Source organism: Mus pahari, chromosome 3, assembly GCF_900095145.1.
Source record: "Mus pahari chromosome 3, PAHARI_EIJ_v1.1, whole genome shotgun sequence".
In the NCBI taxonomy this organism is placed as follows: Eukaryota; Metazoa; Chordata; class Mammalia; order Rodentia; family Muridae; genus Mus; species Mus pahari.
This window is the reverse complement of record NC_034592.1, coordinates 18,517,097-18,582,284: the sequence shown is the minus strand read 5'-3', so window position 1 is coordinate 18,582,284 and position 65,188 is coordinate 18,517,097. Positions and strand designations below refer to the sequence as shown.

The 65,188-nt window shown below is 53.4% G+C and overlaps 1 protein-coding gene across 1 annotated transcript; it reads right to left on the bottom strand.

The window, feature by feature from the left end:
- Positions 1-5,376: 5,376 nt before the first annotated feature.
- Ncs1 (neuronal calcium sensor 1) lies at positions 5,377-57,276 on the bottom strand. Its single transcript, XM_021193506.2, has 8 exons — positions 56,858-57,276; positions 30,580-30,604; positions 20,287-20,425; positions 19,013-19,091; positions 17,161-17,249; positions 16,684-16,761; positions 13,966-14,082; positions 5,377-9,022 (listed from the first exon to the last, which is right to left on the bottom strand). The coding sequence occupies exons 1-7, from the start codon at positions 56,919-56,921 to the stop codon at positions 13,984-13,986; spliced, it is 573 nt and encodes a 190-aa protein (XP_021049165.1). The 5' UTR covers positions 56,922-57,276; the 3' UTR covers positions 5,377-9,022; positions 13,966-13,983.
- Between the last annotated feature and the right edge of the window lie 7,912 nt (positions 57,277-65,188).

Genomic DNA, 65,188 nt, shown 5'->3' with positions numbered 1-65,188 from the left:
TACAGTGTTGCTGGTTCAGGGAGAGATGGTTCTGTGGATACAGTGTTGCTGGTTCAGGGAGAGATGGTTCTGTGGATACAGTGTTGCTGGTTCAGACAGAGAGATGGCTCCGTGGATACAGTGTTGCTGGTTCAGGAAGAGAGATGGCTCCGTGGATACAGTGTTGCTGGTTCAGGGAGAGATGGCTCTGTGGATACAATGTTGCTGGTTCAGGTAGAGAGATGGCTCTGTGGATACAGTGTTGCTGGTTCAGGCAGAGAGATAGCTCGGTGGATACAGTGTTGCTGGGCAGGTATGAGGTTTGAAGTCCGTGTCTGGAACCCCTGTAAATGTTGGGTGGGCCTGGTGACAAGCTGGCTGTAATTCTAGTGTTTGGAAAGAGGAAACTGAATCTTCAGAGTAAGCTATTGGATTAGCCATATCAGTGGGCTACAGGTTCAACTGAGAGACCCTGCCTCAAAGAATAAGGTGATGGGTGACTGTGGAAGACAGCAGTCATCAACCTCAGGCTCCCACAAGCACACACGGGAACACACATATACACACATACATATCATGCAAAAAGGGTCAAGTAGGGCTTGCAAGATGGCCTCACCAGTCAGAGCACTTAACACCATTCCTAACGACCCCAGGCCCTCATGGCAGAGAGAGAGGGAGCCAAACTTCTCCCAGCTGTACCCTGACCTCTCTGCGAGTGCTAGAGGACACCCCCTCCCAAATAAATAAATCGACACATGATCTTTTATATGGTCTTCATCTCGTCATCCGTGGCATGGTGCCACCAGGCGTGAGTGGTTACAGGAGTCACACATCAGCTTTGCCTTTGCACGAGGACAGCAGTGTCTCCTTACACTGCGACTCAGCCCCACAGTCTGGTGGAAAATCCCAGATTCTGACAACTGCCAGCTCCAGGCGACCCCAGGGAGAGGACGTCACGCCAAAGGTGATGAATCACAGAGACAGTCAGGACCAGTGGCCAGCAAGCCTAGCCACATATCCCAGCTCTAGTGTCCATTAGTTGTGTGACCCCAGGTGAGTCACTAAACCTCTCTGGGATCGGTTGAAGATGGTGACTATAGTCACCACATACAGATGCAAAGGCAGCAAAGCCATGGATGGGGAGGGACAAATGGCTGCTCTGAGCTCAGAAGGTGACCGCACTAGTGGCCACCACATCCCAGCACAAAAGCCCTGCTTCCTTCTGTCAGGTGGACTGCAAAAAGCAAGTTCCAGGTCCAACCTGTCAGCAGCTCAGGTGTGTCCAGAAGGGACCCTTGGGCCATGCCTGCCCAGACTTACCATCACCATCCCTGTACTCTGGGGCCTCACTCCCAGACACATCTACTTCTGCCCAGCTCCTCTCCTTACAGTCCCTAAGGCCTCTTTGCCTGTGGTGGGGTCCTAAGCTGAGCATCCTGTACCTCAAATGCCCAGTGTTGAAAGCAGGCCATCCCTTCCTCAACATCACCCTGCCCCCGGACCCCCACACCACACCCACCCACCTCTGATCTCCCACCAGACATAGGATCTCTCCACATTCCTCACTCCTTACTGCTCAGGTCATGACACCTGCAGAGACCAAGGGCAAAGACAGCTTGTCTGGAGCCTGGAAGCCCCTTGCAACAGCTGTCCACCCTCTTATGAGCAAAGACCTCTGTCTATAAAATGTGAGTGTAATACCAGTCACAGCCTCTAGAGGGCGTTTCTGCAAGTATTGAATGAGCTAAAGCGGAGAATCCGGGTACAGCAAGGATCTAGGGTCAGCTGTGAATATCAGAACGACCATTCATTCATCTGCTAAATGTTGAAATGGGGACTTACAGAGAGGAGCCATTCCACCAGACTTCCTGGGAAACACAGAGAAGAGGAGCTGTGTGCTAGGAGTACAAGCACCCAGAAGTGTCTCCCTACCTTCCCCACCTCTCCCGTTGGAAAATTGGAGGCTCCGGGGGCTAATCCAGGAACAGCCCTCTGTGGTGGTTTGAATGGGAAAACTCCCCCAAAGGCTCATATATTTGAACGATTGTTTATCAGGGGGTGGCGATACTTAACAGAGAGTAGGAGGTCCACCCTGGTTGGAGGAAGTCTGTCACTGTGGAGCAGGCTTTGGGATTTGAGATGCAGAGCTCTCAGCTCCCTCTACAGCACCATGCCTGCCTGTGTGCCACCATGCTCATAGATAATAGACTAAGCCTCTGAAACTGTAAGCCAGCCCCAATGAAATGGTTTCTTTTATAGGAGTTGTGTGGTTAGGGTGTCCCAAAGTAATACAACACTAAGACCTCCTCTATCCCAGGATTGTTCCAGAAGCCACCACCACTCCCAGTCTTCCTGATTTTCCAGGGGCAGGTGTGTGTGTGCGTGTGCGTGTGCGTGTGCGTGTGTGTGTGTGTGTGTGTGTGTGTGTGTGTGTAGCAGGGGTGGATTTCAGGACTCGCCACATGGTTTGACCCCTGAGATCTGCAGAAGTGGGCGGCTAGCCTGGGATCTCACCTGGGGAAAGGACACAATTTCTGAGACAGAAGATGGAACAGACCATGAGCTCTGGTCCCTGACCAGAGGGCCTCTACAAAGTCCTTCCTGGACACCTCCTGGTGGACTCCAAGTTGATATCCTGGCCAGTCCAGAGCCACTAGATCCCGAGTCTCTCAGCAAAGCAAAGATGTCCTCCACGGGATCCTTTGTCCTGGAAACATCCATCCTCCGGGCTTTAAAGGAGGCAAAGGATACCCTGGGGAAGCGGGAGAAAGGGAGACCGGGAAGGGAGGAGACAAAACAATGACCTGAAACTTCGTCCCACGCAGGTACAGTTGTTGTTTGTCTGTTTGTTTTTATTTAATCGTTTTGGCAAAGGAGAATTTACATGCAAATAATTAGAAGAGACATCGGATCGTTTAAATAGGCCCAAAGGCACACACAATCTTTTGGAGACGATCTAAATCGGGATGGTGACAGAGACCCGAGACGGCGTAATCAAGATACGCGTGTATTTCTCTTCCTAGACAAACTTAGTCTTGGGCTTGTGTGGCAACGGGGTTGGGGACGCGACCCCAGAAACGTTCGTTTTTCTGGAGTCTGGCCCAACAGTCGCGAAGAAGCGGAGACTAGTTTCTTTGCTCTCACTCCATTGGTTAGAACTGAACCACATGGCCGCCCTTGCCCAAGGAAGGCTGGGAAATGTAGTCCATACCCCGCCCTGATGAAAAGAAGTGCAGGAGGTAACAACTTTCCAAGAGCTCAGTTTCCCAAACTCAGAGGATTTGAATGCCCTTTCCATGCCCACACTATGGCCAGAAGACAGCCAAGAGGACAAGGTGGATGGATGTCAGGCAGGGTGGGAGAGGGCAGACAGGTTGCTGAGGAGGGCAGGTAGGCAGTGACCACGGCAGGGATCCTCCTTCGCCTCTATACCATCCCTGCCTCCCATTCCTCTCTGCCCATTCCTGACCATGCCAAGTGGTGCCCTGAGTATTTTGTTATGGTGCAACTGTGAGGTGTCGCCTGCAGACCGGTACATTAAACACTGGTATTGGTCCCTGCCTGGTGGTCCTGTTTGGGGATTTTGTGGAACTTTTAACGTATGGACAGCTTAGCTGGCAGACCCGGACCTTAGAGATTACTAATCCCCTTCTGGTTTGGTCACAGTTCTCTGCTCCCTGGTTTGAGTAAGCCTGAGGAGGCTCTGCCTGCGCTCCCACCACCATGTCTTCCCTGCCATGGTAGACTAAAATCTCACCATGAGTGTAAATAAACCTTTCTCCACTATGCTGTTTCTGCCATGTATATTGGGGTGAGGAAGGGCGAGGTGGAAGACTCCCACTGGGAAGGAAACCAGCTGAGCTACCATAGAGAGCTCACTCCCCTGGGCTTGCCTCCACAGCAAGCATACCCATGTGCCCAGCCGGGTTCCCTTGCACCCTGCTATGCCTGTTAACATGGTGCTGGGGATTCGAACCCAGGTCCTCATGCTTGCAAGAAGGCATCCCACTACTGATGCATCTCTCAGCCCCATCGATTTTTTTTTTTTTTTTTTTGAGACAGGGTTTCTCTGTGTAGCCCAGCTGGCTGTCCTGGAACTCACTTTGTAGACCAGGCTGGCCTCGAACTCAGAAATCCGCCTGCCTCTGCCTCCCGAGTGCTGGGATTAAAGGCGTGCGCCACCACACCCGGCCTTTTTTTTTTTTTTAAGATTTATTTATTTATTATATGTAAGTACACTGTAGCTGTCTTCAGACACTCCAGAAGAGGGCATCAGATCTCATTACAGATGGTTGTGAACCACCATGTGGTTGCTGGGATTTGAACTCAGGACCTTCAGAAGAGCAGTCAGTGCTCTTACCCACTGAGCCATCTCTCCAGCCCAGCCCCATCGATTTTTGACGCATTCGCGGATGCAATACTGTATGGCTCTGTAAGTGGCCTCCAGCCACTTACAAATGTAGTATGGACTACATTTCCCTGTAAGGGACAGTTCCTGAGGACTGAGACCTTCCCCGGTAACCAGCTCCCTCAAGCAGAGACCGTCGGCCCCTTACACACACGCTCTTACTAAATCCTGCCCCGCAGCTTGCTCATCAGCAAAAGACAGGGGAGGTATGATTGGAGACAGCCCACCACAACCCCGGCCGCCGCCACCAAGGGTCTCTGAGAAAAACGCAGGTCTGAGCCAAATCCCAAGAAAACCGTATTCCTAGTAAGATGCCAGGTTATGCTGACACGGCTGGGGACCACACTTTGAGAAGCTTTGGCCAGGTGATATCCTATAGGGTGTCTTGTTGGGCTGTCAGGAGGAGTGCGGCTTCCTCTGGCCCATCCCAAGCTGGTGAGATCCTAACTGGTTTGAGACTATGGGGAGAAGTTGCATCTGGAGGGGAGGTAGGAGGAGATGCGAGGCTCTGATCTCTGACTCAGACCAACAGGCCCCTGCTGGGTGTATGGATCCACACTTACACAGCAGTGTGGCCCCTAGGTGACCCCAGCAGATGGGGCATGCAGGAGGGGGTGTTGCAGGGTGAACCTGTGACCTGCTCACCTGCTGCTCCCTGGTCACCACGACACCCTTTTATTTTTTTTTTAATTTCCTTATTTATATATGTGAGTACAGTGTCGCTGTCTTCAGACACACCGGAAGAGGGCGTCAGATCCCATTACGCGTGGCTGTGAGCCAACATGTGGCTGCTGGGAATTGACTCGGGAATGACAGAAGTTCGATCGGCGCTCTCTCCAGCCCCACCACCACCGCACTCTTAACCCAGCAGACAGAGTTGATGCCTGGCGTGGGATTTCTCTGGGGTTCCCTCAGCAGACCACACCCAAAGCGAGATTGAGACTGTCCTGGGAGAAAGAAGTCTAAAGCAGACAGAAACACAGAAACAGACAAAGCACCAGGCCCACACAGGGAGGCGGGGAGGTCCAGGAAGCATGTTTAATCGGCCAGACACAGACAACATACATGGGGAGCAGGGAGGAGACCCAGACATGCGACAAAGCCTTGGCCTGCACCACCAGGCAAGGGGCTCCCTATGTCCCCCAAGACATAGACAGGACGGCACCCCAAAGAGAGACACCGAGGGTGCTGGGGACACAAGCGGGGAATCCGTCGGGAGCTGTAGGACCCACTAGGATCACCAACCCACACAGCGCTGGCCTGTCACCCCTGCAAGGTGGCTGGCCTCTTTCTGAGGCATGGAGAAACAGATCCAGTGGGTAATGTAAACTCCTCCAACGTCCTGGGAAGGAATCTGGAGACTTGGTCCGGGAATGCAGAGGTGAAGGGTGTTGGGTGGGGCCCCCACCCTAGGAAGCAGACAAAACCTGAACCTAATGCCAACACAGAAGATGGGACCAACTGTTTATTCAACAAAAGCCTTTTATTCATTCAAAAATTAACCATTGAATTTATTCTGCAGATATTTTTTTAAAAAATTAAAGTTGGGAGGACAAATCTTCCCACTGTGCCCTTATGCCAACTACCTTGCCAGTCCCAGCTGACCTAGCAGAGGGGTGGGTGGAAGGCATGCTGCCAGATATGTGGGGCTGGGGGCCCAGGACCTCTGGAATCACAGCCCCCACCTCGGCCTTCCCACCTCTAGCCTCACCTCTGGCTGGACCACTGCATCCCCGGGTGCCACTGCGGCTCATCACCACCAGGGGGCGGGGGGCATGCATCCTTGGATCAAGTAAATACAGAAACACACTGGAAAGAATCTTGGGGGCTTTCTGCTTGGCCAGCAGTGGGGGCTTTCTCAGGAGAGATGCCATGGATCCCCAGGGACTGCACACCCCACTATCTCCTAGAAGAGACAAGGTCCCCTGAAGTGCAAATGAAACACAGCTTCCTAGGAAATCGACTGTCAAACTGTAGACCATTTAAAGAAAGAGATGTCTGTCAATGTTGCATACATTTGCCTTGTTATTTTAAACCTGGCTAGATACTGAAAAGTCGTGATAGGCTCCTAAGTCACCGTCGACACAAGGTGGGCAGCAGATGCTGGGAAGAAGGGGGTCACAGCATTCCTGGCCCTAGAGAGGAGGGTCTGCCGAGGGACCAGGGGCCTGGCCTCACTGGCTGGACCACACCCCTGAAGAAAGCAGCATCAGATGGGGTGGGGCCTCTGTGGAAATGAACTTGGAGAGACCCCGGGCTGCACAGAAGAGGTCTGGCCTCCGATTCTGGGCTTGCTGTGTGCCTCAGCTAACTGCTGGTGAAAGAGAGACAGACATCAGTCAGCACTCGGCCTTGAGCAAAAATAGTGTCCGACACCCTGCCAGGAAAAGTCAGCCCAGGGCTGTCTCAAAGTCCGGGGCTTGGACCCAAGGACATAAACCGTGAAGACCAAAAGCCACGCTAAAGGCTACAAACCAAGAAGCGGAGAAGCTGAGAGGGAGCCAGGACCCACAGACATTAGTGAACACCTTAGCCGAGGAGCCTCTCCTCAGCTAGGAATCGCTGGGTCTTGATGCCACCAAAAGTGTCTACTGACAGAGGGGACAACTGAGTCTCCAGAGACCAGAGAAAGGTCCTCTCAACCTACAACACCACATCTATTCTCCGTCCTAGAAACCCTGTCAGGGACCAAGCAGGAAGATGACCCAAAGAGGTCTCAAAGAGAATTGCCTGTGTGGCTGGAGCCCTGTGGGGTCTGGTGGGCTAGCAATGGGCACAGCATGAGCAAAGGTCTACCCAGGAAGAGGGTGTGTGCACGGACTGGCTAAGCATTCCCACCCACAGGGATGGACAGACAGGCCAAAGCCACCTCTTGATGGGGGCCATCAATCCTCCAGGGGACAGCTGCTCATCCACAGGGCATTAGCAAGGAAGATTTTGGTCTCCCAGAAGTATGGTGATTACAGGAAAATCAGAGCAGAAGAAAAGTCCGGGGACCACTCTCCCCCTCTCAATGGTGGGCTACACAAACTAGAAAGCAAGAACTGTGGGCTCAGGTCTGCCTCTGCAGCTGGGGGGCTCACCCCAGAAAGCTCCCCAGGGGGAGAATGAACCCAAAGGGGAGAATGACACAGTCAGCCCCTGGGGCAGACCACACACTCCGGCAGCCGAGGCTGTGCCCAGAGGCTATATAGGGGTTATACTGTCATTCATACAACCTGTGCCCTCCAGGGTCTAGAAAGCACAGCCATAGAACAGCGTCACAAACACAGGAACCCTAGCTCTGGGCTAAGAATCACACCACATCGACAAGGCCAACCACCAGGCCTCCCAGCCCTGCTGACGGAGAAGGGAAAGACCACAAAGTCCCAGAGAAGCCATGCTTGCCCGCTGCTCCTGGTGATAAGTATGGGGCCATCTCTCTGGCTCTGGACCCAGTCCTGAGGACCAACATGGCCTGGTTTCATCCTCCTTCGTTCTCAGATTCCGGGTAGTGAAGAAGCCTACTGCAAAGGGCAGAGGCAGGAGAGCAGAGGGATTCACAGGCCACACCCACCCAGCCTCTCAGCATCAGGGAGGCCGAGGCCAGCCATTTGCAGGGAGGCCCACTTCATATGCTCTCCACTGTGTGACAGACACTCTCTCCCAGTTCCCACTCCCAGAACAGGCTCTCCGTTTTCTTTCTGCTGTGAACATCAAATTTAAAGTTGCAAAATTAAATAATAATAATAATAATAATTAAAAAAAAACCTCAAGTTTGTTCTTGAAAAAAAGTGTTATGGATTCCAAGGAGAGCCGAGGCGAGGGGTGGGGACTCCAGGGCAGAAGCTGGGGGAACAGTACATCAGCCATTTAGCAATGCCCACCTTCGCCTCTCCAAAAATGGGACACAGTATCTGAGAAAAAAAAAAAAAAAAAAGAGGAAAAGTTTTTGGCTTCTTGGCCGCTGCAGGCCACCATCCTCCCAAGTGAGGCGGGCAGGTGGGTGAGGGTGTGCACATGTAAACGGAGGCCCAGCATCCTGGGAGTTTCGGACATACAAGGTATAGCAGCAAGAGTTAACCAATAAATAAAAGGTTCGATTAGATATGAGTATAAAAACCCTCGGTTTCTCCACAAAATGCACAATACTGTTATCACGTGAGCCGCTGCCACTAACACCCTAGCCTGCCAGTGGCCTCGCTGCCCCTGGCCACCACTGCAGGGGACCAGGCAGAGATTGAGTTCTCTGAGACAGAGGCCTTCTCCCAGTGGTCACTATCCTTTAGAACAGAAGGTAGTTTGTTTTCTTTTACAATGTCCGTTTGAAATAAAAAAAAAAGAAAGCACACAGGCCGGACAGCAGGAAGAATGGGGCGGCTGCCAGGGGAGACAGCCGGGCGCTCAGTTTTGCAAAGGGCTGGAGCCTTTCCGTTGTTTCGGTTTGTCGTTGTTTTGGACAAGCGGAGGTTGTTGACGATTGGAACCAGTGGCTTCAGGCGGCAGGTGGATGCAGGGCAAGGGGAAAGAGAACCAGGGCCTGGAGGCTCAAGGGCGGCTGGCTTTGTGGAGATGAGGAAGGCTGGGTGGGCACAGGGGCGGTGTCAGGCTGCGGTGGCCTCATGGCACAGAAAGAGGCTTGTGGTTCCCACACATCTGCAAGACAGAGGGAGACAGGATGTGTTAGCCGCTAGCTGTGGTGGCTGAGGGTCTTTTAGGGCCCAGCTTCTCAACTCCAGGCGACAAACTTATTTGGGTTTTGGAAAGGGAATGTGATGGTAATGAGTGGAGAAGATCTATAAATGTGCCACAACCAAAAAATTAACTCAAAATCACCGATGGCATGAGTCTGAGGCACTTTGGTGGCTCTTATCCATGGAATATCCCCTAACTTGACTGCCGCCTCGACTCAGAGCCTTTCTCATGACGTCACAGCATACGCCAATGCTGCCTGAAACAGCTTCAGGCATGTGTTATGAAATATAGTGGTTTTTTTGTTTGTTTGTTTCTGTTTACTGCATCTATACATTTTTCTGTTCTTACAGAAACATCACGGGTTAATTACAGAAAAATAAAAGCAATAAAATTATATGCATAACAAAAACTGCTTTTAAAAATACAATTCTTTATGATTTATTAGCTGTAAATGTTTGATTTAATGTTTATTTTGTATACTTGCATACCAAAAGTTATGTCAAAGTTTCTCAGTGAAAAGATGGATCACAAGAAAAGAAAGTGTGAGAAGCTAAAGGACACTAGAGGGCGCTAGAGGGCACTAGAGGGCCCTAGAGGGCGCTAGGGGGCACTAAAGGGCCCTAGAGGGCGCTAGAGGGCAAGTCGGCATTCTGGGCTGGAAATCCGGAAAAGTGCGTGGAGTTGATTCACCACAGATTCTTCATATCTATCCCCGAGAAATAAATAAGATGCTCACCCTGGCACACTCCTTAATAGTGAAGGACCGACCTGAGCATCCAGTATCAGGGAACTAATCGGATAAAATATTTACAGCCCTTAAAACCACTGACAGGGCAAGTCACTAAGGACCCGATCAGAAGCAGGGTGTGGGTGCGCTCCTCTTCTGCTCATGAGGATGGCCATTATATATTGGAAGGAAAACATGAATGTCAACAAGAGCATAGGGAAATCGGTGTCCTTGTGCCTTGACAGCGGGGATGTAAAATGGGGAGAAATGGCATCTGAGGCTGACCTGCCTGTGTCAGTGACATACGCACCAATGTGTCCTTAAATGGCTTTGATTTACAGCTCCGAATGTTTTATAAGGCTACATCTGAAACTTGATGAAACTGGCTCTTCATCAGGATCTGGGGTAACCTAACCCCGTATTCCTGGGCCGTGCTGTCTCACATTTTTGGTCTTAGAATAGACTATTTCTTGTTCCCTTTAAGCTTGTGTGTGTGTGTGTGTGTGTGTGTGTGTGTGTGTGTGTGTGTGCGCGCGCGCGTGTGTCAACAGCAAAAAGATACACACAGGGCTGAAGCAGTGGCTTGTCAGAAGAGTACAAGACTCTTGTCTCAAACAAACGAACAAGCAAACATTGTGGAATAAACTATGACCCACGCTATGGTAGGATAGACCTGGGAAGTGCACTAAAAAGAATCCAGTCTCAAAAGGACATTTCAAAAATAGATAAGTCCAGAGACAGAGAGCAGAACGGCTGGCAGGGAGAAGCTGGGCAGAGCCTGACTTCAGAGACGCCAATCTGTTAGCACCAGGAGGAGGTGGCAGGCACATAACACTATGAATACATACTAAATGCCAGTGAAGTGTTCAGTGTGCATGCGTGTGTGTGCGTGTATGTGCACGTGTGCATGTGTGTGCTGGTGTGTGAGTGTGTGTGCGCTCTAAGGATTAAAACCAGAGCCTCTCACATCCCAGCGAGTACTCCCATACCACTACATCACCACCTCTGTATTTTTTATGCTAAGACCAAATCTGTTTTTCAGTTGTCCAGGCAGGCCTTGAACTCAGGACTCCTGCCTCAGCCTCTAGACAACTGAGATGACGGATGACGAGGCTGGGGAAGACGGGGATGATGGTGATGATAAGACAGCAGGGACATGACAAGGAGGCAACAGGCCCATGCGACCGGGCCTGGCAGAAATGCCCACTTCAAAATGGTTCCTTCCATACTGAGTTCCCCTCCCGAACTCTTATAAAAAGCCCAGAACCTTCCCTGCAACCAGTCGGCCTCTCAGCCATGCTGATATGGAATAACAGGTGTCCTAGAGGCCTCCTGATTGGACAGCAGCAGAATCCCGCTCCAGCGCAGCGGGCCTCCTGATCTGTGGGGGTCAGACAGCAATTTGCTTTCTCTTAGGCATGGGAACTGGAGAAAGGAGGCATTTAATGGTGTCCCTAGAAGGAAGCAGGAAGTCTCCACAGAGACTGTATTGACTGGCTCATTTCATGTCAACTTAACACAAGCCAGAGTGGCTTGAGAGGAGGGGCAGCTTCAACGGAGAGAACGGCTCCGTAAGACCAGGCTGAGGCAGGCCTGTGGAGCACTGTGGTAACTAGTAATTAATGGATCATGGTGGCTCGTACCATCCCTGCGCTGGTGGTCCTGGGTTCTGTAAGAAAGCAGGCTGAGCAAGCCATGGGGAGCAAGCCAGTAAGCAGCATCCCTCCATGGCCTCTGCTTCAGCTCCTGCCTCCAGGTTCCTGCCCTGTGAGAGTTCCTGTCCCGACTTCCTTCAGTGATGAACAGTGGAAGTGCAAGCCAAGTAAAGCCTTTCCTCCCCAGGTCGGTCGTGGCATTTCCTCGCAGGAATGGTAACCCTGACTAAGGCAGCGGGAGAACAGGCAGGACACGGTGGTCAGGAGTAAAGGGAGGAAGTGGATGGGGCAGGGCTGTTGCAGTCATGGCTCCCCTTCCTGTCAGCCTTTGTGATCTGCAAACCTTTCTGACCTGTAGTTACTCTTGCTACACCTCAAAGACTGCCCATCTTTTACTGACAAGCTTGTTGTTGCTTTGAAATATGATCTTATACTGTTGCCCAGGCTGGACTGAAACTCTCATGTAGCCCAGGCTGGCCTGAAGCTCCCAAGTAGCCCAGGCTGGCCTTAGATTGGAATGAGGCTAACCTTCACCCCTCAGCCTCTTGAATGCTGAGATTCCAGACGTGAGACTACACACCCACAGGAAGCTCTGACTGAAATGTAACTCCTGGAGGATGATGGACACATCGTTGCATCTGCTGCTAGAAAGCTGCAAATACCTTTAAATCCATCTCCTAGTGATGGAGTTTTAAAAAGTTATCGGCTACCTTTGAAGGGTGTCGGAAAAACAATTAATTCAGGGCTTGAGGGATGGCTCATTTGGCAGTTCCTGTCAAGCAAGCATGAGGACCCATTGGGTTCGATCCCCAGCCCCTGTGTGAGAGAGAGGAGCTTGACCACATGTGGGCGCTGGGGAACTGGAGCCACGCAGATGCCCAGGCTTGCTGGCCAGGCAGCCTAGCCTAACGGCTGAGCTTCAGGCTCAGCAAGGAATGTGGATCTCAGAGGATGATACCCGATGCCAGCCGACGGCCACACATAAACACGAGGGCACGCACACAAACCCACTCATTTTGGAAAGTGATAAAGAGAAAGAAGCAATTGTAGCTGTTTAAAATCTGGTTATCAAGGTCACCAAATCACAGTCAGACTTAAGTTCCCAGCAGTGTGGGGCTCGTCCTCTGGGCTCAGGGAAGGCGGTGGGGCGCACAGCAGGCTGTCCTCTGGCTTCCGTGCTCATGCATGAGCAGACACACAGGAAACAAATAAGTGTAATGTTTTAAAAATGAGCTAGGGACTGGAGAGATGGCTCAGCAGGTCAGAGTACTGGCTACTCTTCCGAAGGTCCTGAGTTCAAATCCCAGCAACCACATGATGGCTCACAATCATCACAATGAGATCTCACACCCTCTTCTGGTGCATCTGAAGACAGCTACAGTGTACTTAGATATAACCAGTGTACTCGTATACAATCAATCAATCAATCAATAAATAAATAAATAAATAAATAAATTGAGCCAGGCAGTGGTGGTGCATGCCATTAATCCCCAAAATCGGGAGGCAGAGGCAGGCAGATCTCTGAGTTCAAGGCCAGCCTGGTCTACATGAGTTCCAGGACAGCCAGACTATGCAAAGAAACCCTGTCTTTAAAAAAAAAAACCAAAAAATTAAATCAATAAAAATAAATAATAATTCTGGCTACTGTAACTATGTCTAGGTCAGATGGGCAAGTTTAGGAAGTAAACTTTTAATTTATCACATTAATTTCAATGAAGTTTTCTTTGCAGGCAACAATTCTAATGTCTTGTTGATCAGAAAGTGTTTCTGTGTAAAGCAATATTGATAGAGAGGCTGCAGAGATGGCTCAGTGGCTCAGGCTGCTGATCTTCCAGAGGACTCGGGTTCAGTTCCCGGTACTCACACCAGCGGCTCACAACGGCCCCTGGCCTCAGCTCCGGGAGGTCTCATGCCACTTCTGGCTCCTGAAGGTACATGCACCCACATACACACACGCATGCATGCATGCATGCACGCACACACACACATGCATACACACGTGCGCACGCGCGCGCACACACACACACACACACACACACACACACACACATATATACACACACAAATATTTTAAGTAATGTTAATGGAAGCTTTAAATGGAGCGCAGACCTTTTTTTTTTTTTTTTGGTTTTTCGAGACAGGGTTTCTCTGTATAGCTCTGGCTGTCCTGGAACTCACTTGGTAGACCAGGCTGGCCTCGAACTCAGAAATCCGCCTGCCTCTGCCGCCCGAGTTCTGGGATTAAAGGCCTGCGCCACCAGGCCCGGCTGAGCACAGACCTTTGAGCTGGAGAAGGGGCAGAACATCCTGCCCCTCTGCCCTCTGGCCCCACTGCCAAGTCTTCAATCTGACTTCAACACAGGAATGTTTACTTTCACGCTTAGCAGAGGCTGGATTTGGGCGTACCCAGAGTTGTGCCTGACTTGAAGACCCCCAGGAACCCTGAAGACACAGAGAATACTATGCCTGTCCCGTGGGTGGGCTGTCACCTCCAGCACTGCCTCAGGACCCCTCCAACTCACCACAGCTCTGGGCCTGGACTATACCAGCCCGTCGTAGAGGGACAGCGCCTGCACAATGGAGGGGTCGGCCTTGGAGCCTTCCTGGAACTCCTGAAGAGTCAGCTTCCCATCAGCGTTCTGCAAACAAGAGAAGTAGGTGGCTGAAGGTGGCCATCTGCCTTCTGGGACAGTCTGCCCATGGATGGTCTCATCAGAAATTCCTGAGTTTAACTGGGTTTTCAGAGGAGTGGAGCAGACAGCATCGGATACCTGACACGTGTCTCTCAGTACCCCATCTGGGGACCAGGGAGAGACACAGTGACAGGTCTGAGGAACTTAGAGACACCCGCGATTCCGGGCTTTCCATCAGCCAAGTGATGGTACTGTCTCATCTCCTGCTCTGTAGTTAGGCTCAGTGCCACAGGCCTATGCTCCCTGCTACGTGGAAGACTGGAGCAGGAGGATGGTGACTTCAAAGCCTTGGGCTATATGGTGAGTTCAAGGTCAAACTGGACAGCTTACAGACCCTGGAACATACAGAAAGAGCTGGTATGGAGCGCAGGGGTTGGCAGTGGGTATCTCAGTGGCAGAGCGCTTGTCGAGATCTTATTTTAATTCCCAGCTTAAAAAAAAAAAAATGTCCAGTACCAGGGGCAAAGGTTTGCCAAACAAACGTGAGGACCTGACTCTGATCCCAGCAACCATGTCTAAATGCCAGGAGCAGTGGTACAGAGCTGTAACCTCAGGGAGGGAGACACAGGATGAACCTCGTGTCTCACTGGTTGGCCAGCCTAGCAAACTCAGTGAGTCCCAAGTCCCAGTGAGATGTCCCGGTGGGTGAACTTCTGGGGAAGGGTACCCAAGGCTGGCTCCTGGCCTACTCATATATGTGCATGAGTGTGCAAGCATGCACACATACAGGCAGGTCACATATAGTGGTCAGTCCTTAGGCCTAATGCTCCATGTGTTTCCCCAGGGTCTCTTGAAAGCCAGGTCACAAAAAGTCCCAGGAATCCCGAGAGGGAGCCTAATTAGAACTTGGGCCTCAGACACTATTCACGCACTTCCCAGGGAAGGCCACGCAGGTGTCACCCACCCTGGCAAGGCCAGACTTGTGATGGCTAGGAGCCTATATGTGTGATGCCCCCTGCTCCCGCTACGCCCTCAAGTCTTCGGGGTCACCCTACAAAGGAGGAAGGAGCTGCATCTATCCCCTGCAGTCTGACATGGGAACAACTGGCTTAGGGTCACCACTGAGGGACCCCACAACCATATCCCTGTAAATCCAAGGTCTATGGCATCCCAAAACCAGAAGACTATTACTATTGCAGGACAGGGGGTGCCGACCAGGTTCATAGCCTTAGCAAAATCAGTTTGGGTTCTGCTGAGAGAAGGCTGCGGCTGCGGCTGCGGCTGCGGCTGCGTCCTGCACTCTCTGAAAGTTTTCCGAGGACAGCAGGAGTCCTGTGCTGCCCCTCCCAAGTGTTAATCTCCTTTCCTAATTAAGAGCTCAGAGCTCTCTCAGGCAAGCCTGGGACCCTGCAGCGGTGGGCAGGAAGCCTGGCGGTTTGTATTCTCATGGAGACTGGAGAGGATATTCTTTCACCCCATGGCTTCACATTTCCATGTAAAGCAAAGTTATTTTAGTTTGGGAAAAGAAAAAGTTTCTGGTTGGGGGTACAGCTCAAGTAGAACACAGGTTTTGTATGTGCACAAGGCCCTGGTATGACCCTGGACAACCCCGGAAAAACAGAGGAAGGCCTTCATAGAGTCAATGGAACCCCAGAGTTCTGCAGAAAAGAGAAAGCGGTCTGTGGAGGTGGCCTGGTGACCCCCAGCATCCACACAGAAGTCAGGCATGGTGCCATGTGCCTGTAACGCCAGCCAAGGCTGAGACCGGAGAGACCCAGGGCCTCACTGGCCAGCCAACCTAACTGAATCAGTAAACTCCAGACTCAGTGAGAGATTCTGTCTCAGAAAGGAGCAATAGAAGATGCTTGCTGTCATTCTCTGGCTGACAGACAGACAGACAGACAGACAGACTAACAGATGTGTGAGAGCGCGCGCACACACACACACACACACACACAAATGGGAGTACACATGTATATATGACAGACACATGCACCCAAGAGCAAGAGGCTTCTCAACCCAGGGTCTGTGGCTAAAACACATCAGGTCTGTGAACACACAGCTGAGCGGGTCAGACCATTCCCAGAACCTCAGATGATTTCAGAACCAGTGGCACCCAGGACTTTGTCGCACAGATACTGCCTGGACCAAAGTGTCAACTTAGGCAGGTATGCATGCATGCCCACCATCTTTGTGCCATGCCGGGGATGAAACCCAGGGCCTTGCACACAGTAGGCCTCCACCACGGAGGCACACCCCAAACTACAACACAGATTTCCCTTAAACCATGCCTCAGAATCCACCTCCCACCTCTCCCGCCCAAAATAATAACCTGCTTCCTGGCCACTGTAAGGGTTGTTTTTTACACACTTGAGGCCATTACTGTGAGAAGTCAGGGTTCTGTAGAATGTCAAAACAGTCTAGGGGGGAAAAAAATGGAGGCCACGGGCCCTGGCTAATTACAAGGAACTTCCTGGAAGCTTCCTGGGAAACTCACCAAAAATCCTGAATGGCTACTGGCTGCGAGCCAAGTTGACTGGCCTGAGCCGGTCCCAAGGATCAATGGCAAAGCCTGGCCAGGCCCAGGGTCCCTACGCACCACCTCACCTTGTCCATCATGGCGAAGATCCGGTCCACCCTCTTCTCTGGTGTGTTCTCTTCTTCTGGGAGCTCCACGGTGTTCCCCTGCCAAGGTTGCAAACAGAAGGCTGAGCCAGTGCAGCCTTGGGCTCGTGGCTAAGTAAGCCCTTGCACTCTGACCTTTGAGCTCATAACTAAACCCTTGCCTCAGTGTCCTAGGCTGGTAGCAATGAGGGTCACACCTCTCTCCCATTCTCCAGTCCTACAACTTTTCAAATGGACAACTCAGGCATTGGCTGGGCTACCCACCTAGTCCCTGCCTGACCAGCAAGTGGGGATGCCCATGGCTACTCAACCAGCAGTGTTTGGTTGGCCTGGATTGTCCTGAGACAGAGTGACTCTGGGTTTCCCCCGGACCCCGTAGGTCATCGGTGGCCTTCTTGCCACCCCTCCCCTCCTGGGACTCACCCTTGCATGGCCTCCCTCCACCCTCCTGGGACTCACCACCATCTGGTAAATGGCGTCCACTATGTCGAGCATCTCGTTTCTGGTGATGTAGCCATCATTATCCAAGTCATAAAGCTTGAAGGCCCCTGTGATCAAGCAGCCAGGTGAGGGTCATCCTGGCCTAGGGCAACAGCGGCTCCTTTCCTCCCCCTCCCTGTGTCTCAACACAAAGCCTGAGATTGGCCTTGCCACCCAACGTCAGGCCAGTGTATACTGATAGGAGGGAACACTCATACACCAGTGTAACCAGAGCCAAAGATAAATAAGCTTTGGCATGGTGGCACATGCCTTTAATCCCAGCACTCAGGAGGCAGAAGCAGGCAGATCTCTGAGTTTGAGGCCAGCCTGGTCTACAAAGTGAGTTCCAGGACAGCCAGGGCTATAAGGAGAAACCCTGTCTTGAAAAACAAAAACAAAAGATGAAATACACACAAAATTCAGGACTCTTATGCAGAGGCTCACATCTCTAATCTATGTATTCAGAAGGTGGAGACAGGAAAATAGTGGGTTCAAGAACATCCTGGGCCACATAGAACATTCTAGACCAGCCAGGGCTATATAGTGAGAACTTGAAAAAAAGCAAGGATTGAGGTTGTAGTTCAACGGCACAGCACGGGCCTAGCACGGGCAAGGTCCTGAGTTCTGCCTCCAGCTCGGCAAAAAGAATAACAATAATAATTCTTTTAAATATGCAGGTATTGGTCTAGAGGGACTGAGGTGGAGGCTGGAGTGGTCTGTTGAGGGCGTGTAGCCCCCAGAGGTTGGAAGTCACTGGAGGAGATAGCCAGGTCCTCAACCTAGGTCATTAGTCCACCATGGTGGTAGAGCGCTCTTGGTCCCTGACACCATGGTTCTGCCTTCCCTGCGTCTCCTCTCTAGGTCTCAGAGTGGGCAAGAGGAGGGTGCGCATGAGGAAAGCCCTCTTCTGCTTCTAACACAGATGCCACTGTGGGTGGGAAAGCACCCACCAAGCAGAAAATCCCCTGCTACTCCCGTGTGTCAGCCAAGGACCGCCCAGGACACGCATATCCTTGACTGAGTGGCTCCTCCCAGCTTTCCAGAGGCAGCCTTTTACATACAGTCCTGAGCTCATGTCCGTCTGCTATGGCCATCCCTCTCTGGGCTCACCAGCTCTCAGCCCGCTCCTCTGCTAGCCAGCACACGGCTCACAGCTCCTCCGCTAGCCGGCACACGGCTCACGGCTCACGGCTCCTCCGCTAGCTGGCACACAGCTCACAGCTCAGCCAGCAGCACCTCCTCCTCCCTGCCTCGCCCTCAGCTTTGGGGAATTTGAGAGCCCTGTCACCGTGACAGATTGATAGCCACTACTGTCATCCATCTTAACCCTGGGTAGACCCTCAATTCTCACCCAGTACCACACCTGATGTTTGCTGATTGAGTACGTAAACGGGAGACATCAATATGGCTGAAGACCTGGGTCCAGCGGGGATCTGGATCCTGTGACCCGCCACCCACAGGATCTGCTGTCGCAGTACTGCATCTGCCTGAATGTTACTCTTGTTCCCACCCACACCCTAGACCCTGCAGCCTGTCCCACCAATGTGGCTGTGGACTCTGCCTCACAACATCCAAATTCCTCCCTCTGGGACCTTTATCTGTCCCAGAAGGGCAGGGTGTCCTCTTGCTCTGGCCCTGCACAGATGGCCTGGCCTGCTTCCTTGGCCACATTGGGCCCACCTGCCCAGGGCCCACTGCCCAGGCCTCTGGGAACGCCCTGACCTCCCAGAGCAGGACACCATCTGTGGTCACCGCTGCAGGTGTCTAGCGCCTCCTCCTGGCAAGGCCTGGGAATGCATCCTTCTAGCCTGCTGGGGGATGGGGGACTTACATCGCAGCTTCTCATCCAGGGTCCCCCTTGAGGTCACCGACAGTGCCTGGATAAACTCGGAGAACTCAATCCTGCCATCCTGAGGTGGGGGACAAATGGGAAGGCTGTGATCAGCACAGACCTCATGATGGGCAGTAGCAGACACAGGCCATCCAAAGGATGGAGGGAAGGAATGAGGGGCAAGAGGAGGGGGAGAGAGGAGGCAACGCTGGAAGAGGGATAGTAGGCAGTAGAGACGGAGACACTGACACCTGCTGTACCAGTAAGTACTGAAAACTCCTGCGCAGTGGCACTCAATGAAATTGCAGGGCACAAAAACTCTAAGCCTCAGCTTCCTCATCTGTGAAATGGGGGCTTTGAAAGAACCCACATCACAGGAAATGGTGACCACGACTGTAATTCCAGCACTTGGAAGGCAGAGGCGGTAAGACAGGTTTAAGGCCAGCATCAGGTACACAGAGAATCCAAAGCCGGCCTGTGTGGCCTGGCTAGATTTTTGTTTGTTTGTTTGTTTGTTTTTATCTACTCGATACAAACTAGTCATCTGTGAAGAAGGAACCTCACTCAACTGAGAAAATGCTCCCACCAGATCGGCCTCTGGGGCATTTTCTTTTCTTTTTCTTTTCTTTCTTTCTTTCTTTCTTTCTTTCTTTTTTTTTTTTTTTTTTTTTTTTGAGACAGTTTCTCTGTTTAGCCCTGGCTGTCCTGGAACTCATTCTGTAGACCAGGCTGGTCTCGAACTCAGAAATCCGCCTTCCTCTGCCTCTCAAATGCTGGGATTAAAGGCATGCACCACCACTGCCTGGCGCATTTTCTTAGTGATTGGTGTGGGTGGACCCCCCCGGCAGGCGATCTGGAGTGCCGGCTGAGCCAGCCATGAAGCCACTGGTCTTACTACTCCTAGAGGATTCTCTGTTTCATTTGTATCCATGAGAACTCACGGATATGTACGTGTGTGTGCATGTTTTGCCTTTATACACGTATGCAGCTCTCTGTGTATTTGCATGTGCAAGCTTGTATATTTATGCACAAGTACGTGGAGCGCTGAGTGTGTCTGTCACACAGATGAGCATGTGTGGGGGTGGGGGTGCCACATGTATGCACGTGTCAGTCTTGGTCTGTGCTGGTGTGTGCTGGTGTCACACCTCTGTGTGTCATGCTCGTGCGCATGCAGGCGCCCGGTCCTGAGTGGGGAGTTGGGCATGGGGCAGTGAGCTGGGACACAGCCACTGGAGGAGCTCAGACTGGGGCAGCCGCAGTCACCTGCAGCTCACCTTGTTCTCATCGAAGACGTTGAAAACAAACGTGGCGAACTTGGTGGGGTCTCCAAATGGGAAGAACTGCTTGTAGATCTTCTGGAAGCCAGCAGCGTCCAGCTGCCCACTGGGGCAGTCTTTAATGAAGCCCTTGTACCTGCAGGTGGCAGAGCAGGTGGTAGAGAACGTCACCCACCAGGAGCCTCTGCCAATGAGACCCAGGAAAGCCATGCACCCCTTCCCGGTCGAAGACACAGGCCCCATGACGTCGGTAACAGTGCCCCGTGGCACTCAGATGTCACAGGCATGGGCTCGATGGCTTTGTGACCCTGGGCAAATCAGTCCAGCTCTTTGAACCTCACATGAACACTAGAAATCAGAGGCAGTGCAGGAATTTGCCTGGACATGGCACACAGAACTCCTGGCCTCCCTGACTGACACTCCTCACAGGACAGTTACAATGACTCCCACCATGATCTCCAGGAAGCCTTCTCACTCCTGGCTGCAGAGTGCCCCGACACGGACTGGCAGCCGGCACCTGCATCACCCTACCCCATCCCTGCTCTCCGGGAGCCACACACGGGCCTGAGAAGACTTTGAATTTACTCCTCTACCTGGACATGCCCACCCTTGCCCCAGTACCCAGCACGAGACCCTCCCAATACCCACTTGAGAGGCCAAGCCCCGGTCTAACTCACCAGCTGTGCAAACCTAAGCAAACGCCTTTGCCTCTCTCACAGCGCTCGTGTATGAACCGTGATGGTCACCACGCCCATCTAGCTTGGGTGGCATGATGGGTGTCACCCTAGGGAACCTGATATCTAAAACTCACCAATATTGAGCAATGCTACAAAGCCATGGAAGAGAGCTCCTAGTGTCACTGCCAGCACACTGGCGTTTATGTGTGGCTTTAAGTTGGTGCCTGTGTGTAGCTGAGGCCTCCCCTGTCCCCCAGGTGGGGATGCTGTCTTCCGATGATCATTCCTCCCACACTGGAGCCAGAGCACCTAGCCTCAACCAGCAGCAGCTTCTAGACCAGGGACTTTGTCGCCTTTATTGAACTAGTCTTATGGACAAGGGACCGAGAAAGCCCATTTCCAAGACAGAAAAACTGAGGTTGCAAGAGAGGAAGTTACTCACAAAGCCATTCAGCCCTCCCTGGTGCTGTGATGGGGAGGGAAGGTGAACCGAGGAGGCCGATACTCAGAAACCTGGATCACTGACTTTCCTATGGTCCCCTTGCTAATCACCAGAAGGTTCCATTTGCCTACCATCCTCAAAGTAGAGGATTCTGGGAGTCAGGAGCTAGAAGCCTTCTGTGACACTGTGACTCCTCCACCCACAGAGCCAGTCACAGTGCCATGCAGCGTAGGACAATGATCTCATTTTACAGATGAAGCTAACACAGCTGTCCATAGCCATTCACAGCCTCAGCTCTCTGCATGCCTTGCCCTATGTTGGTCATTCTTGGCCCGCTGGCTTGTTTCCCCACATCAACCCAGCACATAATTTCTCCAGATCCACAGAGGCCCCTGCATTTTGTTCTGGAAAGTCCCAAAGGGCCTACTTGCCCCAGCAACTCTGAGGAGGAGGGGGTGGGGCTGTGGACCCTGTGAGCAGGCCGCACACCAGAATGAAGCAGAGTCGGGCTGTGAGGGACCGGACACTGGGTCGGGGCCTCCTTCATTGAGTCTATCTCCAGCTTCGTTCCCTGGGCCAGGATGTGCAGAGGGTGAGGTTGGCTCCTGACTGCCAGACCCAAAGCCAGAACTCCAGAATCCACAGGAGAACCCCCTGCCTACCATCCCACCCCCCCTCACATCCCTCCACCCTTTCAGCTTGTCTGCTACTTGAAGGCTGGTGACAATGATTTAAAAGCAACAAGAAATGTCAGCTATGGTGGTGCATGCCTTTAAACCCAAGAGGCAGAGGCAAGCAGATCTCTGAGTTTGAGGCTAGGCCAGTCAGGCCAGTCAAGACTATACAGTTAGACCCTGTCTCAAAAAGAATAAAGACAAAGCAAAGGGAGAAGATAATCCTGAAGCTGTCTCCTAAGCCCAGCCCAGAGAGCCCTGCAGGAGGCCCAGAGTGAGCTCCTGAGTGGGAGTGGCTCCCCGCACTGCACCAGCAGGAGTCACTGACATCAGCTGTAGGGGCTGGTGGCAGAGTGCCAGTCTCTATTGAGAATCCAGTTATCCCTATAGAGGCTGTCACTGAACCCCACCCCATCAATAGGAGGCTGAAGAACCTACCCCCCAACCCCTGAAGGGATGCTGGAAGCCGAGAGTACCAGCCTGCACAGAAGGCCCCATCATGCACTTTCCATCATCCCCTGATGTTCAGTATCCCCTGAGCTCTGTAAGCTCTGTGGCCTTACTCACCGATCTGTCACCTGGCATCAGCTTGTCTAGCCCAGCTAGGGTAAGAGTCCTGATCCACCCTTAGCCAAAACCCCCATGACAGACAGCCATCGTGGTAGTTCTCCAACTCACTCAGCCGTGCCTATACATCCGGCTGGTCTGAGCTTACAGCCTCCACATGGTGTCCAACAGACATCCAGAATCCAGAAGTGTCTGCCTGGAAAGGTGACTGAGACACTGGGTAGGGCTGAGATCAGAAGCCCAGGCGTCCGGGTCTGAGCCCCATGGACCAGGATCCTCTAGTCAACCTAGAGAATCCGTGCAAGCTCTGTGCATAAGCATAGCAAGCCAATGGTGTGCGTGAGGCGCTGGAGCCCAGGGAGGGAGAGATACTAGCCCAGGGTAACCCAGGCTGTTAGCAGAAGCAGAGCGCTTACCGTTCAGCCTCCCCACCTCCCGGTCTCTTCTCTGGAAGGAGATCCAGGGTGTGCCACCCCCATGTCAGCGCCGGGGAAAGCGATTAGACCCAAACATTATATAACCCCACTATTCGTCTTTAAGTGGAGGGGACCTGCCTTGACTAGAATGGCGAGGGAGAAGACTGGAGTTCTGTGGTCACTGGCTGGCTTCCAGTCCTCTACTCGACACTGTAAACTGTCACATTGGGATTACCACCTTCTGCTTTTGTGCACCACTGGCTGGCTAAAGAGGGGACTCCACGGTTGGTGAGCGGCCTGACCTACAGTCCCTCCTGACCACACAGGACACATGAGCCCCGACTCTTTTCCCCTCCCTCCGGTGCCATCAGGCCAGGCCTCCTGCCCTCTATTCTGCTGGGGCAATGCTGCTGCAAGCTGCCAGAGCACAGAGCCACAAGCTAGAGGACCAGAGGGCAGACCCCACAGTGCCTCGGTATCCCTAGCCACCCCATGCCATTCTTTCAGGGGGTGTTCTGGGCACCGGAGTATAGCTGCCCGTGTTCCTAACTTGCAGCATTCCCAGCTTCCTCCTCCAGACTCAGAGAGATTTCCTACAAATGTCTGGTTTGCCTGAACTCCAGAAAAGGCTGCGCCTGCTGAGGGCTGAATCCAAAGCTTGGCCCTGAGCTCTTCAGGTACGATTTTGCCAAATGGTCCAACCAAGCCCGGAGGCAGTGACTGTGATACCCATTTTCTAAACGAGGAAACCGAGGCTAGCGGAGGTGGCTCTTTTCTCCTTAGCTCTCCCCCTTTTTCCAAGCTGGCTGCCTCCTCTGAAGAAGGCTCCACCTCAGCCCACCCAGCTCATACAGAGTCCTTGTCCCTCTTGTTCCCAGGGTTGGATCTGGTGGCAGCTCTTGCAGTTGTGCCTTGAGACTGTCGAGTGTAACTGATGTAGTGACAGATGTCTCACAACAGGAGTAGGTCCTCAATCTCCGGGGACTCCTGGTTTCTTGGTGAATGTTGAATGGAGTCCATTGTCTAACAACTTTGCCGGTCAGCCCTGGAACCTAGAATCCACAAAGGAGGCAGGGACAGGCGGAGGGCTGTCCCCTGAACCCTTATCATCTCTCCAGTGACCTGGGATGGTTAGCGGGCTCGGTAGCTCTCGGGGCCAGCACTTCCAGCCTGGGCGCTGGATGGAATGAGAGTTCTCAACACTGTGAGCTCAGGTCAGGCTGGGTAGAGGGCTGGAGGGGCAGGGGTGGCCCGTGGGGCGCCACAGTTACAAGAGCTCACTGCAAACGGGGACCTCAGGTGATTGGCAATGTCGATGTTTCATCAAGGGAGTCTCAGTGCCAAGAGGACAGATGATCTGGGGGCTACCTCATGGGCCCACTCCACTCAGAGAAGACAGGAGTGTGTGTGTGTGTGTGTGTGTGTGTGTGTGTGTGTGTGTGTGTGTGTGTGTGGTCACCATCACTTTTGTGACCTTGTCTCTAGGCTTGCTGTTAGGCAGACTGTATTAAACACACAGGGACAGGGAGTGTCAAAACAGCTTCAAGTCAGGTGTGGTGGCACATGCCTGCCATCCCAGCACTGCAGAGCTAGAGGCAGGAGGATTAGATCAAGGCCATCCTTGTCTACATAGCAAGTTTGAAGCCAGCCTGGGATATGTGAGCAGCCCCCCTCACTTACACACACACACACATACACACACACACACACACACACACACACACACACACACACACACAGAGCTATCTATAGGGAATGTGTGGAAGCCAAAGGCCAAGTGTCAGGCATCTTTCTCAATTGCTAGCTACCTGATATTTTGAGACAGGGTCCCTCACTGAACCTGGCACTAGCCAACTGGGTGGCCAGCAAGCCCCAGGGGTTCCTGCCTCCATACTGCCACACCACAGACATATACTGCTGTACCCAGTATATTTTTTTTAAAGATGTATTTATTCTTGTTTTATGCATATGAGTGTTTTGCTTGCATGTGTGTATGTGTACAACAAATGTGCCCGGTGTTGAGAAAACCAGAGGACATCAGTTACCAGGAAAACCAGAGGACACCAGTTGTTACCAGGAAATAGGGATACAGACAGTTGTTTGCCACCATGGGAGTACTGGGAGCTGAACCCGGGTCCTCTGCAAAAGCAAGGAGTGCTCTAAACCACTACGCCAGATCTCCAGCCTGCATCTAGCTTTTCACATGGATTCTTAGGCCGCCGAGTGAGCACCTCCCCGAATCTCAGCTTCAGTTTTTCTTAAGGAGGGGTCTGTCTGGCTTCTAATGCAACCCTGGTTTGGCTCTGCATCTCTCGGTCCTTGACTTGTATATGACCAGAATCAGGTGGCTCTGTCTCACTTCCTCATCTCTGAGGCAAGAAGTCCATGCAGCACCTGCCTTGAAGGCCCTGAGCGAGGTGGGTAGACAAGACCGCTGAGAAGAAAGAAATCTGTCAGGCAGCCCAGACCCCCACGCACTGGGAGGAGAGGCCAGCAGAGCCACCTTCTACCCACGCCGAGTCTGCAAACTCCAGGGCAGGAGGGTTCCAGCCATGTGACACTGTGGCTGGTCTGTTTTGGGGACCAGCTCTTAGGGAGGTGACAGCTGCATCAGGTCTGGGGCAGGGAACCTATCACCTTACAGAATCCTAAGGCCTGTGACTGCCACCTGAGTCGCTCCCAATGGGGTGTGCATGTGCAGCAGGGAGGAAAGGGACTCAAGGGGACGCCATGACAGAGAGGTCCCAGCAAGGCCTCCCATCCCCAGGAGCGGGGGCAAGGCCCCACACCACATAAGGCTTGGTCTCCCATCTCCCACACAGCCTAGCCAGCTAGGGTATTTGGAGAAACTTGTCCTTGGGAAACTGTCCCTGTCCCCTCATGCCACCATAATTAAGGCAGCATCTGCTTCCCAAGAAGCAGAATCTGGATGGAGCTAAATGGATAGATAATGGAGCAGACAGCTGGGAGAGGAGCAGGGAGGGGTGCAGCGTGGAGGGGTGCAGGGAAGAGGGGTGCAGCAGGGAGGGGTGCAGCAGGAAGGGGTGCAGGAAGGGGTACAGGGAGAGGTACAGTGTGGAGGGGTGCAGGGAAGAGGGGTGCAGCAGGGAAGAGTGCAGCAGGAAGGGTTGCAGCAGGGAGGGGTGCAGCAGAGAGGGGTGCAGCAGGAAGGGGTGCAGTGGGAGGGGTGAAGCAGGGAGGGTTGCAGCAGGGAGGGTTGCAACAGGGAGGGTTGCAGCAGGAAGGGGTGCAGTGGGAGGGGTGCAGCAGGGAGGGGTGCAGCAGGGAGGGGTGCAGCAGGGAGGGGTGCAGCAGGGAGGGGTGCAGCAGGAAGGGGTGCAGCAGGGAGGATTGCAGCAGCAAGGGGTGCAGCGGAAGGGGTGCAGCAGGGAGGGGCGCAGCAGGGAGGGTGCAGCAGGGAAGGGGTGAAGGGAGGCCACCTTGGGAGATTGTTCCTTTTGTCATCTCTTCAAAGGCCTCCCTGCCTGGGCCCACCCCTACCTTCCCTCAGCTCCCTGGAGGAGGAGGGTCTCTCCTCCCCTTTCCTCCCCACTGGCTTCACAGTCCCCTCACAGCAGGAAGCCAGCAAACAGAGTCACTAAGCATTGAAGCATGAAGGAGAAGCAAGCGAGATCCAAACTCCAACCCGCCCCACACTACACACTGCACACAAACACACTCACAAAGCTGTGTGTTCTAGGCAAGTGTCTCCACCTCTCCAAGCCAATCTCTCTCTGTAAGATGAGGCTATAACTCAGGACTCCCTGAGGGTGCCAAGTGTTAGGACAGTACCTATCCACAGGAGCCCTGGGGACAAGAGGGTACCTGGGTCCTCACCACAGTCATGTGGGATGGTCCAGCAGGCTCTGCAGAAGTGCTTGCAGATACGCCCCCTCCTGTGTCCACCCTGTGTATAGGCACTCACGACCCACGACCCACGACCCTAGCACCTTCCACCTCACTCGGCTCCTTCCACTCAGCATGATGTTCTGGTCACCTCGGAGGCACTGCAAGCTTTTAGCACCTGTGGTATTCCTCGGCTAGCTTCCCCGAGGTGCCTCTGACCACCCACAAGGATTAACCCAGCTCTGTGGACACTGGGGTGGACCTAAGATAGGGAGCCTGGGACACAGGCAGGCTGCAGATGAGGCTGCCCTCATCCCTTCAGCCTTGAGCCCTTTTCCTCCCCCAAAGAGCAGACTCAGTCAGGGTCATTTGGGGCTAGGGCTAGGTGATGGGGTCCCTGCTGGCTGGCACAGGCAGACACACACACACAAACACATACACACACACACACACACACACACACACACACACACACACCGTGCCCCTGCCACCCAGGTCTTGAGTTCTAGAGCTCTAACCTTGGTTCCTCTAGCATCCTCTGTGTGGCACGCACAGTATCACTTGGGGACCCTGAACAGCAGTGAGATGTCAGTACAAAACAAGGTGACCCACTATGGTGCTGTAGATATGGGAACCTCTGACACCTGACCAACAAGCCGAGGTGTGGGATTGAGGGACATAGATAGAGTCTCCAAAGGGGCACCAGTGGGACTTAGAGGTGGGTGGGTGCTTGAGGAGACCCAGGGAGGGGAGGTCTGAGCCTTAGGCAAGCTGAGACGGTGTGCCCTAAAGGGGCGTCAAGAGACCCGCCCATCTGGTTCCAGCTCCAGTTCCCCAGGCACTGGCTGAGGGTTGGGGTGCAGAGAGCAAAAGAATCACTGGGAGACAGTGACCACAATGGAGGGATCTTATTAGTTTGGGGCTAACAATGAGTCCTGGGCATTGGTGAGACAGGTGCAGGAGGTCCCTGGTCTAACCTCTAATCCAGCAGGATGTTAGAGACAGTCCCATGCCATAAAAGGAGTTTTAGGTTATCCAGTGATAACAAATGGGCTTGTCTTGTGTGGTAGCACTTCTATAATAGCCCAGAACACTAGAGACATATCAGAATGTTACAGTCACCCATTACTGATGTCTGCCTAAACACAGTAGGTGCTTCCCTCAGGGGTAAGCCTAAATCAAGCAAAAGTCAGGAAGCTCTGGGGAGGGAAGCAAACAAACTGGAGGAAACCCCAGCTTCAGGAGAGTTCAGCAGGGCTGGACCAGCAAGGGGAGCTCATAACATCATAGCCTGCCATCTGCAGTGCCTGCTCCACAGAGCCCAAGGGCTGCATAGGAGATGGGGAGATGTCCACACAAAAGCTAGGGGAGACAGGGAGATGTCCACACACAAGAGCTAGGGAGACAGCATGGGGGTGGGCTCTGGAACAAGGACAAAGGAAGCAGGCAGACCTAGAAATGGGCGGGCTTGTGCAATGTTCCTGTGGCTAGGTAGGAACTAACCAGGAGATGGTCCAGCCCCCCATAGGTCAGCTTCTCTCCACACCTCCCCTCCCTTGCCAGAGCCCTCAGGCCCATGGTTCTGGCTCTGCTCACCTAGCAGATCTCCAGTGAGAGCCAGAGTCGGTTTCTGCAGCATCGATGTGCAAGTTTAGGAGAAGCCCTGGAGGGTCTGGGCTCTCAAACATAAAGGTCCCCTCAAACATAAAGGTCTCAAGCGCATCTCCTCACTCCCTCCTGGGGTTCACCTTTCCTGTCTGCTTCATATTGCACAGGCCCAGAGCAAGCATCACTAGTACATCACAGATCTCACTAATCCCTCACTGCTACATTTCCTATGTGCACTTCGACATCCCTCTTCAGAATCTTTCTTAACACAGAGTGTCAGATAGACTGGAGCTACCCACCCTTCATCTTGTGTTTTTCTTTTTTCTTTTCTTTTCTTTTCTTTTCTTTTCTTTTCTTTTCTTTTCTTTTCTTTTCTTTTCTTTTCTTTTCCTTTCCTTTCCTTTCTTTTCTTTTTGTTCTTTCTTTCTCTATCCCTTCCTTCTCTCCCCCCCTCCCAAGACAAGGTTTCTTTATAGCCCTAGCTGTCCTGAAACTCACTCACTCTGTAGACTTGACTGGCATCAAACTTAGAAACCTGCCTGCTTCTGCCTTCCTGAGTGCTGGGATTAAAGACATGAGTCACCACTGTCCAGATTCATTTTGTATTTTCTTTCTTTCTTTCTTTCTTTCTTTCTTTCTTTCTTTCTTTCTTTCTTTCTTTCTTTTTTCCGAGACAGGGTTTCTCTGTGTAGCCCTGGCTGTCCTGGAACTCACTCTCTAGACCAGGCTGACCTTGAACTCAGAAATCCGCCTGCCTCTGACTCCCAAGTGCTGGGATTAAAGGCATGCGCCACCACGCCCGGCTCCATTTCATATTTTCTGAATGAGGGAACTGAGTCCCAGAGTGGAGAAAAGACTTCACAAGGCCCGGAGTGGCTTAGTGATGAAGTCAGTAGTAGATGCTAATCTCCTGACTTGTGTGTCATCTGTGTGGCAAGCAGGGTCTTCTGTCGGCCTGTTGGATCATTTTGATTTTGTCTTCTGCAATTTCGCCTGCTTGTATGTCTGATTATTACATGTGCGCTGGGTACCCAGAAGAGTATGTTGGAACTGAAGTTACAGACAACTGTGAGCCAAGGTGTGGATGCTGGGATCCTAACCCAAGTCCGCTGGAAGAGCAGCCAGTGCTCTTAACCACCGAGCCATCTCTCCAGCCTCCAGTTTGAGTCTTAATGGATACCACAAAGTGGGGCTGGGTAGATGGCACAGCCTGAAAGGTACCTGCCAGGTAGACATGAGAACACCAGCTCCCCAGCACCCCTGTAAAAAGCATGCATTTACAAGCCTAGTACTGGAGATATTGTGGAAGCAGAGACAGGAGCTCTCTGGAGCAATCTGGACAGCCAGCCTAGTCAAGTTGGAGAGGCTTAGGTAGCAGTGAGGGACCTTGTCTCAAAAAACAAGTTGGCCAGGTGGTGGCAGTGCATGCCTTTTCTCTCAGAACTTGGCAGGTGGGTCTCTGTGAGTTTTAGGCCAGCCTGGGCTACATAGTGAGACTCTGTCTCCAAACAAACAACCAGAGATTGCTGCAGAGTAGTTAGAGGCACTCACTGCTCCTGCAGAGGCTCAGAGCTCGGTTCCCAGCACCCACATGGCAGCTCACGGATACACATAACTCTGGTTTGGGGGGATCCAATGCCTTCTTCTGACTCTCACAGACACTGCATGGTATATGGCGCACATACATTCATGCAAGCAAAACACTCAAACGCAAACTAAAAATAAATAAATCATTTTATACTGGAAAAGCAACAGCAAAAAAAGCAAGCTCCTGAAGACTTACACCCAAGATTGACACACGCACTCACACATGCGCTCTCTCTCTCTCTCTCTCTCTCTCTCTCTCTCTCTCTCTCTCTCTCTCTCACACACACACACACACACACACACACACACACACACACACCAGGGAAGAAGTCACTACCCTCCCCCAGTTTGTTCAATGGACACCGCACAACCCCACACAAATGGGGATATTGATCTGTCCCATCCTGTCCCATCTGAAGCCACGCCCACCACAGCGGCCACGCCCACCCAACACAGGAGCTTCCTCTACTCACCACTGCTGTACTTCTTTCTCAGTGACTGCAAGAGAAGAGAAGACCAGAGGTTAGATGGGCGTCCCAGGACACAGGCTGTTGCAGGGGCAGGGCTCCCTCCTACCACCTTCCCCACAGCAGTCTGCCCCCATAGGAAGGTCAGCCTGCTCTGAGTAAGAAAATACGCCCTTACTGAACAATGAACGATCGGGCAGGTGCTCGCCTGCCCAGGAGAAGACGGTATGCCCTACCTTCCCCAGCGCCCACTCTCTGCTGCTGCTATGAAGGGGCACCTCCAAAACACCTTCAGAAACCTGGGTTCCCTGCTCAGAAGGCAACTTAAGGTACATTCTTTCAGCCAGGTGTGGTGACCGGGAGCCTTTAATCCCAGAGTTTGGGAGGCAGAGGCAGGTGGATCTCTGTGAGCGCAAAGCCAGCCTGGTCTACATCCTTTCTCAGCTCTGTCCTGGGACAGGAGGGTCGGAGTGGGTGCTGCTTCCAGACCTGGGATGGGGCAAGGAGACTCTTGAAGGCCAAGCCTCTCGGAGCCCAGACCTCCTCACTGCCCTGCAGCCCTCTCAGCGGACGGTCCAGGTCTTTTCTCTCAGATATGACCAGATATGGCAGCTGAAAGGATCTGCACATATGGCCAAGCTCACGCCAAGCCAAGTCACCACTTTTTACTGAACCATAGAATGAAGGAAACCAGGCTTTTTCTTTTCTGCAAAGTATTGAATCGGTTTGAGCTGAGACTGGACCACACTTTCCAACATATCACCAAATGAGAACAACAACATCCACCCAAAACAAAAAAAACCAAGAAACCCTCCAGAGCGCAAACTCTCTGCCTGGGTGACTACTGGGACCTCTGTGCCTCGGTTTCCCCATGTGAAGCAGGTGTTGAAACAGTACCTGCCTGGGAACTGTCCTAACGGGCACACGGGGCCCTGGCTTCCCACTGTGGCACTCGGAAGAGCTGGGCAATAGTGCTAGTGAGTGACTGGGTGGATGACGGTCTACAAGTCCTTGCCAGACAGCAGGTGAGAACGGAGCCGGGACACCTTCCTGGGGGAGCGAAGGGAATGTGGCAGACTCGGGGAGACCCCTCTACAAGAAGTGTTCCAAACAAACTCAAACTAGCATCTGCTAACCCCTAGGTGCCATCTGTGCTGTGACTCAGCCACAGCCCCCAGCTGTCCCCAGAGAGCAAGCTCCAGCCTGGCTCTAAGTGGGGCACAAGAGACTTGGAAGCAGCAGGCAGGGCTTCAGACATGAGGTCTTTTGCTCAAACCCAGGGTCAGAAGCCTGGGTGGGCGTGGGGGGTGGCCTTAGTGCCCCCTCACCTGCACACTTTCCAGCAGCCCCTGTGGCTCCTGCAGAAGGATTTAACCAGGGCAGTCAGCTGATAGACTGGGACCCCGGCAGCACAGCTACATTTCCCAGAGCAGATTTTGGCAGAGGTTACAAGGTAGCAGGCAAGGCTTGGGGGGATGCAGAGGGAAGGAGATGGAGGAACAACACAGCTGTTGTTCTAATTTGTTTTCTGTTGCTGTGATAAAATGCTGACCAAAGCAAGCAATGGGGAGGAAAGGGTTCATTTTACCTCACAGTCAACGAGGGAAGTCAGGGCAGGAACTCAGGCAGGAGCCTGGGGGCAGGAGCCGAAGCAGAGGCCACAGAGGAAGGAGTGCTGCTCACTGGCTTGCTCTCCAAGGCTTTCTCCACTTGCTTTCTGCCCAGGGATGGGGCAACCCATTGTGGGCTGAGCCCTTCCACACCACTCACCAATCAAGAAAATGTCTGAAGACTTGCCCACAGGCAGACCTGCTGAGATATTTCATCAACTGTTCCCTCTTCCAGGTGACTCTAGCTTATATCAAGCAGACAAACAAACTAACCACCCCCCCACCCCCCACCCCCCGCTAGACTGCACTGAGTGGCCCTGGCCCTGCCACACCCATCATATTTTCGTGTAGCTGATGCAGATGGCAGGAAGTGGAGACACAGGTGACCACCTCTGGGGACCTGACCAGCTGAGCTCCAGGCTTGTGGGCTTCGCGTGCCTCTGAAGACTGGCTCTCCACTTTGAGCTCTAGTTTCCTCGTCTACAAGGAGGCCTGCTGTCCTCTGCCTGTACAAGAGTCCCATAGGTAGGTGGGACAGCCCCTCCCATCTTCCCAAAGAGGAAACTAAGGTTCAGACAAGCCTCCTCATGTGCTGTGAGCAAGGTCACCAGAGGTCACTTTCCCAAGAGCTGGATGGTGCCTTGCTCCAGGGCCCAGAACGGGATGCTTCTTCCAACCTTGAGGAGACAATGAGCTCTCTGACTATATGTGACCTTGGTGAGGCGTGGCATGGTGAACCACCGATGGCAGGAGGGGGAGGCAAAGGCTTGAATGGCAGGTGACCTCGGCTAAGTCTCAGGATCGGAGAAACACTCCTGCGGAACTCTGATGTCCTAGCGTCCCACCTACAATCTTCCAAAGCCCACCCAGGGCCTCTGCTTTCTGCCTCCCGGCCTGCCTTACCCCCAGCTCAGCCTAGAGCTTCAGGTCTACTGTTCTCTCAGCAGAATTGTCCCTAACACATGACACGGAATGACCAGCAGGCAGCTAAGCCTCTGGGACGTGAAATGAGATCGGAGAGAAAAGTCCTATCTAGTTTAAAGCAGCTACTTCAGCTTCATCAGACATTTGAAGTCACCAAGTGTCCCCTGCCTCTAAGATTTCTAGAAATCCCAACTCTTCAATTCCTAGAAACTCAGATGATCATGGAGGATGGCAGTTAGGGAGTCCCACCCACCCCAATCCTTCTGTCAGCCAGGCAGGCCCGTGCCACCACAAGTCAGAGGTGTGTGCAGCCTATACATTTCAGGAGCTTAGCAACAAAGAGGCACAGCCTACACACTGGCAAGGGGGGCCCACAGTCAGCCTCTCCTATGGTCTCCTTCGAGGAGGTGCCCTGTCACCTATCTCAAGATTCACTGACTTTTTAAATTTTTTAAAGGTTTGTTTTTACATATATGGGGGAGGAGCTCAGGTGTTGGGGTCAGAAGAGTGATACCAAGTCCTCTGAAACTGGAGTTGCAGTGACTGTGAGCCACCATGTGGTTGCTGGGATTTGAACTCGGGACCTCTGGAGGAGCAAACCAGGGCGCTCTTAACTGCTGAGCCACCTGTCTGGCCCATGGCTTCCAGTTTCATTTCTCCTTTGTTTCTGCTCGACTCTCTAGCTCTCCCCCGCTCTAAGCAATACTGTCCACAATGCCCCCTAAGTGTGTACTGGTGGCTTAGCTCCCCAAACACAGCAGAAGGTAACAACTAAGGTGAAGACCGAGCGATCACCTTCGATCAGGGTCATGGGGCTATATGACGGGGCCGGGGGTATTGAGAGATAAATCAGCTGTTAAAGAGTTCTTACAGAGGAGGTAGCTTGGTTCCCAGCACTCACATTGCAGTTCACAACTGCCTCTGTCTCGTTCCATGGGACCTGATGCCATCTCCTGACCCCCACGGTCTCCTAAGTATGCATGGTGCATGCACAGCCATGCATGAAACAAAAAAACTTTTTTTTCAAAAGATGACATTCGGTACCCAGGACTGGGCACAGGCACTCTCCTGCCAAGTGACCCTGGGACTGCCCCAGAATGTGGGTTGATTCTAGACCATCAGTCCTACAGCTCCAACCAGTCACAGCCATGAAAGCCCAAACAAGCCAGAGGAGGATGCTGGGAAAGAGGCGAACAAGAAGAGTCTATTAAGCATAACCCTGGGTGCACAGACTGGGGTGGGGGGTCAGGGGCCGGGGGTGGGGGGTCAGCAGAGAAAGTGTGAGAAAAGCTTGTGAGACAATGGGGCTCACAGTCGGGGTGGTAATGTGAAGAGATGCCACGGGGCCTCTGTCAGGATCCAAGGGTAGCAGCTGGGTTGAAGACCATACCCCTGACCTGGGAACAGTGCCCGAGAACTTGGGGTGGTGATGCTGTTGAGTAAACTTGAGGCAGCAGCACCATAGGGGAGGCCGGCTGGGGTAGGGGAGGGGACAGGGGTGAGGAGTGGGGGATGAGTCTAAAGCATCAGCCAAGCGTCCCCTGCAGTCCCCTGCATTCACAACCTGAAGAGAAATGACCATCTTCACCCACAGTCTGTGTGCCCTCCACCATACATGGAAGACCAGGAGGCAGTCTGAGGTCCTACACTCGTGGGATCAGATCATCACAGGCACTTGGAAGGAGTAATCTGGGGTGCACCTCTGCCTTGGCCCTGGGACCAGATACAAGGGGAGCTTCCCAGGACGCAGCTCCCAGCTCCAGCCCATCCCCCTTCTAGCCCTCCTTCTCACTAAGCCTCCAACCAACTGTGAAATTAACAGGCTCTCCCCTCCCGCCCGGCTTCCCTCCAGGGATTGTGCTCAGGGCTCAGCACGCAGGCTTCCTGTACAGAGCTCAGGGCTCAAGGCTCAGGACTCAGGCTCAGTGGAGTTCCAGATTGACGCTTGAAGTTGAGGAGGAATACCAGTGACGTCATTCAGGCAGGCCCCTGGTGCCCTGCCAACACCCCAAGTCAATGAACCTACTTAAGCTCCCTGAGTGTCCTATACCTCGGCCACCAAATGACCCACAGCTGTGGTGGTTTGAATGAAAATGGCCCTCATAGGCTACAGGGACTGGCACTCTGAGGTGTGCCCTTTTTGGAGTAGGTGTGGCCTTGCTGGAGGAAATGCCGCACTGGGAAGGGCTCTGAGGTTTCAAATGCTCAAGCCAAGCCCAGTGTTGCTCTCTTTCCCTGCTGTTGGAGATCCAGATATAGAGCTCTAGGCTCCCTCTCCAGCACCATGTCTACCTGTGTGTCACTCATGCTTCCGGCCATGATGATAATAGACTAACCCTCTGAACCTGTAAGCCAGCCCCCATTAAATGCTTTCCTTTAAGAGTTGCCTTGGTCACAGTGTATTGTCACAGCAATAAGACGGCAGCCCTGCGGAGAACCATCCTCCCAGCAAGCCCCTGACCCTTGATCCTGTTTCCCCAGTAACACCCCAACACACAGCCGATCAGAGGTCTGGCCAAGTGTGTACAAGGTGGGGAGGACAAGGGACCATGAGAGAAGACCCTGGCGTCAGCTAGGCCAAGGCTTCCTGCCCTTTTCGGTGCTGAGGTCACGACAAACACAAGCTTCATTCTGCTCATGTGTCAACAGAACACAGCTCCACCTCACAGGTAAAGTGTTATAGGGAAAATGAACTTAGCAACTTGGATGTGTGTCTAGTGTGTCTAGTACCAGCAGGACCCAATAGAGAGAAATTCTCTCCCCAGCTGGGTACCCCAGGAACTCCACAGAGGTCCTGTCCTTAGAGCCAGCCCAGCTACGGGCTGGGGCTAGAACTTCTTCATGTGTGTTTTGTGTGAGGCACCTGGTTTGGGCTGACTCTTTCTCCAGCACATTCCTGTGGCTGGGCCTGGAAACCCCACTGAGAGCAAAGTTTCTGATGAGCACCAGGAATGGGGGCATCCTGAGGGGTGTGGCACCTTTTGGTCAAGACCCTGTTAGGACCACATGTAGGCTAGATTACCCTGAACCTTAGTATCCTCATCTCTAATATCAAATATGGACTCTCAGCAGGATCCTGTGAAGGGCTTCCTTAAAAGCCTAGAGCTCAGAGGAGCTGGAACACAGAGCCACAGGGAAGGAGGGGGCTGGGCACCCACCATCCCTCTACTGAGGACCAGAACTGCAGAGGGAGAGGAAAACCCAGCCCCCAGGCCACTCGCAGCCTTTCCCCCTCAGGCCTGCTGACACTCTCTTATGCCCCTGCCTAAGGAGAGATGCCCAGGGCACCCAGTGCTTCCTCCCACCTCAGCAGTGACTGACGCTCCCTCAGGCACCTCCTTCTCTCCACGCAGCTCTTGTCTGCAGAGAGTGAACACAGGAGCCTGTCCCAGGAGCCCAGGATAAACGTTGAGTCTGATTTTCATTTCCCTAAAGCAAAATGCCTCTCTCCTGATTGAAGCTCAGCTCAAATACGGTGGGAACAGAACGCCAGAGTTGGCAGTCCCACGGAGCGGAGGTGCCTACTGCAGCGGGAAGGACGGAAGGCAGACTGCTGGTCTTTGTGTGACCAACCCAGATACCACTTCAGTCTCCAGAGGCAAGGACTAACCTCTGGGTCACCCACCCTCACCCACTACATTAGCAAGGGGGTCTTGGGAGACTCGCACAAGAGAGAGAAAACAAGGCCTTTGGGGCCTTCAGCCACCTGACAGTCTCTTCCATCCTGATGCCTTTGGTCACCAAAGAGTCCTCCCTCCAGAAGGACAGTTGGCCTTCCTGTGCCCCACGCCCCTCCCCCAACCAGCCTCAGCGTCCTGCTCCATCTCTCTCGTCTGCCAGCTGGGGACACCCCTGCCATGGTCATGGTCTTCTGGTCTTCTCTTAGATCCAGGGGTAAAGCTCAAAGATCTCCACAGACTGCCCCTCCCTTGCCCCCATTCTGACTCAGTCTACACTGTATGGAAGATTCCTATCCTACTGACCTCACAGCATGGAGTGCTCCCCTCAACCCCCCTCTATGTGGCTACCCCTGTTAGTCTCCTGTTAACTTGACACAAACTACAGCCATGGGGAAGGGGGAGCCTTAGTTAAGGACATGCCAACATCAGAGCTGTGGGCAACTCTGTGGGACATTTTCTTGATTCATCATTGATGTGGGAGGACCAAACCTGGGTAGGTGGTCCTGGGATGTATAAGAAGGCAGGCTGAGCAAGCCCCGAGGAGCAGGCCAGGAAGCAGCATCCCTCCATGGCCTCTGCATCAGCTCCTGCCGCCCGCCTGCCCGGGTTCCTGCCCTATATGAGTCCTGGCCCAGCAGTTAAATGGCTGTAAGCTGTTAAGTCAAAATCAACCCTTTCCTCCACCGGTGGCTTCTGGTGTTTATCACAGCAACAGAAAACAAACTGGGACTGTGGTAATGGCAGCGCTTTCTCAGAGAAAGGGAACACACTTCATCTAACCTAAACACACTTCATCTATCCTGAGGCACTCAGTTCAGCCTGGCCCCTCCCACCTCATGACAGTGCCCCCATCACCACCACCCCCCCAAGGAGTTGTGAGTCCCAGCAAGGTAGACTCCCTGAAAATTTAGTCACCCCATGCTCTCTGGGCTTCATTTTCCCATTCTGAAAGTGAGGCAACTTGGGCAAGAGAGGGTTAAACTCCATGGGCCTCACCCTCCTAGTGGCCACAGTGGCCAGCTCTCCAGCTCCCTGAGCTGCATGGGGACAGGGGTGGATGTCCTGGCAGCCCACCTAGGCTTCTAACTCAATGCATGATCTTAGCCCTGGTGCTTCTCTCCTGCCACGAGGTGACCGACCCTGGCAAGTAAGCTGGGTCCCGTAAAAGCACTTCCCAGGCAAAGCAAAAGGACAGAACAGCCGCTCCCTGTGCTGAAAAGAGCAGGGGGCAGCATGGGGACCGGAAGATGGCAGAGCTCTGGCACGTAGGGACCTTGCCCGGTTCTAAGCTCCAGCACTTGGAATCACTGGCTCCTAGCAGACAGAGAGAGAACATGACAGCACACGCAGAGGGCCTGGCACGGAGCCGGCAGCGCTACTGTGATTACTACCCAACGCCTCTGCCAGGGAGAGAGCATCGGAGCTCCTGTCCTGCCCATTCCTCTTTCCCAAAAGAGGCCAGAGACCGACTCTGCTGAGACATATGCTGACCCACCCAGAATCCCTGGGCCCTCCCTCCACATGACACAGAACAGGGCTCCTGGATCGGTCCTCTTCAGGCCCCTCCAGGAGTCGGGTGGCAACAGCCCAGCCTCCAGCTGGCAGTCGGTGTTTCTACCCATGTTCTCTGTACCAGCCCAGCAGGGCGGCTCTGGGCTGGGCACACCACAAGTCAACAAGAAAGACATACAGGCCCTGCCTACCTCCCCCACACTGCACCTTCTGTGCAACATCCCTCCCCTCCCCCCACTCTGCCCACAGAGATGCTATGGCGACTGGTGGAGATTCTTCTTCGGGTCGGCCACACACTGGGCCCTTCACCCAGTCTGCATCTGGCCTCCACATGGGCAGGAGTCACGGGCTGTGGCTGTGCTCTGTTGTGACAAAGTGATCTCGCTCGTAAGCGAGAACCTCACACCATGTTTAAATCCACAGGCTAAGCAGACTCAACCCCCCCCCCCCCGCCTGGCCTTTCTGCCTCTGGCACCCAACCCCCAGCTCTTTCCCCTCACATCCCTGCAGTCTGGTTGCCCTGTGTGGTGAGTAGGTCGACACAAGGCCCGGCTCCACAGATGTGAGTTCGGGTCTCTCAGTATCTAGGGCACCTGAAGGCTGGACCAGCTCCGCTCTGATTTCTAAGACATGGCCCTGAGCTTGCAGCACCAGAACCCACATTCTCCCACCAACGGCCTTAGTGCAGATAGGGGCGTGTCTACTGGTCATTATAAGACCCCCCATCAATGTACTTGCCCGCCACTCTGAGCCTTGCTTCCTCTTGGGGTAGGATGGCTGACAGAGCCGATGGGAAAATACACGTGGCAGATAGCCCAGCACTGGACACAAGGACACTGCTGTTACTATACTGGGGACAAGTGGTGGTGTCAAAATAAAACACTGGGGCTCTTGTTGCCTTCTGGGTGGGTGCTAGGAGGTACAGCCGGCAGGGCCAGGCCTTGGTGTTAGCACACACCAAAATGGACAGCTTCCGGCTGCTGCCAGGGAGAGGAGCCAGGCCCTAGGAGGAGCACAGATGCCGGGCTGCTCAGATCCATTCAGACCTCAAGTTCCATTTCCTTCCCAGTCCCTCAGACCCTTCTGAGCCCCAGCTGTTTCCATTGGCTGAGCCCAGGGACTGTACCAGACCCTGTGGTGAGAAAATTCTCTGCCAGCCCACTGTAAGAAACCCCTGTGGCTCCAAAGAGGTGACAGCAAACCGCACAAATCACACAGCCAGTGGCAGGAGGAAGGAGATCAGTGACCCAGCCAACCTGTGTCCTAAGCTAGGGGTGGTTGTGAGCTTTCTCCCCACCCCCTGAGCCCCCCTCACCCCTCTAGGGAAAGCATCTGCTAGGCACCAGCTGTATGGCAAGAACAGAGTGACTGTCTAGCAGGCACACGGGGCACTTGCATCAACACAGCCCTTCTTGGAAGAACCAAGCTTTGCCTTGTTGTGGGCCGCGAGGCTCCTTCTTGCCGAGCCTGTTTCTTCATCTGACAGAGGGGATAATAGTACTCAAAAGGACGGTGCTTCGTCCTCCCCGGAGGAGGTCCGCATACAAGTTGAAGGAGTCCAGGAGCTCCCTGGAGGTGATCCCCACAGACTCCCCAAGGAGAGAAGGCTGGCGCAAGAGTTGAGAGACTGCCATGCAGCCATCAAAAGCAAGGTTTGGGGGCTCAGTGAGTGCCGATGGAGTAGACGTGGGACCCTAAGCTCAGATCCCCAGGAGCCACACAAACCTGGGTGTGCTCGCAATCCTGGCGCTGGGGAGGGGAGACAGGGGCATCCCTGAAGCTAGCTGGACAGCCCATCTGGCCAATCAGAGAGTTCCAGGTTCAGTGAGGTGGAGAGGGCTGAGAAGGGCTCCTGATTATTGACCACATGCCTATGTATGCACACGCACACACGCACCCACACACATACATGCAACACACTCATATACACTCATGAGGTAAGTTTTGGTTCAAAGTTTTACTCTGATCAAATATTTCTATACATACTACTGTCTGCCCTATCATTTATACATTTTATTTTACTTCAGAAACAAAATTGTAAACTATAGTGATTTTAATTTCTCTGTAAGTCACACTTCCCCCCCCCCCAAGTGTTGAAGTCAAATTCCAGAAAGATGCACTTTGCCTTGTGGACTCCCGCGGTGGGCTGAGGAAGAAGGGATACTCCCAGCATGCCAGGCGGCACTCATCTTATTACACACCCGAACCACGCTGTGGAACAAAGCGCTACCACTACCCAGATGAGGAAATTGTGTCACCCAAAAGGGAAGCTACCTGTCCAAGTGCAGTGGAGATGGAACCTGGACCAGGGTCTGTGCACCTCCTGAATGTGGTGGAGAAGGTGCATGCTTGAGACGTCCCCAGTGCGTGCTGGGAGTTGACTCCTTTAAATGTGATCCAACTCTTACACAGGTTTAGGCTCCCTTATCAAAAGTTCTGCAGATTAATGGCGTAAGCCTTTAATCCCAGCACTNGGGAGGCAGAGGCAGGCGGATTTCTGAGTTCGAGGCCAGCCTGGTCTACAAAGTGAGTTCCAGGACAGCCAGGGCTATACAGAGAAACCCTGTCTCAAAAATCAAACAAAACAACAGAGGTTCCACAGATCTAGAGCCTCCTCCTCCTCCTTCTTCTTTTTGGTTTTTCGAGACAGGGTTTCTCTGTGTAACTGTGGCTGTCCTGGAACTCACTTTATAGACCAGGCTGGCCTCGAACTCAGAAATCCGCCTGCCTCTGCCTCCTGAGTGCTGGGATTAAAGCTATGTGCCACCACGCCCGGCTGAGGTTCCTCTTCTGAATTGGGGGAGTTTGCATTTGTGCAATGAGACATCCCTCGGGAGGAAAACCATCACACACCTTCGTATACAACCTGAGGGTGGTTTTGTACAGGATTTTTAGGGCAGCCGAATTTTTGCAGCAACCCATTCCATGAGGTCAGGTGTGGAATTTTCCACAGCAGTGTCTTGTCACCGCTAGAAGGTGGTGATTTTCAGAACAGGAATGCTGAGCTTGTTTCCGCTCCTAGGGTACCGAATCTCTGGCCCAAACTAACTCCTCAGTACCAGGTCTTGCTGGTACTAGATAGCAAAGGACCTCAGCTTCTGCTGGCCCATCTACTTGCACCGGCTGGCCCACGTTCAGGTCCTGTCTTGACAGCATCCAACTGTGTAACTGTGGACACACTGACTAAGTTCTCTGAGTCTTGGCTTTTCTTTTAGGACGTAGGGAGCCAAAGCCCACCATAGTTGTGTGTAAGAAAAAGACTGCCGGGAATGCCCCTGACTGTGGCCTTGGGGAGAGAGTATGCATGAGAAACAGCTCTGCCACTGCTCAGTGTCCGGTCCCATCCTCTCAATTGCTGCAAGCTCCAGCCAGCAGGACATGTGTGCCCGAGAATACAGCTAAACAGTACTGGTTGGTGTGTGGTAGGTGCTCAGTCGGTACACAAGTTCCTGCAGACAGTGTTCAATGGCCGCTTGCTGCAATGTCCCCAGCCTTCTTTATTGCTCTTTGGGACACACACATGCACATGCACACACACATGAGAAACACAAAAGAGGGACCAGGGCTGGTCTCTAGTTCAAGCCTCCTCTACTACCTGACTGGGAACCTTCCAAGAGGAGGGAGCCTATAGGGCACGACACCTTCTGTGCCCCTCAGGGAGACGCTGGTGTGGGGTGTTTCCTGCACACTCCTGCACAGGGAACACTTCCCCAAGGTTTCACACAGCCCACTACCAGCGCTTCTCAGACCAAGTCTGCTGTGGCTCCTGCCAGGAAGCAGAGACAGCACACTGAATTCCCTGAAAGATCGTTCACTAAACTTAACCTTTCTTGGTGTGTCTTCTGACTTCAGGCAACTGAACTAACCTCCCTGGGCCTCAGTTTCCCCCTCTGAAAAATGGGAGCAGTGATGCCTTCCTGGTAGGATGAGATTAAGTTCCTCATCTAACAATCGCATCAGGCCAGGCCCTGAGTGGGTCTTTGGAGGTACAGCAGTGACCCCCATGGCTCCTGTCCTCCAAGCTCCTCATATCACCAGGACAGACCTGAAGTACAGAGCTGTCTACTCACCCATGTGGTAAGAAAGAAAAGACCAGAGTGATAAAAGCTCACTTAGTCAGTGCTCGCCCAGTGTGCACTGAGCTGTGTTCCTTCCCAGCGCCCTACAAGACAGGTCATTGTGGTGTGCACTGTGAACCCAGCAGGAGGAAGAGGACCAGAGGGACAAGCTACATGGCAAGTTGGAGGCTAGCCTGGGCTACATGGAACCCTGTCTGGACATCGGGGAGCAGTAACCAGGGTGGAAGGAAAGGCTGTATAGAGGCTTGCCCAGAGGCAGAGAGCAGTCCTGACAGGCAGAAGTGAACAGCCACAGTCACTGTGGAACTGCAACTACGGAAGCAGCTGCCCGCCCAGCTCTGACCTCACAGAGCACAGAGGTGCCTCAGGTGGCCACATGCTGCTGGAACAAAGCCTTAGCCACAGGAGGCTGTTGTCATCCGGGCAGAGGGAACACGACAGGTGTCCTGAAGCATTAGCAACTGCCACTGTTATTAATAAAGGTGTCACCGCAGCCACGGGATAAGCGGAGCATGGCAGGTCCTACTGGTAGGACCTGGGCATTCCTGCCTCTACCCCAGAAACCGCTCTGGTCAGGAGACCTCCTTCCCACAGCCCACCTTCCCACTTCCGCTCACGCCCTCCAGATCCCCTCCCCCAGCCCATGGTTGGTGACACACCAGGCTGACCGCCATTCACAGCCCAGGCACGCCTGATCAGTCACAGCCTGTGGAGCCCAGAACAGGATTGGGGAAAGGGTCCCTAACAAGACCCATCTCTCCCAAAGAAGGGTGCAATGCCCTACCGAGAGGACAACTAGCTAAACTGGCAGGGGCCTTGCTGGAGTGAAGTAGCCCCGCCTTCAGCTAGCCCCGCCCACTCCTCCCCTCCCGCCCCATGCAACGACCCTGCTCCAGAAACCCATCGGCAGACGCTGACGTTTAGCTCCAAAAGAGACCTGGAAAGTTCCGGCTATGAATTCGGGGGCGTCAGGCCAGGAGGACTGGAATACATAACAGCTCTAAGCAAATATGCTCTAGTGCTGCTTCTGGAGCTGGCCCTTTAAGAGCCAGGGTAGGGGCGTGGCCCTGACCTGCCCTCCAAGGAGGAGGCACCCCAGTGACTCACCACTGAGCTAGTGGTGCAGAGGAACTGGAGGACCCCAAACTGGCTGGGCAGGAGGGTGGCTGCTGTCAGTCACCCGTCAAAGTGACAGGTGTAGATGGGCAGGTAGAAGCCTGCAGCACCAGAAGTCAGGCTGTGACCTTGACCACTGCACCCGCTGCTGCCTTCATCTTCTGGGTCTATAGAGTATTCCCAGCCTCTTACAGCCTGTTTCCCAAGCTGCTTCTCTGTGGGGGCTGGGAGAGGACACAGACTACAGGGCGTTAGCCACTGTACACCAATCTCGGCAGGCACCTCCTGGAACGGATGCCTCCTGTCCTTCGTGGACGGGAACCTGACGCTTAGGAGGCTGGGAAGCTAAGCGTGTGCTTGCCCAGTGTGCACAAGGTCCTAGAATAGGTCCCAGCGTTTCACAGACCAGGAGTGGTGGTGCCACTATTGAAGGTGGAGCCATGAGGCTCAAAGTTATCCTCAGCCACACAGGGAGTTTGAAGCCAATCTGGGCTACATGAGATGCTGTCAAGAAAAGAAGGAAGGAGGGAAGGGAGAAGGGAAGGACAAACAGGGGAAAGGGGGCTGGGGAGATGGCTTGATGATGGACCTGAGTTCAGATCCCCAGCCCCCCAGGACAGAGCGTGGTGGGTGGGAGGGGCGAGAAGAGGGCGACCCTTGGCCAATGGTGAGCTCCAGGCTTAGTGACAGATCTGTTCAAGAAATCAGGTAGAGAGCGGTTGAGAAAACACCCAGCCTGTGTCTGTCTTCCATATGTGTATACATGCACATGTGCGTGCACACACACAAACACACACACATGCACACACACACACATGCACACACACACACATACATGCATGCACTCTTGCATGTGCACACTCATAGCTGGGCCTGTCTCTGACCTGGCAGCTCTCCTTTCCTGTCCAGCTTAGCATGTGTATACATGCACACGTGTGCACATGCACGTGCACACACACACAAATGCATGTACTCTTGCATGTGCACACTCATAGCTGGGCCTGTCTCCGACCTGGCAGCTCTCCCTTCCTGTCCAGCTTAGCATGCTTGGTGGGCCCAGCACAGGACTACTGTCACCAGTGTCCTCCTTCTCCTAGACCACGTCCAGGGTACAAGTCCTGAGAGTAGCCCTGTCCTGACACTGGTGTCAGGCGAAGCTGCTGACCCAAATCTCCTCTACCCTGGCCTCCTCCTCCTGCTGCCTTCATCAGGGCTGCCCACATCAGCAAAGGAGTACACAAGACACTAAACTGACCTGCCACTTAAGCCCTCCCCCAGGTGCCTATGCCGGGTACATACGTCCCCCATTGCACCAACAGCTTGTCTTGACATTTAAACTGGCCTCACTTCTGTTTCTCCACCACACCTATAAGCCAGAGACCCAACAGTCCATGTTCCCTTGTGTTAGCACCACAGGGTAAACTGAGGCAGGTAGTCTAAAACCACTTTCTCAACCAGGAAATGAGAACTAAAGGGGCAGCCAGAGGAACCCTTTAGCCAGTTGGGGATCCCCTGGATTCTCTGCCTCCCTCCCAAAGCTGCAGGGCATCCTTCCCAGAATGCCCTAGGGCACTGTCAGAGCCGCCCTAGGGCACTGTCAGAGCCGCCCTCGGCTTCTCCAGTCCAGAGAGACAGGCATCCCAGCCAGAGTCCCTAAAGCAGGAGCCTCTATATTGTGATGGCTGCTGCTACTTATAATTAAGATCATGTTCCTCCTGAGCCCAGCAAGGGCCCCATGACAAGCAGTGTGAAGACAATGGTCACCCTGCCTGGTTGGGGAACATGGCAAGAGGCCCAGTGCCCAGGAGCACAGGCTTCGAGCAGCCCAGCTCCCTGTTTGCACAGTGCACACCATGTATTTTTGAACAGAAGGAAAGCATTCGCCTCCCCCCACAGTGCCAAAAATAGCCCCGTCTCCTGCTCTGAGGGGAAGCTTTGGTTCCTACCAAGAGGCAGGTGCAGGAGGGCAGGAAAGAGGGATGAGTGGCTGGCTGTCACCTCAGACCCAACCTGTCCCCCTGGCAAGCCACAGAAATTCACAGAAGACCACCCCACCGACCCAGGAGTCCCAGGAAAAAGGATCAAGTTTAATGTCAGGTAGAGAAGCAGACTCAGGATGGGTTAGAAGGAGCCTGGAGCATCCATTAGCTATTTACTTCTGTCCTGGCTTTCCTATTCATCTTGACAAATGTGTTTGGGGTGGGGGTGAGAGTGGGGGTGGGGGTGGGGAGCAAACCAGAACAGTGAGCCCCAGCTTCAGCCTCACAGCCCACAGCTGCGTGTGTAGGGGGGAAGGGGGTTATACACACTGCCTCTACCGCATCCAAGGGAGACACTGGCAGGGAGCCGCCTCTGGGTGGCGTGTATTCAGCCTCCTCCGAGCATCCGGAGTTCAGAGTTCAGCCACCCACCCACACTGTAGCAAGCCTGCAAGGGGTGTGACTCTCTCCACGGATGTGTGAAGCAGTAAGAGAGAGTAGCAGGCCCCTCCGCCAGTGTTTCTCACACTTGCTCTGTTTGCTCTATCCAACCCTCTGGGCAGGTTCGCTCACTTTGCCCATTTAGCTCCTGGGCTAGTGTGTGTGTGTGTGTGTGTGTGTGTGTGTGTTGGGGGTGGGGGGGGCGAGCTGACATGTCAGAAGTGAGTGGGGAGGATTTGAAGCTAGCCTTGGGGGCAGGGAGTCCCTGAGCTGCAGCTCCCTGAGGCAGATGACAGCAGAGAGGCCTTAGGACTCCATGCCCCTCCCTCCCTGGGATGCACAGAGGAGGCTGAGGGGCCGGGGAAGTAATTACAGGGCCAGTGTGTGCTTCCAAGTCAGAACCGCTTTCTGGTTCCCACGGCAACTTCATGGTTAAACTAATAATAATAAAGCTGGAAAAAGAGGTCACTGTTTGTCCCCCAAAGGCCAGAGCTGTGGGGGACCTGGGCAGCTGTGGGGAACTCGGGCAGCTGTGGCCCCAGGCTAGGGTGAGAGATCAGCACCCTATGCTGAGAACTGGAGCCCAAAATAAGGAAAGGCAAGTGTGCTATTTCTGCCTGGGTTAAACATTCCTGAGAGCCACATTCCTTCACTCCCAGAATCCAGGACACAGGGGCTCTCTCTGAGTCTACCAGTTTCCCGGCCACCTTGGAAAGCCAGGCATGCTGGAGCCAGCCCTGCAGCCTTCCCCAGGCCCCCAACCTGTGCTCCCCAGAAGAGCTTCCCCAGGCAAAATAATTGATCTCCCTAGAGTTGATCTATATGACATCACACCAAAAGGAGAGGCAGGAAGGCGGAGACCTTCTAAGAAGGACAGCCAGATACAAGGCCCTGGCTGGACCCTGGCAATTCCCAGAGGTCACTGGGTAACAGTGCAGACCAGGCCAAGCAAGTGAGCTCGAAGGAAAGGGCCCAGGAAGAAGGGTCTGGAAGTGGGAGCAATGGAAGCCACATTCACCTACCCGTCCCTTAACAACTCTGCTGCACAGAGACCAAAAGCCACAAGATACGGTGGAAGCCTCAAGGACCTGTCCATCACGACTCTATGTCACCTTGTTCCTGAATCCACATCAAATCCATAAGGACTGGGTCTCCTGCTTTATCGTACGGCAGCCGGGCTGTGCCAAACATCAGGCAGGGGCACATCAGTCTAGGGCACGCTGGGTTCCACCTCACCCTTGGACAGCTCATCCCCAGCCTCAGCCTGCCATCAGAGCAGGACAGGGGTCTGGGGACATGGCTCAGCCAGTACAGTGTCTGCTGGAGGATCTGACAGCCAGCACCTGTGTAGAAACCAGGCGTGGCAAAGCTTGTGACTGCAGCTGAGGGGACAGGCAGGCAGGCAGGCCATCGAGCTCTCTGGCCGGCCTGCCTAGCCAATCAGCAAGCTCAGTGAGAGGCCTTGACTCAAGAGGAAAGGTGGAGAGCAAAGAGGAAGACCTGATCTCCGGCCTCCGCACACACATACCCACACTAAGCACACACAAGTGCACGCACACACAAACAGGGTAGAGCACACCCTGTGAAGCTGGGAGTCCCACTCCATGAGGGCCCTTCACGAGATCCCAGAGCTAGGCACACTGCCTTCAGCTGTCTCCCTTGGGTTAGGTGGAGGTTGAGCAAGTCCTGAGGGCTGGAGACGGGGATCAGCAGTTCCTCTGCTTTCTCCTGACCACACCCACCCAATGCTTCCAATATGATGGATCTCCCATGGGGCCTTACCTCTGCCTTCTTAAGGCAGAAAGCCAAAGCAGGAATTGCCCAAATGCCCATGGGAGGCAAGATATCCTGCTCACCGCCTGGCCTCACCCCTGCCCCACAAATCCAGAACACTTGTCCAGTGTCTGATAGTGAGATGGGCGCTCACGGCCCCGTGCTCAGAGATCATAGGAGAGTATGCTCACGAGAGAAAGGGCTTGGTTTTAGCTACACGGGGATAAGATTAGCCTGAGTCCAAGACTGCTGCTAAATGGTTAAAAGACCTTGGTATGCCCCTGACTGCCCGAGCTTCCTTCCCATTTCCTAAAAAATGGGCACCAATCCCGTTCTCGGCCACAGGGGAGCTATGTGACACCACACCCAGTCAATATTCAGGACACCCAGCTTTTGCCTGATACTCCAGTGTCCGTAATCATTCATCCAAGCGGCACTCCTTCATGCCCACCAGTAACTGGCCTCTGATGGAAAGGGCGTGGGGGGTGTTGAGAAGCAGCAGACATATTCTCCAGTTGCAGAGCCGCTGGCTGAGACATCCTTTGGCCTATCTGGCCCTCTCCAGCCACCTCCCTCCAGGTACTACATTTACAACCTGCACAGAGTTACTCCCCCAACCCAGACATGGTATGTGTTCGTGCACAGGCCAAGATGGCTCACCCACTCCTGACACATGCCATGGCCCTGTTACACTCAGAATATGCACATGTGAGTCAGAGCTTGCACACGTGACCCTCAGCCCCTAACCAGCCTGCACCGCCCACACAGGCACCCACACATGCTCACACTTAACCCACACACCCCCACAGAGCATGCTCAGAGCATCCCACCAGCATAGGCTGAGTATTAAATACTCAGGCCCAGGGTTGGATGGGACCAGGCTCAAACTTTAGCTACATCACTTGCCAAACTGTAGCCACAGGCCAGCATCTACCCTCAAGCTTCCCTGTCTTTATTTATGAAAGAGGGGCCACACAGAGCTGCTTTTGGATGTTCCTGAGCACCAAACACCACCCTGAGTCACAAGGACCATGCATCATATGGGTCTCTCACGGCTACCAGGCTTCCACAGACCTAGGGGCGGAGCTGAGAGGAGCTGATAAGTTCAGCTCTACACTATCTCTCTCAACTCCCAGATGGGGACATTGAGACGTCAGGAATCCAGAACAGGGCTGGGGGTTAAGGGCATTTCCTGCTCTTTCAGAAAACCTGGGCTTGGTTCCCAGTATCCACATGGGGGAAAGAGAGGGGACTCACACTGCCTATGGGTTCAGTTCCAAGGGATTCAACGCCCTCTTCTGGCCTCTGCCTGCACATGCCTCACATAAGCTCACCTAGGCACACACACACACACACACACACACACACACACACACACACACACACATGCCAAACCTCCAACGACAGGCACAGCATGCTCCTCTCAATGGACACTGGGTTTTCTCTGGTAGAGCTACTTAGAACAAAGCACTGAAGCAGAAGTCTTCAGTGATGCAGCAAAGACACGCCCACTAAAGTCCAACAAGAGAGCAAAAACCAGAAGGACCCCTGCAGACACACCCACCAAAGCCCAACACAGAGAGCAAAAATAAACAAACAAACAAATAAATAAATAACTGGAAGGGCCCCTGCAGAGAGTCGAGGCCCATCCGTCCCTCAACGCTTGTAGTAAGTGCAGTCTGAGGCGAGGTACTGAGGACCGTGCACATAACTCCGTTGGGAGAGCGGTTGCTTAGCATACACAAAGCCCTGGGTTCCATCCACAACGCTATATAAACCGGGTGGGGTAGGGCTCCCCTCGAATCCCAGCACTTGGGAAGTGAGGCAGGAGGATTAGAAATTCAAGGCCATCCTCAGCTATGTGGTGAATTTGAAGCCATCCTGGGCTACATGCGACTATCTCAAAAACTAACAAAGACGCTGGATGGTGGTGGCACACACCTTTGATCCCAGCACTCAGGAGGCAGAGGCAGGAGAATCTCTGACTTCAAGGCCAGCCTGGTCTACAGAGTGAGTTCCAGGACAGCCTGGGCTACACAAAGAAATCCTGCCTCAAACAAACAAACAAACAAACAAAAGTGACAACATAAACAAAATAAACCCCATCAAAGACGAACAGATGGATGAACAGACGAATGGACGGACTGACAGATGGACAGATGGATGGATGAATGGACGGACAAATGGACAGATCTTGGCACATGTCTCTCCTTAAAGATAAATAACTCAAAACCCAAAATGGGATCATGGCGTTAAAATCATGTTATATTTTTAAAGGCTTTCCTTTTCCCTGTTTCGAGCAAGGTCTCCTTTGTGCCTTCTGGGCTGACTTTGAAGTCCAGCTCTTGGCCTTCTATCTCTGGAGATCTAGAATTACTGCATACCCTATCACAGCCAGCTTGAAAGGCTTTTGGTTCAAAAAAAGCTGACTTGCTTCCCAGGAGGGCGTCCTAGCCAGCTTTTCAGTAACAGTGGGGGCCACAGGCCACCTCCCCGCATTCTCCAGCACTGGGTGGCCCTGTTCTATTCCAAGGCTGCAGTCTCACTGGGAAGGAGAGAAAGTTCATAGTCTCAAGTTCATCTTCTTCATTACTATTAACTAGAATTGCAGACTCCTTGATCTGGAGGACTTTCGGGGCCACGCAGTCAGAGGCCTTGGTGGGGGGAGGGCATTTGTAGGTTCACTAGGCAAGGACTCTACCAACTGAGCCACATCCCCAGCCCATGCATAAAGATTTAGAGCAGAGGGCTGGAGAGATGGCTCAGTGGTTAAGAGCACTGACTTCCAGAGGGCCTGAATTCGATTTCCAGCAACCACATGGTGGCTCACAACCATCTGTAATGAGATCTGATGCCCTCTTCTGGTGTATCTGGGAAACAGTCTGAATTTACCATCAGGTGATACACAGCTGCTGGAAAAAGCCAAAAGGAATGTCTGAGCCCTGGAGGACAGCTGTCACTCAGCAACTGTCCCTTGCAACTCAAGCCACGTGGCTTGAAAAGTACTCAAAGGAGATTGGACAGCTCAAGGCAAAGCAGGCTGCCTCCGAGTCCTACAAGTGCTACAGTGTACTCCTATATATAATCTTAAAAAAAAAAAAAAATTCAAAGCAGAAATAGTCCTCACAGCTCTGTAATGGGTGAGAAGCAACCTAACTGTCTAGTAACAGAAGATGAAATAAAAACATGTTGCACGCATATGTCAAACATTAAAGACAAACAAACAAACCAACCCAACATGAGCCAATGAGATAGCTAAGTAGATTAAAGCACTTCCCCCAAGCCTGGGGACCAGAGTTCACTCCCAGAACCCACACGGTGGCAAGAGAGAACTATCACTGTGTGTCCTCTGACCTAAACACACACTTACGAAGGAAATGGTAATGCAAATCGTAAAACTGACAAAAAAGGAAAGTTACAAATTACAAGTAAGCAAGTCCAAAGGCGCAGAATGGTGCAGACCATCTACGCAGCCCTCTGGGCACTCCTCTAAGTATCTCTAGACTCTGTCAGGCCATCCCCAACGACACCCATAATCCTCCTCGGGTCCCCTTCATTTGGGGAGCTATAGCCAAGAATGTTCTTTCCAAATCTAACCTCACTCGCAGTGTCCCCCAAACCTATTGCCTCCCTCCCACAGCTCCTCACAGATCCTGGAAAATACCCAGGTTCCTGCCCATGACCTTCTGAGGGTGACTTTGGTCAGACCCACTTCCCCCCAGTATCCCCAAAGCCTGTACCACAAGAGTCTCAGACCTCACCCTGGAGATGGGGCTTAGTCCTCAGGTGGTGTGGGCTGCCAGGACAAGGATCTCCAGAGACATCTGGGGCCTGGAGAGGGGACAGGGGGATCCAGCCACATTCCATATAGAGCCATGTGTGACAGGGACAGGAAAGACCCGCAGCCTGAAGTGATCTATGACTGCAGTGCTCCCCTGGCTAGCCAGGCTCCAGAGGAGCTCCTTCTTTTAGCCTGAGTCCTCCTCACACCAGGGCTCCGCATGAAGCTCATTTTCCAGAGAAGGAGGGAGGGTCTCCTCCGCACCACAGGAAAAGGTTAGAGCCTCCCTATATCTAGATTACAGAGCCTAATCTGGCCCACAAAGTGTTGTCTTTTCCTGCAGAACGAGGCAGCCATGAAGTCGGGTGTCAGACAAACACTAGGGACAGAAGAAGATATGTGACTTACCCAAGGCCACACGCAAAGCCCGTGGAGGACATAGCCTGCTCCCCACAGAGCTGGGCTGTCCTCCTTAGGTGCCCACCCCAACACTGACTCTCACCAAAGTTTCTCCACCTGCTTCGTTCCACCCTCAGTGAAGGAAGGAAGACACTCGGGGACAGCAGAAATCCCTTTCTCTGGTCCTCCCCTCTCCCGGGCAGTGATGACCTCTCCACCACAACCCCCTGGAGCCACCACCCCAGCTCCGGAATTTGTCCCAGGATGGATGCCTCTCCCGAGGCCGTTCTCTGATAGAGCTGGGTGCAGAGCAGGTAACACTCAGGAAGGAGTCTTTATCCTGTGTAACAGCCTTCTCTGGGTGCCTGGACAGCCCCAAACCAGAGGCCAGCTGGTAAGTCCCTGCACCTCTCAAGCTGAGCCCATCTGGACCAGGGTGGGGTCCTCTACCTCAAGCCCCAGGGACGCCCACTGAGGCACAGCCACAGAGCACACTCCTTTCTCTCGTTCCTGATCGACTATGTGCTAGAAAAGAGCCAAAGAGGCTCAAGGTTGGCAGGCAAGGTCAAGGCCAAGCTGAAACTGACCAAGGGCACGAAGTGATCTCCTGTCTTAGCTACGGTTTCCGTTGCTGTGAAGAGATGCTATGACCAAGGCAACTTTATAAAGGACAACATTGAATAGGGGCTGCCTTCCAGGTTCAGGGGTTCACTCCAGTACCATCACAGCGGGAAGCACCGCAGGGTGCAGGCAGACGTGGTGCTGGAGGAGCCGAGAGTTCTGCACCCTGTTCAGACTGCAGCCAGGAGAGACTGTCTCACGGGCAGCTAGGAGGAGGGTCTCATTTATTGCCCACCCCCACAGTGACACACTTCCTCCAACAAGGCCACACCTCCTAATAGTACCACTCCCTGGGCCAAGCATATTCAAGCACCACACCTCCCTTCCGTGAACAGAATGTCTCCTCTAGCAATATCTGTGGGATGGGGAAGGTATCTCTACCCTTGCCTACACTGAGACCAGGACATAGAATTTGTGAGCCGCCTGTCCTGTTTCCGCTGGAGGCAAGAACTGTGTCTCTTGTTCCTTCTCTGTGTGCCCGGCAGAGTGAGCACTCAGTGAATGGCAGATAAGGGCCGTTCCAACTCGATCCAGTGAGGTGGTAGATGGCCATGTAAGAGCAAGGCCCTACTGGACCTCAGGGAAAATAGCCCAGGACTCGCTCCATCCCTGAGTTACTGTGTCAAGCACAAAGACTGCGATGGCATGAAGCGCCATTTGCAGAGATGAAACCCACCCACATACAACATTGAAGGCGGGTTCACAAAGAAGTTCAAGGCTGAGGCAGTGGCTCAATGATAGAGCACTTGGCTTATTGTGTGTAAGGCCCTGGGTTCCATCCCAGCATTGGAAGAGGAGGTGTGTGTGTGTGTGTGTGTGTGTGTGTGTGTGTGTGTGTGTGTGTGTATGTGTGTGTGAATAATGCTTTCAAGCAATAGTGACATGGTTTGGGAATAGTCACTGGCTTCTTACCAAGATGCCCCACTACACCTCTGCTCACTTCCTACTACCAAGGCCATACCCATTTTGCAGAGAAGGAAAGCAAGGCTCAACTAGGCAAGAGGAAAGGCTTATCCATCAGCTTACTCAGAGATACAACAGCCTCACCAATCCCGCCGCCTCCCCTCAGTACTCCCACTGTGGCTCATGCCCGTCTGAGTCCTGCCTAGGCTGGGGGGCAGAGGTAGAGGGTCTTCACCTTTGCTAACCTGGTCCCCTTAGAGGTGGAGGAAGTTCCAGAGAAGGGCAGGCGTGCACAGTGCCCGTAGATAATCTCATGTGCACAGGAAGAGCATAGCAAGTTCCAGGGCATTAAGCCTGACAGAAGGTCATCTTGGTCCAGGCGCAAGCCAGGTATGAATCCAGATGTGTGGTCAAGTCCTTGTGGAGCCTTCTCATGAAGCCCTCAGCCCTCCCTGCTTACATACTCTCTCCCCTTCCCTCCTCTTCACCCACCCCTGCCTCCACACAACCCGGGATGGTGTTCAGCATAGACTCAGGTAGGACCACTGGGTCCCCAACCTGGACCCTGCAGCACAGGACAGTCAGGGACCTGGAGTATGTGTCGGGCTGTGCTTCTTTAACTGGGTCTCCCCAGAACCAAGAACCAAAATCAATATATGACTCTTACTCTTGTACTGTGTGTTGGTGTGTGTGTATGTAGATGGATTCAACCCTTGTGACTGCAGCTGAAGGCCAGAGGCCAATGCTGGGCGTTACGGCTCTCCACCTTCTTTTGCTTTTAAAGGTTTGTTTTATTTTCAATTATGTGCAAGGAGCTTGGGGCAGTTGTGTGTTTGAATACAGAACCCATAGAAACCAGAGACTTTGGCTCACATTGAGCTGGAGTTACAGGCAGCTGTGAGCCGCACATGTGGGGGCTGGGAACTGAACTCTGGTCTTTAAGAAAGAGCAGTGCTCGCCGGGTGGTGGTGGTGGCGGCGGCGGCGGCGGCGGCGGCGGCGGCGGCGCACGCCTTTAATCCCAGCACTTGGGAGGCAGAGGCAGGTGGATTTCTGAGTTCGAGGCCAGCCTGGTCTACGAAGTGAGTTCCGGGACAGCCAGGGGTTACACAGAGAAACCCTGTCTCAAAAAAACAAAAAGAAAAAAAAAAGAAAAAAAGAAAAGAAAGAGCAGTGCTCGTTCTTAACCGCTAAGCCATCTGTCTAGCTCCTCTCTACCTTATACTTTGGGTTGGTGTCTCTCAATGAACCCAGAGCTGGCCATTTCACTGGACTGCCTGGCCAGTGAGCTCCCAGGATCCCTCTGTCTGCCTTCCCCGTGCTGGAGTTACAGGCATGAACCACAGTATTTGGCTTACATAGGTGTGTGCTGGGGACCTGACTCGGGTCCTCATGCTTTCACAAAGCATCTCTCCGGCCTCCTGACTCACAATATCAGGTAGGTACCTGACTCCGGGGCTCAGCCCAGACCGACGAGAAGAGCAAATCAAGTAGCAGGGACAGGAGATGGTGGCATTTGGGACTCCTTCCTGGATGATTCCTCCCTCCACTCCCTACTCAGAATTTCCTTGGAAGACAGTAGATGCTTCCATATCTTGTGAGAAAGAAGCCCAAGCAGTGCCAGCCACAGGCACTTTCTGCTTTACCTGATGAGACTATTTTACTTCCACAAAAGAGCTGCAGACCTATTAAGCTCCCTGCCGAGAGAGGGCTGTGGACCACATAAAGACTTGCCTGGAGGGAGCTGGCTTTCACGGGAGCCGAGAGAGAAGCAAGTGAATCCCCCTACCCCTAAATAAGGCCTTAGATGAGGGGAAAGTGCCCAGTCTGCTTCAATCCCTTAACAAAACTGCTCCACATCACAAAAGCCCTTTAAAAATAGCTCAGCGGAACTCCACCAGCCAGTGCCTGACAAGGGTTCTGCTGGCCCCATTCTTCCCAAGTTAATGGCCAGCCCTTCAGAGATGGGGCTGAAGGAAAGGTCTTTCAAATCCAGCACTGGGCCGGGGTGGGAAAGAGAGGCACAGAGAGCTCTTAGCATAAGCCAGGGATGCCAGCTCACATCTCCCAGCTTTGCCTTCCTCTCTATGAACAGCTGGAGTGCCCAGAACAGCCAAATTGTTGATGTACAGCTGTGCTAAGGACACAGCCGATGGTGCATGACACACTCAGTAAGCAGGACCCTGACTTCACTGGGCTCATTGGTGGCCCCCAGCCTCACCATCATGGAGACAGCATGGTACACCACATGCCACGGTTCCTGGAGAAGTCCATGGAGCCCTCTATCCTCCCCACACCCTGAGCTCCTGGCCTATTCAGGGAGGGAGGGTGTCCCACCAGTAGCCTACCATCTAATGGCTGTGAGCCACACCTTCGAGGGTCCAGTTAACCTCACAAACAGCAGCAAGCTAGAAAGGCTACCCACCCAATCTGGAAAGACAGAGTAGGTGGCCTGGGCTGGGAAGGATAGCTCTCCAGGATGTGACCTCCATGGTGCCCAGGACAGGGGCCAGGAGAGCCCGGGCAGTGAAGCCCCCTTTGTTCTAAATCTGGGAGAGTGAGGAGCATGGGGCTAAGGCACTGGGTTGGCCAAGACCTGCCAACGTGCTCAGAAGACCGATAGTGGGGGGCAGGGGAGAGCAGAGGCCACGCACTGCACCAGAGTCTCCATCTACACCAAGCTGTCACTCAACTGTCTGTCTTTCCGGGTGATGCAGAGCGCTCAGCCAAAGCTTCCCAGGACCCACTTCCAGGGCCACTCCTGGAGAGGCTGCGAGGAGGGGGGACACCTGGTGTGGAGGCACTGAAGATGCAGAGGCAGATATGTGAAGTTGGGCAAGTGGAGAGCCACAACTGGGACTGATCTAGTGGACCATGGAGTGGGACAGACCTTCCTTCACTTGTCAGCTCGGGCTATGCAAACCCATTTCCTGGTGCGGCAGAGACAGAGGGGAAGGGTGAGATGGAGAATACAGCTCAACCCTGCGACATCTAAGAGGGCGCCCAGGACCCTTGGCCCCCTACCGTCACTGCCTGAGCGTTCTACCAGTCTTGCCAGCCCTCTTCCTCCCAACACACAGTCACACTTGCCAGGGAGGGGGCGACAGGCCAACCTCGCAAGAGGCAGGAGCCGCAGCAGCATCATTAAGCATGAATCACCCACCCACCCTGCTCCAAGCAGGAGAGCCACACAACGCCCGGGCGCCCCCTCCTGGGACCACTGCCCCCCCTCGCCCCGGCACAGCCCGAGCCCTCGGACAGGAAGGGAGCAGCGGGTGGGCTGCGGATGCCCTGAGGACCCGGAGTGGTCCCTGGAGCACGCTGACAGGCGACACCCAGCCATGGCCGGGGGCGGGGGCGCGGGTAGAACAATGGGCCAGGTGCGGGGCAGGGGCGCGGCCGGGAAGGGCGGAGGGAAGGTCGCGGCGCGATGGGGAATCGGGGATCTGGGATCGGGGCGCACTCACAGTAGGTTTTTCTGGTCAGCTCCTCCACAACTTCAGGCTTCAACTTGCTGTTGGATTTCCCCATGCTCGGCGGCCGCGGCCCCCGCTCCCCGGGCCGGACCCGCTCGGGGCGCCCAGCGGGAGCGGTTGGGTCGGGCCGGGGTGCGCGGAGGCCGGCAGGCCGGGCTGGGCCGGGCCGGGGCCGCGCCTTTGTCTGGCCGTGCCCGCGCGTCCCGTGCGCGGGGCTCCGGCGCGCTGCGCGACCGCGGCTGACGGTTCAAGGGGCCTCGGGGACCCGGCGAGGGCCAGGCCTTGGCGGCACAGGCGGCCACGCCGAGGAGTTGCGCGGGGCTGGGAGCCGCAGCCGCCGGGGCTCGGTTGCCGCGGTGTCCCTGGTTACTGGGCTGCGTAGCACATGCTCGCTACTGCTGCGCCGCCGCCGCCCCTACGCTCCCCGCCTCCCGCCCGCACCGGCGCGCCAGGGGTGGACTCGGAGCCGCCACTCAGCGCCCGGCGCCACCTCCCGCCCAGCTCCGACAGGCGAGAGCTCCGCGTTGAGGCACCCCCTCTCCTTTTGGCTCTCCGGGGACGCCCGGAGGTCGCCGCACCGCCCCCTCCGCTGGTCCATTCCCCCCTCTCCGCAGCAGCGTGGGCAGGGAGGGCCCGGAAAATCGGACGTGAACGAGGCCAAGTCCCTGCCCGGCGCAATTCATTCATTCCACTTGGATGTGTTGGGCGCTGGGGACACGGCGGCTAAGAGGACAGGCGGGATCCCAGACCTCTCTGGGAGCGTCCTGATGTGCTGGCTGGCATGGGTTGCAGTGGGAACACTTTTGCCTGGCCTTGAGGGAAGTGACTTCAGGTTGAGAGAGGAATGGGGTATCAACCTGGAAGGGGTCTGGCCTGGGAGGGAAAGCAGCCTCTACACCCCAGGCTCCAGGCAAGGCTGGGAATGATCTGAGGCCAGGCAGAAAAGCCAGAGCTTCTGAAGACCAACCTGGCAAGTCGCTTCCCCCCCCCCCCCCGGACCTGGCCTCTGTCCCCGGGGCCCAGGAGTTGTGGGGCTTGCTTGGAGTGGCCAGAGGGAACAGAGCCTGCTGATGGGGCTCCATGCCTGGAAGTGTGCAGTTGGGGAGGGACTCCAGGGAAAGGATCGCCTGCTCTCTCCTCCTCCCGAAATGTCATGGTATTGAGACCTCTCCTGACTTTCTGCCCAACTCTGTCCCCTTAACAGCTCAGGAAAACTTGGACCTCTTAGTTCACTGGGGCTTGCTTCTCCCAAAGAATGAGCCTCGGGGGAGGGGAGCAGAAATACGGTCTCAGAAGGCCCAGAGGGCCAGTGGCAACCTCTGTGAGAGGTCTGTGGTAACCTCTGTTAGTAGCAGAGGCCAGTGAGCCAGTCCAGCTACCCGGGGAGTGGGTGGGGGGCAGTAGGATCCCTGATTCACAACCGGCTTAGACAACATTAGGAGGAAGGCATGAAAATAGATCGGGTAGGGGAGGAATGACCCATGCCAGGAGCCAGAGGCCTGGAAAGACCATGGCAGGATGAAGCCATCCCCTCCTGAGCCGGCAGGGATGCAATCAGACAGAACTTCATTTTCTCCCTCTCAGAGGGTGTAAAACCCTGCCTGGGACGATAGCACCTTTCAATCCCACCTCTTGAATGCCTCCAGCCTTCAGATGGTCTCTCTTCCTTGGCTTACATGAGCCCAGGCCAGACCCAGGTCCCAGCTTGTTGGTGTGAAGGGCCCGATTGATACAGGAAGTGAGCAGACACGGATCTGGCACTGTGCCACAGCTAGAGAAATTCTTGCTAGAGGGGTGAGCAGGGTGTCCCAGCTTTGAGGAGCGATTCAAAATGGACACGGAGGGAAAGCCACAGAAAGAGGTGCAGAGCTGGCCAGCCTCACCTGAGCATCCTCCTCAGACAGAAATCATGGACCATGGCTCAGGCAAGGGGGGGGGGGGGGGGGTAACAACTGAAACCTTAGAGAGCTGTGAGCCAGTCCTGTCATGGAGGTAGGAGGACCAGCAACTCAGGGGCAACCGTGGCCGTATAGTGAGTTCAAGGACAAGGACAGTTCTATGAGATTTTAAAGAGAAGCTCTACAGGAACCCAGGGGTCATTCCATGTGTCGGGTGCTAGGCTGAAGACTGAGGACACTGCAGTGAGCAACATGAGAAATGGTCATGTCTCAGCCTACCCAGCAACAACCACGAATCCACTGGTCACCAACACTATGAGAAGAACCAGGACTCTGGGGGATACAGGAGTCAGGGAAGTGCCTGGCACCTCACAGTCACTGACACCGGGTTAGTATTTACTAGGCACCTCCTATGTGCCAGGCCCCAAGGGATGTTGAAAAAAATCCTCGCCTCAATAGAACTCACAATTTAGGATCAGTGGACAATAGAAACCGTGAACAATTCACAAAACAGACACTATGTTACGTAACCAAGGAGAAATGGCTCAAGCAAGGCTAGGCAAGGGATGCCAGGTACAGGCAGGATCTGTGAGGCCCCTGTGAGGGAATCTGGTCAATGATCTGAAGCAGGGAGAAGGGCATTGAGGACCAAGTAAGGCTCTGTGTAGAGCCAGGGAGCACGGCCAGGACAAGAGCAGCCTCAGAGGGTGGATGAAAAAGGACAAGCGGGTGGCTGGGGCTTATAATCCAGTGGGGTCTATTCTGGCTCATGGCTGTGGAGGTTCAAGGTCCAAAGACTTTACTTGGTGGTGGCCCTGCTGGTAGAGCCTTGGGCAAAAAGATAGGGACAAAGGGAGAGAGAGCACTCTCTCTGCCCCTTTGCATAAAAGTCACCAAATTTGCCAGACATTGTGGTACACACCTTGTGATTGGAGCATCTGCCCAGCTGAGGTGAAGGGCTGCAGTTTGGTGTGTATGGGGGCAGGGGTGAGCTGAGATCATAGCTCAGTTGATAAAGTGCTTGCTTCGAAGGCCTGAGGACCTGAGTTTGATCTCCACAAACTGCTGGGAGCTGGGGAGCGATTCAGTGGGGAAAACAGTTACCTCACGAGTGTGCAGGCAGGAATTCAGACTCCTGCACCCCTGTGAATGTGAGGTGGGCATGGCAGCCTGCCTGCACTTCTAGCCCTTGGCAAGATGGCTAGTTGGCTAGACTTAATCCATGAGTTCTAGATTCCATGAGAGATTCTGCCTTAGTAAAATAAAGTGGAGAGCAGCCAAAGAAGACTTGTGATGTCAGCCTCTAACCTCCACATGCACACGCACACATGTGCCCTTGTACATGTGTACATGCACATGTATACACACCCCCACACACACATGTTGGGGGCTGGAAGCCAGGCATGGCGATGGGCACGTGTCATCCCAGCGCTGGAGAAGGCAGAGACAGGCAAACCACTGAGCTTTCCCTGGCCTGGTCTAGTTGGAGCCCATGTTCCAGTGACAGTCCCTGTCTCAAAAGAACGTGAGTGGCTCCTGAGAAATGACACCCGAAGCCAACCTCTGATTTCATGTACACATGTATGTGCCTGCCCACACACCTGTACACACACACACACACACTCACTTTTTTAAAGGGTTGCTGGCTCATAACCCTTCATAACTCCAGTTCTAGAGGATCCGATGTCTTCTCCTGACCTCCAAGGGCACCAGGTGCACACGTGGGGTACATAAATACACGTAAGACGTACATTCACATAAAAGAACAAAATAAATACATCTAAAGAAATCTGAATGTTTAAAAAGCCACCAGTGTGAGCCACAGCAGAGGGCATGGGGTGAGATGTCAGGGAGACTCACTCCAGGCAGCCATGCAATCTAACCTGCCTAAGGTCATTGCCAGGCCAGTGAGGCTGGGCATGACAAGCGCTGAGTAGAGCCTGTACGGGGCTCATGTTGAGGAGAGCAGAGTCAGGCACCAGGAGGACTGGGGAGGACTGAGGGACAAAGGTGGCAGGGACAAGGGAATGTCTGTGACCTGGGCGGCTAGAAGGTAAGGAGGGGGCAGTGCATAGGCAGGAAATGCAGAGCTTGGTGATGGGGGTGAGGCTGAGATGCCGTCGGACACGTGCACAAGTGCAGGACACGGATACAGGAGCCATCGGCAGATGGACAGGCCCGGGCTGCAGGTCCAGGCTGAAGGCCTGGTGGCAGCTCAGACGGGGACAAGGCTACCCAGGGACTGTAAGACCAGGGGGTCAAGTAGGAGGGACTGGAAGATTTGGGCAAGGTATCAGGGTGACTTGGAAAAGGGCCAATGGGGAAGGTGGAAGCCCAGAGCCCCTGGGCAGACAGCAAGTTGTCCCTAGGGGAAGAAGTCCCCTTAGGGTGCTTTGGGATGGGTGGGGACAGCACAGCACCTGTGAAAAGCAAAATTGCTTGAGGAGCAATTGACTGGGGGTGCGGTGCTAAGAGGGCAGCCACTAGCAGCCACGGGGTGAGCAAGGGGTCAGTTGTGGTCCTGATGGGTCAAGGACTGAGTCTACTAATGCATTTTTGGAGTTGAGGCCATTTTGGGGGGAAAAGATTTGTAGAAGAGAGTCGAGAGCTAAAGCATTGGTTCCAAGATGTCTACAGGATCTGCGCATGAGGATGGGGGGCTTCCTGTTAAAGAGAAAAGCCAGGCTGGGAGATAGAGCTCAGTGGGAGAGCTGCCTGGCAGGCATGGATCCCTGCTGTGAAACACTTGGGAGGAGTGAGTCTGAGGCTAGCCCAGGATGTAAGAGATTCCCAGTTCATCTCCACAAATAGGTAAAGGAGAGAAATGATTTCATAAGGCAGTCTCTGACCTCCGCGTGCACATAAAACACTGGGAATAAGTAAAATAAAAATTAAAGCAACCGAACAGCACGTAAATTGGTTCTCTCTCCCCCCTCCAAGGCTCGGGGCATTGGGGAATAGATGTGACTAAGGGATTAAGACATGCTGTTACTCAAGAGGACCTTAGTTTGATTCCACGCATGCATGTGGCAGCTCTTAACCCATCTGTAACTGCAGTTCTAGGAGATCCGACTCCCTCTTCTGGCTTCCTTGGGCGCATATGGGATGCATGTATGCCAATGTAGGAGAACAACTGAATGAAAAAGAAATAAAAAAGGAAGGAAAGAAAGGATTGTTCCTAGGGATTGAGGAGGGGAAACTTATTGTGGATATTTTTTGGTTTGGTTTGGTTTGGTTTGGTTTGGTTTGGTTTGGTTTGGTTTGGTTTGGTTTGGTTTTTCGAAACAGGGTTTCTCTGTATAGCCCTGGCTGTCCTGGAACTCACTTTGTAGACCAGGCTGGCCTCGAACTCAGAAATCTGCCTGCCTCTGCCTCCCGAGTGCTGGGATTAAAGGCATGCACCACCATGCCCAGCTTTGTTTTGTTTTTAAGATGGTTTTTGTTGTTGTTGCTGTTCTCTTTTTTGTTAAGTTTGGTTTTCAAGATATAAGGTTTCACTATGTATGTATGTATGTTCTGGCTGCCCTGGAACTCACTCTATACACCAGGCTGGCCTTGAACTGCCTGCCTCTGCCTCCCGAGTGCTGGAATTAAAGGCATGTGTTACTACACCCACATAAAAAAGGTATATTTTTATTTTATGTATCTGAGTGTCCTACATGTATGTGTGTGTACCCTGTGTGTGCGGCATGTGCTTGATGGGCATGGAGGTGAGAAGGGTGAGCTGGATCCCCTAGAACTGAGGTGTGAGCCACCATGTGGGTGCTGGGAGCAGAACTGGGTCCTCTGTAAGAACAGACAGTGTTCTCAACGTCTGGGGCACCTCACTAGCTGGTCACATCATTTCTCCTGTGCAAATAGCCTGAGGAGGAAGAGGAGGCCCTCCTGGACCACAAGTCCACCTGAGAGCTTGTCCTCTGTCACCCAGACATTCGGAATCAGAATGAGGTGGGCTGAGAGCACAGGTAAGCCTGCACTTGCCCCACCCCTCATCCTTCCTATTGTTTATAAGACCGTCTGGGGGGCTGGAGACATGGTGCAGTGACTAAGGGGGTACTGGTTGCTCTTGCAGAGGACATGATCAGCACTCACATCTGTAACCTCAAATACAAGGTGTCCAATGGCATGTGTGTGTGCGCACGGGCACACAAATAATACTATTAATAAATGAATATTTAAAAAGTCATCGGGGAGTGGGTGCCAGACTGGCATGGAGGGCTGCTGGAAGAAGAGCAGTCAGAGAGAGGCTGGATAACACTTTTAGGAAAATACAGTTAGGAGCTGGGGTGGAGCTCAGTAGCAGAAGACCTGCCTAGCATGCTCCAGGCCCGGGTTCCATCCCAGCACTGGAAAAAAACAAACAAACATAAAACCCACCAGACAGGAAAATTCAGTTCCATGGCTGTGAGCACTGACTAATGATGCAGGGCATAGCTAACTAGACTAGAACTCCTAAGCTCTCCCGCAAAGACAAGGATCGACCATTGAGGGGCTGAGCACACCACCCACGTGGATTTGGTCACCAAGCTTGGTATTTGGGTTTCCTTGTAGGGAATAACCATGCTGTGTGGTACAAGCATAGACCACTGCTACGCGTCAATCAAACGTCCTCAAAAGACATTGCATAAGCCATGGCAGCACGTCCCTGTCCCCAGGGCTGGGCTTGGGCTCAGTGCAGAGAGCTTTGCCTTGCATGTGCCAGGCCCTGCACCCAACCCATAGCACCAAAAAAAAAAAAATTTTTTTTTTGAGGTAGTATCTTACTGCCCTGATCGTCCAGGAATTTCCAACGTAGACCAGGCTAGCCTCAGATTCCAAATCCAAGAGAGCCAGGATTAACAGAGTGAGTCACCAGGCCCAGCCACTTTAACTTTTAAAACAGAGCATCATCAGAGAGCAGGGAAAAGATGAGCCCCTCCGAGGAGTGTGAGGGAAGTGACTGGTCGACCTGACTGAAACAGGATCACGGAGCGGACATGTCTGTCAAGGCATTCCCAGAGAGATTCAACTGAACAAGAAGCCACCCTGCACATGAGCAGTGCCATCCTGTGGGCTGGGCTACGGGACTAGATACAAAAGATAAAAGAAAGAATCCCAGCATGCCTTGCTTTCTGCTTCTCGCCTCAGCTGAGATGTCAGGAGGCATGCTGTTGCTACTAGGAGCCCTATCGTGGCTTGCCCAGTGACAACCATATGTATCTTCTCTGTGTGTGTGTGTGGTTTTTTTTTTTTTTGGAGGGGGGAGGTGACTGTACATGTTTGTGTGTCACACACACACACATGCACATGCACACACACACACACACACACATGTACATGCAAAAGTGGGAGATCCACACTGGACACCATCTTCAACAGCTTCCTCTTTTCACTCACTCACTTGTTTTGGTTTGGTTTGCTTCGGTATATTGAGTCAGGCTACTACTGGCCTACAGGGTCCACTGTCTCGTCTCTCCCCTGCTGAGGTTATGAGCAGATGCTGCTACGCTCTTGATTTTCTGTGGGGACTGGGATCCAAACTTGGGTGCTCAAGCTTGCATAGCAACGTAGCAAGATGCTTCGCCCAGGAAGACACTTCCGCGGTCCCACAATGTTTCCATACCCCAGAAGCCAAAATAGATTCTTTTTCCTTAAGTTGCTTTCTCTCCCTCCCTGAAAAGGCAAGTGTACAGAACCAAATGAAGATGGTGTCCACATAACCAGAGCTGTCTCCTCCAAGTGACCAAAGAGGCACAAAACAAACTGGAAGATCATAGTGATGATGATGATAATAGTGATGATGGTGGCGACGAAGAAGACAGTGGTGGTGTTGATGATGGTGGTGGTGGTGGTGTTGATGATGGTGGTGGTGNTGATGATGGTGGTGGTAATGATGATGATGGTGGTGGTGGTGGTGTTGATGATGGTGGTGGTGGTGGTGTTGATGATGGTGGTGGTAATGATGATGATGGTGGTGGTGGTGGTGGTAATGATGATAGTGATAATATACCCTTTGGTGATGGTGGCGGTGATAACGATTGTTATCATTTTAGCAATGATGATAGGTGAGAGCATGCACATAACCCAGCATTCCATTTCTAGGGGATCGGTCTAAGACCTATGCAAACATTTGCCTTCAAAAGTATCATTAAAACAGCATCTGTACCAAGAACAGGAGAAGAAGTCTAAGGCTTGGCCTCTCAGTTGTTACCATGGGATGCCATACTACTTAACTACAACATATGTCTGCTATAAATCAACATACAGTGAAAGTACACAGAGTTTCCAGAAGTCTGTAAAATACTCCAGCTGTGTGCAGCAAAGAAAAATCTCTGTACTCCGTGACTTGAATTGACTGTTTCTTTTGTGTTTGCGCTTTTTTTTTTTTGAGATAAAGTTTTGTGTAGTTCAGGCTAGTCTTAAAATTGCCATGTAGCCGAGGATG

Bases quoted from the DNA above. Each gene is read 5' to 3' on its own strand.
- Ncs1 (XM_021193506.2), bottom strand. From the start codon at position 56,921: ATGGGGAAATCCAACAGCAAGTTGAAGCCTGAAGTTGTGGAGGAGCTG. The intron at 20,426-30,579 runs GTGAGTAGAGGA...TGCCACCTGCAG, and splicing joins GAGAAAGAAGTACAGCAGTG to GTACAAGGGCTTCATTAAAG. The intron at 19,092-20,286 runs GTGAGCTGCAGG...CCCCCACCTCAG, and splicing joins ACGTCTTCGATGAGAACAAG to GATGGCAGGATTGAGTTCTC.